Below are 60,948 nucleotides of genomic sequence, written 5' to 3' on the forward strand. Positions count from 1 at the left end.
TATTTTGTGTTTAAACTGCATTTTTACGACGACGTAGTTCATGTAGGACCACTAGTGGGTGCTGTTGTTTTATTTTTGTAATGAAGCCACACACAAGCAGAACAATAGGTCCCAGGAGAACATGGACTGGGAGCCATGACACTCTGGAGGCAAACATTGTTGTTATTGTCAATCTTCTCATGCATTTGCAGAACTATTTAAAGTTTCATGTTTTTATTCAAAACAGGGCCTTACATAATTTTTCAATTGTGGAAAGAGGAAAAAAAAAAATGAAGGAACCAGAGAGGCTGCAGCCTGGAATTGAATCACGTCTTTCATTCTGTGAGGCAGTGACACAAACCACTGTTTCACCACGCCACCCAAAGCAGGCAACGGTAAACTGCAGACCGACAGTGTTCTGTCTCGTTTGATCGGTTTGATTTTAAAATAGAAGATTAAAGACTAACTTATAAAACTTTTTTAATGAGTTCGCTTGTTAATGAGCTTCTATTTACAACACATCGATGATTACAAACTGCAAAATTAGATCTGTTTTTGTTGCAGTTCACAAAGCATGTGAGGAAATAATGTTGCTACGGACACGTGCTACACAGCTTCAAAGCTGATTGTCCCTCGTTCCCTCTTCTTTTATTAAAGGTCACATGTACAAAGTCAACTCAGTACTTTTATTTTAAATAAATCAATGAGGAGCAAATCTCAAATTAATACCAATACTGGTCAATTTCCTTCCAGAAGAATATGATGTAATGTACATTTACATTATATAAATACAGCAAAACCATAAGTGAAATTTATTTAGTTTTGGTTTTTTTCTTTCCCATCAAAGATGGCACCTTTGGTTACCCACAATGCAACCCTCCCACAAACAGTTGAGTCAGAGCGTCAGCTGTGTTGTGGTTGTAGCAGCTAATCCGGGCTTCCCTCGGGTTGTAAACTTTGAACAGAGGAGAGGAGCGGGCCGCAGGGTAAGCTTGTGACTCCGCAGCCACAGATGTTTCCACTTGTAGTCTCCAGGCTCAAACTGATGCTGCTTCAACTGAGGTAATCCACAGGACTGAGACGCCCCCTCTGCCACAGAACTACTGTTTTGAACTCCTTTTTTTAACGCTGCTCGACCTGTTAACAAACTTTGATATGTAAAATTTGTGGCGTTTCCACAAGAGATAAAATATTGCACTTGTGTATAATGTAATTTATGGTAAATTCAAAGAAATGATAGAAGATAGAGAAAAGTCATGAAGGATTCAGAACGAACAAACCAAACCTCGGATAGAATTTTGTGGTAAGTCTTCCTAGAAGAGCTGAATGGAAGCCAAATCCACATTGAAGTGCATTTTTCTGAATATAATGGCAATCCGGTCCTTGTTGGCGTCATGGTCAGATACATCCGTCCATATAATCCCCCTGGAAAGTGAACAAATTACCAACATAACACTACTTTTATCATTTATCGATAGGAAATTAGATGGATTTTTCATTTGAGAAGACTGTCAGATAAAACATTAGTCCAAACACACAATATTTAGGATGCTATTTGGAAAAATTAAGCCTAAGGCATCAGACATTGAAAACCTCACGTTCCAACTCTTGCAGTAAACAGGGAAAAATACAGAAGTTATCAATATGGTCAAAGGGATAAAAGTAAATTGTGACGTTGATGTTAAATTAGAACAAAAGGTACCGTTTGACTTAAGAATTAAGTTAACGACAAAGATTTGAATAAATAAGTTTGCACAACTTCCTACTCCCTTTCAAACATGTAAATCCAGATTAGCAGATATCGAAGATAAATTATCATACCTCTTCTATCTTTACTTATTCATTTAAATGTTTGTTTTTGTTTTGTTTTTTCCATGTCCGAAATACAGATTTATCAATCCATCAAAGCAAGTGACTATGTACCCAACACGTGTTATCAAAATCATACTATTGTGTACTATTTTGTTAAAAACTAAATAAATTTAAATTACATGATCTGAAGGGATTAAAGCCTATTCAGATAGTTGCAGGGTTTTTTCCCTAATAAAAAATAGTGAAATGTATGCATATATATGTATTTTAATCAGATCCACACTACTTTGCAAGAGATGTTTGTAAAATTGCCATGGTAACAAATTTAAAGTTTAGAAATATCCTTTTATTTTTATTTATTTTTTAATTTCCAGCGAGTGCCAAGACAAAGCTACCAACATATTTCAAATCCTCAAGGCAGCGATGAGCTCTGGCACAAGCTTCTTCTCCTGTAATAGCCACACAATAAGTACTTGAGACATTCACTTTACTAACTTCTGACCTCATTAGGCTTTAATTTGTTCTCCCTTCAACTCCTTGGGCTCCTGCATTGGTGCAGCGGAGGTTATTATAATAAATGCTCATAGCTGCGGTCTTCAGAGCTCGCTTTCTTTGTCAAGACGGAGTCGCGTTTCCAGTCGAACGGCTTCCTGGCGGTGTTAAAGCAGCATGGAGTTGTGCAGTAAAATGGCTTCTCGCTCACATTTCCCTCTCGCCCGCTGCGCATTGAGTGCTCCGACACAACCATGACAGATGCAGTCTGCTTAAGTGTTTTCTGTGTTTGACAGCTCTGCCTCCACCTGACCACCTCCATCAAGCTCTCCGTCGAGGAGAGTGGCCTCGGCGCCGGTAGGAAACCTCGACGCGAACGCACTCACAAGAGTGACAATTATAAAATACAATACGGGTGCAACGTACAAGAGGTCGGACAATTCATTAAGGCGTACGCCGAGATCTGGTTGTAGTTAGTGCATGTAAAAGAGCACCGGAACCGACACGTACTAGGTATAAACTCAGTAAGACGTCTTGTCTATCCGAGCTCACAAATGTACATTAATAATTCAGCCTCAGTTTTGTTAGGTTGTGCGCCGACGGACAGATTCCATCCCGTCTCCCACTCGCAATTCTCCAGGGCGCCTATTTCCAATGCCTGGAATCAAATTGATAGAGTCACAACGATCACAACACTGTCAACATTTACAAGGAAAGAAAGGAAAAAAATAAATAAATACAAGAGGAAATCAACCATATGCAAAGCTTTGTTTCGCCTAACTTCAGTGTTTGACTGGGAACGACTCATTTTCAACATATTGTTTAAACACATTGACAATGTGATCAGCATGAACAGCCTTTAAGAGATTTGGGATCATGATTTTATTTTCATTTTACAGAAATATATGTTGCTTTTGCTCAAGTTTTCAGTGCTTTTCCAACTGTTTTTTCCTCTTTGCATGTGACACCGTCATGTATAACGGATACTCCTTCAGCAACATTCGTTCAATAGTAATAGACGCCTATTGAAATTATCCAGTAACCCTACATGAATTGTATGATTCTGAAAATGAATTTCATGCATTTTTTGATGAATGATGTTTCAATTTAAATATCAAGTGCAGAATAATTCAAGATAAACAACTAGTGGTGCCAGTTCTGTAGTCAGATACCTTTTTAAAATGCAGCAACAAAGAAAAAAACGAATGAGCCCGCATCATAAAGTCAGCACTGCTGTTAGTGAAGAAGGCTTCGCTCGACAAAGGTTCAGATGCTCACAGTGGCGTTTTAGTATCATTAGCAGGCACTGAAGCCCAGAACAGAAGATTGTTGCAAGATGCTGCAGTGATAGTGGGCAACAGTTCTGCTTGCTAAATTGTATGAGCATGAAATCCATAACGTAGTGCCAATTTAGGAGAATCCTGAAAGCGACAGGAATCTTGCAACCTAAGGTCCAGTTTACACAACAACAACGTTTCAAATGAAAACGCGTCGGGTTTTGCATTTTCTTTTCAAAAAATTTTTTCATTTAAATGCCTATGTTTTGAAAACGGCGACTGACGAAGAAGAAATGTGAAAAGTAATAAAGTTCTCCAGAATTTTTTGCACAAATGAAGCCCATATAATTCCCTTATGGTGTCTTCAGCGGTGAAGGGAAGGTGATTTCACTTTTTGACTCATATATAAGATTTCAGCAAAGGTTGCTAAAAATTAAAAAAAAAGTAGTGTAGTTACTAACTAGAAACAAAAACAAAACGTGTGCATTCCCTTAATCCTCCTAATGTGCTTTTGTACTTTGGAAACGCTGCTGCGATGCATCGGTTGAGCTGCGTGGGTCAATCTAAAGCCTGAATTATTGATTAAATTCAGTGGAAGTTGGATGACTGCAAGTCAAATGTTTGCGCATACAAAACCAGTCATTATTATAGCCGGGTATCATCAACTGCACACATTCAGGCAAGGTAAATACACTTTTTAGTAGCCCTGCAGAAGGACACCTGTTCCTGGAAGAAATCATACAAATCAATGATGAGGACAAACAGCATTAAGATAAACAACAGATAAACATTCATTCAGGGCAGAGAATTACAGCTGTTATTCAGGATTATTTTTATGTTACTTACAGTTCTATTTATTCCAGGTTATTGTCATGAGGTCTGAGTTAGTTCAGGAGAATCAAGGCTTCTTTAGCAAACAAAAGCTTTGCCTATCTACTTAACTAGGGGACCATATTAAATTTGGCCCTGGATCAACACACTGCAGATTTACTCAGCGGCTTCACCAAGTGTTGGATTTTTCACCCGCTAAAACGGAACGTGAGCTGGGATTAGACTGTCGTGAGACAGGTTAGATTTAGCCTACTGATGATGTGTTGTTGCAAAAGTAATCCTTCATAATTTTATTATATTCAAACATTGACACCTTTTGATGGACAGAAAATTCAGATGTATAACAAAACGTGATTTCTCTATGCCTGCATGTACTAAACCTACCAAGCCATTTACATGAATATGAAGTCGGATAAATATTATGAAAGATTTTTTAAAGCTGCTTTTCCTCCTGTTTCCATGGAGACGAGTCGGTGTTTTTGAAAAATCTGATCTTGCAAGCCGCTTACAAGAATTTGCATTTTCAGAGGCTTTGACCACCATTGTTATGTAAACGGAAGCCCCAAAACGCAATGTAGGTTTTCCGTTTTTACTTGAAAAAGTCGTTGTGTAAATGAGGCCTTAGAGCGTTTGGTCTGTTCATGGTTATTCTGCTTTTAATTCTTCAACTTAGCGATCTGTTTCTCACAAAATAAACCCACAATTTAACCTTTGACTTCAGTAAACAACAGTGTACCTGTGCAAAACTGAAAAAATAATAAAGAAATAAGCATTTCTTATATATGCTCATTATTTCTTACAAGTAAATAGCCACATGTGGCCCAGGTCTGCTCAACTTGCTTTATTATGCCTAAAATAATCTGTCCTCCACAATTAATGATGCAGAAAATAACTCAAAAATGGCTGTAGTTGTTTAATGACAGTGTGTGTGTTTTTTTTAAGGTACTGGTGATGGAGTTTTACGGTATGAACTCGCCTTGTGCTGTTTTTTTACAGTATTCACCTGGCAGAAAAAAAGTGTACATACCCATGCAAAAGAACAGATGAACCAGAGACCAAAAGAGAGACAGCAGCACTGTGACAGTTAAAAAAAAATGGTGAGATCATGGAAACCGACTTCATTATAGCTGCTTACTTAAAAAAAAAAAGAATAATTCTAGTAATGCATAATACTGGGAAAGACAACTAGTCAAGTGAAAAACTTTACATTGAAGATTTGATCAAAACGTTGTTTAGATGCATTTATTCAGTCCCTGAATGTCACATTCCTGATGTTAAATAACCATTTTATGCAATTACTACCTGTTTGCTTCCTTATTCGTGTCCCTGTGTTTGGCTCCCATTTATCTTTGACTTTGCTCACCTTGTCCTGGGATTTATAAGATCCACTCTTGGATTTCCATCCCTATTAACGGTAGTGTTTTGCCTCGCCATCATCTGCGTCTTGGACCCATCTCCCGCGGAAAACCTGAGAACTAATCGGCTCCCAACCAGGTCTACAGATTCCATCTGCCGCCATGATTTTTCTCATCAGCGGAGTTGAAGCTTCAGTGGACATCCAGGCCTCCTTCGGGTCATGATTTATTCAGCGAATCGGTTTCCATTTAGTTTTATTGACGTGCCAACATGTCCCACTCAGACAAGTGGGAAAGTTCTGCAGGATCCCATCATTATTTAAGGAAATCAACAAACCGAACGCGAGCACAAATAACAAGCCCTGCAGGTCAATTAACAGGCTATCGCAACCAAAAGTGTGAAGTGAATGTGTTAATTGGTCCATTTAATTAATTCTGGTCCCTCCATCTTACATTTATCTAATTCTAATAGGAACATTTATACATTGACAGTGCTATTTTTTAGGCTTGTTGATTCAAAAAGGTGTTTTTATTGTATTTCTCTGGGTGCCTAATTGTGGCAGCCTTTGAGAAGTTTCCCCCCACCTCCTTTAATAATCCTGACACCTGTCACCTGTTGTATGATTTACCCACTCTACCAATTATTCGGAGCGCTGACTCCCCTTCTCGCTATTTTCAGCTGTTGAGATTCCTCAGGAGAGTCTGTGAACCGCTAAAGAAATTGCTTCGTTTTTTTCTTGTTTTTTTTTTTTTTTTAAACAAATAACTTTCCAGTCTTTGATCCACTGAGGATCACCTTAAGTTTTTTTTTTGGGGGGGGGGGGGTTTGAGTGGGGTGGGGGCTGCAGAGAGCCTCACAAATCCTCAGCATACGGCCTAAGTCCAGATCCGGCCGCATCCTGTCAGGCAGGAATGAATGGGCCATTAACTCGGTGCAATTTCTTCACCTCACAAATGCTGCCGCTAGAAAAGAATCTTACGACAAATCCCAAATCACCTGGAATACGTGGCCCCGCAGGCATGCCAGCAAACTCTCAGCCTTTCTCGAGTCTCTGAAGATGAAGATCACTTCAGACGGGGGCACTGTGGGTTGCAACAACAAGACACTACCCTCAAAAACACTGAAGGAAAACTAACAAGAAGAAACCTGTTTCTTCTCCACAAATCTCAATCTTCACATTCTTATTTCAATTAGGTCTCATTTAAATTAACTCAATCTGGATTACAACTGCTACCAGCTTAAACATCTCCAGAGATAAACAACAAATCGAGCTTTTTTTTCTTTCTAATATTCCGCATCAATCAACTCCAAACATAAAAAGAAACATATTCAAGGCAGATATTTGTAGCGTGCAATAAAATGGATAAACAAATCGAATCCTAAACAGACAGGTCTGTAATTTTGCTCCAAGCACAAGTATTGGTATATAGATTTATTTGATCAGTCTGCAAATCTCTTTTCGGAAAGGCGACATGTTTGTGGCAGCTGTAGTTCTGACACTTTGCTGCAGTGCCGTGTGAAACCGAGTGGAAAAAAAATAAATAAATCAGGAGAAGAAGTGAATTTCACCCTCCGTGTCTTCTCGATGGGATTTTAAATGTTGACTGCTGAGGGGGGAGAAAGCACATTTCCACACACGTTATCGGTAATAAGCGAACATCTTATGGGTCCCGTGTAATCAAACACACGACTTGTGTTTTGATAAGAGCAACACGAACATTCAACCGGAAAATTTTCCCTGATATTCACCGCCTTTATACTTGCTTGGACCAGAAAGCCATTTTCAGTAAATTAATAGTTGTACTGACTTGCTGAAGGCAGGTTGGGTTCACTCAGATCGTGTGGGCTTGGAGGCGTGGAGGAGCTTCTCGAGAGAAAACAAGCTATCAAAACCAATGAGCTGAGAAAGGCTAATGGCTGCATGGGGTTACTCAAAGACATCTTGCTTCCAAGCAGAATACATGCAGTCATTTTAATCAAACATGTAATGGGGATTATTATATATTACAGAAAGTTAGAGCGACTCTGACACAGCATTATTCTGCCATTTTGTAATAATCTCTCTGTAACACCGTTGACCATTATTTCAGTTTCAGTTTCAACCAACATTTTCAACCAGCCTTTCAGTTGATCTGTTTCCATTGTTAATGTTTTACACGTGAATGTATTTAATTAATTTAGATTCTACTGCTTTTGACTGATTTGTTGATGCTTAATTTTTCAAGATTTTTCCTTATTGGTGGTTCAGTTCTTGGGCGTGTGTGTCTAAGGCCCCGTTTTTTTAAGTTAAAAAAGGAAAGATTTTGTTGCGTTTCGAGTGTCTGTTTCCACGCAATGGTGCATGGAACCACTGAAAGTGCAACTTTTTGAAAACGCTGGTTCTCTGGCCATCTGGAAATGGAGGAAAACGCATCTCTTTTCTGAAACACAGTCGTACAGCCGTAGTAAATGGTTCTCCTGCGCATGTGAGTAGATGGACAATAATAATAATGGCAGCCTCCAGAGGGTCATGACTCGCAGTCCACATTCTCCTGGGACTTGGTTTTATGGTTAAGTCACCGTAATAGAAATACAACTTTGTCTGTCCATACAAACGTTGGTCTTCTTCCATTGTTAATCAATTGTTAATCACTTGTGTGTGTGTGTGTGGTTTCATTACAAAAACAAAGAAAAGCACCTAGTGGCCTAACATGCCGACGACATTATTTTCAGCGTTTCTGCCATTTTTGTGTGCAACGTTGTAAATGCGAATATTTTCTGAAACGGAAGTGCAAAAACCATGCATTATTACCTGTAATGTTGCAGAAACAGGGCCTAAGGGAGTTTGTTTTATTACCTAAAGCACATAGTTTTGTGTAGAGGCTCCTCATGAGACAACATTACAGGTCTCATCAATGTGGATGTTGTCTTTTCCAGCTCAAGGCCTGGCGCAATATCCTACCTTGCCTACTCTTTTACAACACCGCCGTCATCTTTCGCACCTGAGGTCTAACCCTGTTCGATAATTTTTGTCAAAATTGAGGTTGGTATTTTTGTACCGATTCAAGGATTCACCTCCAGGTGACTAATAAAACGTCATTGTTTTGTTGATCCTGACATTTGCATGCGGAACACATTACCTCATCCTCGCTTTGTGTAAAGCTGACTAACAAAAGTCCGCGTGCTAACATGATCAATGTTGGGAATGGAAAGCCTCCATCGTTTTTTTACTACGACATTCCCCCTAATAGCAACATGAAAGACGTCCGACTGGGACATTAGCTGGGATGTATTTGAACCCCTAAACAAACCTTTATAGGTGCTGTTTGTCTGATCGTTGCTGCTGCTTCTCAGCTGTTTCTGTCATAAGCAGATGTTCTATGTGACACCTGAAAAGTGCCCCCCATTCCAGTGCAGTTTAAAATAGCAGACTTTGATGATGAGTGATTATGAATGATAGTGTGTGAGCAGCTCAATATGACTTCCAGATAACTGATGTCTAACAACTTGAATCAAAGTTTCAGTTATGAGTGATCACACAGCAGTGATAGCTCATGTGCTATTACCCAAATGTGTACACTATATTTTAAAAACACGAGTTGTACGCCTGAGAAACTAGTTCGTTTTCCATCAAGGGTTTGCATTGTGCTGGAGATAATTCCAGTTATCTATGGGTGAAGGTGGAAAGGTTGCCACCAATCACAAGGCAATCGGACAATCCAATAGACCGACATTCACACAGATGGGGTCACCAATAATCCTCTCATGCATGTTTTTTCTTTTGGACTGAGAGGATACCGGAGCACCCAGAGGAAACACATCCACAAGAAGAACATGCAACATCCACACAGAGAAGCTCAAGTTCATTCCTAAGTGATCAAGTACCACCGTAACTTTCACAAAGCTGCTCGAAGGACATTTGCGTTTGGTGATTTATTTATAGTAACACTGCGTTCTGGCACAAATTGCAATGATAATGTACTTATGATGTATAAATCTGCTTTTTGTTTCAGGAATGCTAAAACCAGGCTATACCATGGTGTGATATTCTCTGGCAGGAAGCTTTGTCAGAAATAAATAATGTGTCAAACAGGTTTTCTTACTTTCTGTGCAAAGGTCAGGACGCGTCTCAAAACACCCATAGAAGACTTTCTGAAATGGCAAGGAACGAAATATTAAATGCATATTAAGATAAGTGAAACTATCACAATAGAACTTGAAGATACTAAACATTGATTGCGCAGCAAGTCTTCACATTATTGCTGCAGGCAGAAAACTACGATAAATGATTTCGGAGGTAAATCTGAAGCAGTAATTTATGCAAATACATGACAGCCGGCAGCCAAGAAAACAGTTTTAACATGCAATTTATTTCAGATGAAAATGACCTCTAAAATGTTTTCTTTCCTTCTTTATTTACAATGTGTGTTGACGTTAGTCAAATCTTATGACAACGTTTAAACTCTAAATTACACATTGAATAAAAGCTTGAATTAAGCCTATTTGATTTGCTCCCGACTTCGGCTTCCGCGTTCGTTCAGTGAGGACGACGCTAAAATTGTTGCGCCCCCAAAACCTTTGGGCGCGCGACTTAATGATCAAAAGGAACAAGGAGCCATGTTTTCCATCTGTAGTTCTAACGGCTAAACCCACAGTTTCCCCACAGCCAGTCATTTTGAAGCATGCGTCGAGCCCGTGTGCACACTCTGCTCCTCTTTGTCTGAATTGTCAGACTGATATGAAACCTTACTGGTAACAGCTTACAGCGCTGGTTCACAGCTTGTCCTCCTTCTAGGCAGGTTTGTCAGTTTACAGAGCAGATATTAAATTGTGCCCGTGGTGCTTTGTTGCTGCATATCTCTGAATCCTCTAGCTTAGGAGGCCATGCAATCACTGGAAAGGTGTAGATGATGAGCAAGAACCTACTGATAACACACGCGGAATATGCATGTTTCATGCATAAGAGACTTTTCTTTTTATCTTTATTACCATGTAACCATGAAGGATCAAGTCTGAAGTTGAAGATAGTTGCACAGAGGTAGCAAAGCACTGCTTAAATAAAGATCTCTGGTACATTAGGATCCATTTGAAATGCACATTATTATATTTGATTTGAGAATAAGTTTTTGCCTAATCATCTCCTTTAATGCTTTATCGAACTCAGGATCCGATCCAAGCTTGATATAAGTCACTAGTTATGCTCAAATGCATGTTTTTAGATCAGAAAACCCACACATGCAAAGGAAAAATGTGCAAGTTCCACATCGAAATACCATTTAAATCCCAACCTGAACTAGAACTGTAGATATTGTAGCTTTAAATTTGCAGCTCCTATTCTGTTCTTCCTTTATTTGCAAATGTCAATCCAACTAATGCATTTCATCTGAAATGTAAAAAGCCATTGTGGTAAAAGTGGAATGAATCAAGTTTATTGGATGACATCAAGGCTTTTACACTCAGATTGCTTCATCAGGAGAATAACCTCTGCTAATTACTTAAATAGCCTGCTGTGTTTTCGGATCAAATCAAGGTCATCTGCAAAGGGAACGCCGTCCAGACTCTCTGCACATGAAGCTTGTTTTTCCCCTCAACTTACTGTTATCAAAACAAGATGAATCCTGCTCCTAAATCTTACATCCTACCCACATTCCCCTGCTTATCGCTCTCAAGGGATCCATCAGTTAACCTTAAAAGCACCTGTTTTTAGACAAAGCCTGCAGCATCTCTGGTCAGACACTTGGAAAAGTGTCAGGATCGTCTACTGTGGGTTAAGACCAAAAATTAAGCTCTAAATGCTTGTTGGCGGATTAGTGTGTTATTTTCTCTCAAAAGCAGTCAAATGCACACTGCATTGCAGAGAGCTGCTCCCTGTTGAGACGCAGCCCTAATGTGAAACAGAATGTCTTTTTGCACGTATGATTTTTTTTTGGGGGGGGGGGTTGGTTGTTTGTTTGTTTATTTATTTGGCATGGGAAGGTTAAATAGGAAGGAGATTTCACGAGCACTGAACAGCCACCTGGGAAATACCTCTTCCCCCAAATTACTGGTTGCCAATGAACTGCCTGCTCTGTTTCCACTTCCCTGTTGTGGGTGCTTAGTTTGAGAGGATAGACAGAAAATTGAAATATAATGAGGAGAAAAGCAAGGCAAATGAGAAGAGCAAGGATGCCAATGAATGGGTGTCAACCTGAAAAAGACCTTTACTGCCCCCCATTGGTGGAGACGAACGGATCAGTCACAGTCAAGAAGACGGAAGAACAAGTCTTTTTTCTTCTTTTTCTAAATCCTGGATTTAAAAATTTTTTTTATAAAGTTTTTGTGATCATTATGTTCTATTGTTTAATTTGCTGTTCACACTGCTGTAAAACCCGTCTCCGTGAGCTCTTTGCCACATGGCTCAGAGGATGATACCTGCTCGTAACGTCCTCACGTGTTGGCGGGCTCACTTTGGCCGATACACGTTGTGTTTTTTTTCCTGAGCATCTCTTCTCACACTTTAGCTGCAAAAAGTAGGGCTCGAGAACACTACACCATATCTGAAAACCTTTAGGCACTACGGTGTTGTCTCCTAGCAACCAAAAAAAAAGGGGGGTTGGCGGTGTAGCGTGAGGTGACATTATCCCAAACCACCATCTAGAAATTCCATCTTTATATCTGAGTACTCGTGTGTGATCGTGTTTCATTGCAGGGAATGTGCAGGTTAATATTGTTTTATCCATTTTTGATTGAGTTTAACCAGTGCTTTTCAAAATGTGGGGCGTGTCTCCTCTTGGGGGACGCCAGGGAATTCTAGAGAGGGGATGTGCAGAAACTGGAAAAATAAACCAAAGAATAAAAAGCCTTCAGGGCTGAATGCATCAGTGTTTAACATTTACAATACTCGAGGATGTCTGCTGTTGATTCTCAAATTATATATGCACGTTCCCTCTCGTGGTATTTGCAGTGGAGTCCGAATTTGAAAATGACATATTTAAAAATAGCAAATAACGCGCAACATGCGAGCGGCACTGGACAACAGTTTGCTGAAAACGCCAAAGCAAATGTATCTACCACAATCCTGTTCATCTCACCCTAAGGATTGTACCACCACACAGAGAGTGAGTTGCATGAATAAGAAAAGGTTTCACGTCCTGAATGTCAATTACGAAATCAGGGAGAACTCTGTTCTGCATTAGTGATCTGCACCAATCAAAATGTCACACCAGCTGCCAACAACTTGAAAAGAAACAGTAGTTATCCGTTCAGCCTATATTAATAATTATTCTTGATAGCTGGAGTGTGTCAGATGTAGTCACAGCCATGTGACTTCCCCTTAAACGTCTATTATTATCTGTATTGATCTTAATCATTTATTTGGACCAGCAATCAATATAGCTTGAAGTAGATGTGAGGTTTGTTTTTGCACTTCTACAGGGCAGATTGTAAGCTATAATCTACAATATGTATCATTACTATACGATAACGTCATTGCGATGATGTGATAATGTTTATAACCCAGTCTTGTGACAGCTATGGTACGAAATTTTAAATGAAACATGAAATCCAAGATGAAAAAACATCTGTTAATAATACTGTTTTCACTAGTTGTATTTCCAGTTTAAAAAGAGGTTCTTGTCCTTGTCGTTTGCACGGTTTAGCTGTGGCTGGCAAAAATGATCGATAAATATTCCTCTTATTAGGAGTAAACATGCCTCCTATGGGGGACTGCCCATAGCTATTCGGCTGAAGCTGAAAGACCTCCTCTGATATATGTTCAGGATGGTCATGTTGGCAGTGTTTGGAGAGCTCAATTTTTCTCAGGTGTTACTGTAAGAATTTTAACAGCTACTGCTTGATTACACATTTATCACCAATAATGTCAAAGCTTCCTGCAGGCAAACACTAAATGTGAGGAAAGGAAAATTCTAATTCATGCACAAGCTGCAGGAATAATATAATTTAGAGATACAACCATTTACCAAACTATCAAAACACACCACAGAAAATTTGATGGATAAACAGATTACGCCAGTAAATTACAGCTGATGTAAAAAGAAAACAAAAAAACAAAAAACACTGTTCTCGGACGGTATTGATTGTGTTGAATTTCTTCACAGCAAACCATATCTTACCCAAAAGCAGAACAGGGAGCACAGGAACAAATGCTTTTGTCTGCAGAGGCAGCTGAATTCATATTTCATGCCGGCCGCATTGCCGGGGAGCTACAGGGAACCTTAGTAGAGATTTCACATTTCCGTTGTACTGGCACTGTACTGCCCTTACATTTCTATCCTGCCTGGTTGAAAGGACGAGTTGGCTTGGTGCTGTTATGCAGGAGGAGAGATGTAGTAACAATGTGGAGCACTGCAGCTCAGCTGGGAGCCGAGAGTCCGGCTTTATCTGGAAAGTTGGTTACGCTCGGCATGCTTCTCAAGAACCGAGAGCATATTTTATACCTCATCAGTCAGTTTCCAATCAAGGAATCAATGTTTTGTAATGGCAGGGGTTCGTACAGTTCACGATACACGAGTTAAGATTACTTCATGTGGTTTTATTAGTCCAATCAGATTTATTGGGAGCATGGTGTGTGTTTGATTCAAACAACCTCCAATGCCAATGCTCTGTAAGTGTAGTTTGTTAATGGAGTTCGACACATTCCAATCAGAACCCTTTTATAACACAAACTAGCAGATTGTGTGTATCTCAGTCCACTTCCAAATAAACCTGTGCTTTGATCGAAGTTTCAAGGCACCACAGACCGGACACATCTAAACAGACCAAACACAGGATGTAAGAGGCGTCGGTACCTCGGTCTGGTTGGTGTGTGTAACCGAGGGATTCCTCCCTCTGTTCTCTTACACTCTGAAAAAAAGAAAAAGCCTTTGCAATAATCCCACAAGAGCATTTAGCCCAGCTCCAAGCATCCTTTCTGAGGCTCTGTTGCATAAGTTGCATCATGAAAGCACCCTTTTCGCATCTGTTGACAGCTTTTTGGCTCAGTGGTGAAAATGTACAAAGAAAACCAGGGTTAAAATGAGATCTTGTCTTTTTGTTTTCTGCACTTTGCCAGCGAAGACAATGTGCACTGTGAGTTTGTACACATCTTATCCTACTGTGGCTCATTTTGTGCTTATGCCAGCATTTGCAAGATCAAACCCAAGATGTAAACAAAGAGCATTCTGGGTTAGCAGGTGTGATCTTTATTCTCCCGCCTGATTTTCCCGACGTGTGTTGAATTGCTGTGGTGATATTTTTTAGAAATCTCGGTTCTGACAATGGGAGGAATGTCTCCATTGTGCACGTCAATCACGATCTGTCTCCAAGGACACGGCACTTCTGAAGCCCTTCACAGCTTATGTGTGGTTCCTTTAAAGGTCGTCGGTCCATGTTGCATTCAACAATCAGCTTCACTTCAAATTATCTCCGGTGCCGTTTGAGGCCTGGTTTTCAAATGGAATCGGTCTGCTTGTTTGGTGGACCCAAAGGGGTTTTTGATGGCAATGAAAGGGCTCAATGGACCGCACTAATGCAGCAAACACACCAGGGTCTGTTTTAATCGCACCAGCGCTGGCAAAGTGTGAAGCCACGCTAGGAGACCCGAATTCTCAGACCAGCATCCCAGAATGAATCCTCCAAACATCTGATGGCCCTCTGATTAGAAAGAATCGATCTTCTAATTTCGAAACACACATTATAGCTGCACTAATCAATATCTTTGTTTAAACAGGCAGCTAAATGACAGGGTAATATACAGCATCTAAGAGGGAGAATCATGCTTCAACTCGGTCGAAAAAGAAAGTTTGTGGCAGCTTTTATTTTACTAATTCCTTTCCAGTTCACTAATCTCGTCAGCTGTGTTTGCAGGCAGCAAACAAAGAGCATTTACCTGATACAGAGACTAGTTTCCCCTGATAAGAAAGAAAAAAAAAAAAAAAAGCTAAAAAGATTAAACATTCACTAATGAACACAAATGTTCCCTTGTAAGGCTTTATAAGGAGATGAAACTTTAAAAAATAGAACATTTCCTATCCTGGGAACTGCTATAGCCAAACATCTGTTTAATAAATTGTTTAATCCAACTAATGGACAGGTTGCAAGTTCATCACAGAGCAAACACAGACTCACATTCATGTCTATAGGAAATCAGTTTAGCATCACCAGTTAACTTCAAAGTGTGCATTTTTGAACTATGGAAGGTAATGAAAGTACCCACTGTCAACCCATGCATGCACAGGGAAAACATGCAAACTCTGCACACAGATGCAAGTGCTCACAAAGACATCCCTCGCTTCAAATATTCCATATATATTTTTCACTATATAAATAGTCTCAACTTGCAACTGATTGTTCCCATGCGAGCTTCATTGTTAAAGAAATACAGTATTTTTCCATAGGTTCAGTTTAGACAAACACGAAGTTTGTCATGAAATCTGAAGGAAATTCTCTGCAAGTTATGTACCTTCAAAGAAGTCAGCAGTAAATAGCATGTGTACTGGTCTTTGCCATGAGAATGAAACAAACAAAAGAGCTCAAACATCATCAAGAGAATGACGGAGAACTCTTTGGGGGGAAAAGACTTCACATATCAAACACCAAAATAAATATATTCAAGGATATTTTTTTTTTAAGAACATAAAAATTTCTAGGGATCAAACTGAAGTACCTATTTACAAAAAAAAAAACAAAAAAACATGCAACCTACACAGAGAAAAACCCAATGCCAGTATTCCGATTGGAGTTTGTCCATGATTGATTGCTTAACTTTAACCTCAACACTCTGGAATGAGCGTCATCTCTGTTGAATACACATATTTCGATATTCTGTTTATTTTTCAGCTGTGAAGCACTCTCTGACTTGAGTTTGAGAATTACTAAATGAATACGATCGATATTACAAGATGTAAGTTGGTAGATTTTTCACAAGTGGAAACAAAGTTCTGCTTCTCTGTGACTTTGGTCACCTTTATTAAGCCGGATTCCATTTCTGCGCAGTCGCAACATAAATCTACTCCCAACTCAGGAGTGTATGTTACACTACACCTCCGCACCTCTGTGACTCTTGAGTACAATCCCCTGGCGATGCAGCCGTCACACACAGACACCCAGAGGAGGGACGCTCACACTTGCACCACCACTCGCCCCTCATGTGACATGCATATTTTATAGACAACCTTTCACTCCAATCCCAGTCCTGAACCCACGGGGGCACTCTGGTTAAAAGTCACATTGACTGGGCAAACAGTTCCTTCACAGCTGCCAAGAACTAAACAGGACGTGTGGTAAAATTCTACCACAGTTAATCAGACACGCTTCTACAAATAAAAAAGATCAAAAGAAAAGAAGAATCTACTTTCTCAAATGTATTTCCATTGTTAATGCAGTATTTTTTAAATTGCTTTAGGCTAAATTTAAAAGTATTTCTATTCTTGCATTTGCCCCTTTTTTTGGCCACATTCACTGTATCCGATGACATAATTCCATTTAATTTACGCTGTAATGTTTTCCCATCAAAACAAATACATGAATGTAGTAAATAGCCTGACACATCAGCAAGTTTCCTGTGTTTATCCGTGCTCCGACCAGGTTTTTTGTTGTTCCATATTGGGTCCACAGGGAAACGAAGGAGGGCCGCACATTACGTCAGCCGTGCTACTAATGAGGTTGGATGTTGTTGTAAAAGCCTCAGAGGTTGGATCGCTAGGAAATATTTTAAATAAAAAAATACAGGATGCACGGGACTGCCGTCCCTTCAGAAGACATAAGGCTATACTTTGAAATTCACAAATACTCCCCAAGGCAAAAGGTATCAACCCCTAAGAGCACAGAAAATTTTGTACACAAGCATGTTTCCTATTGTACTGGAGTATTTAACAATTCATATATAATCACATACGTTGGAGAAAATGAGTGAACTTGTCATAACTGCAAACAAAAGCAAGATTGTGAGTCTCGTACTCCGTCCATCAATCTTCTTTGCCGGTTAGTCCATCTCATACTGTGCTGTTTGAAAGGAGTTATGCAAAATAAACTGTGTGGCGTTGGAACCAGAGCTGTTATTAAATATGAAATCAGGACAAGCCGTGCACACGTTTCCATCGCAGACTTGAAAAGATTGGTGGTGTTTTTGTGATTGTTAATGTAGTTTCAGCTCAACGATCAGCTAAGATAAATTTGGTTATTTTGGAACATTTACTGTAAATCTTCAATTTGAGGATCTGATTTAATTTAAGATTCACAGTGCAATTATGGGAGCTAATTCTCTCACAAAGTCAATGCTGTGACAAGAAGAGACTCTAGGAAATATTGTGAAATCTAAGAAACCATTATAGCTTAGAATATATCTTAAATTAAAGTCTGCATAGATAATAGTTGTGGTGAGCCAGCTGAGAAAATGCTCACTACAATAAGAGCTCCTAAAGCCTGAGTTTATATGCACCTTCAAAACAGACACAATCATAAACAAATGTTTTCAGATGTTTAAATCAACATTGCATGTTAGTACATTAATCTATTAAATAAATTCAAAACAGATATTCCATATTCAACAAAGGTAAATGTATTCAATTGAGAACTGTTTTTTATACAAGCTGACCTTCAGGAATAATAAACTGGATTGGTGGTTACTTATAGTACTTATAGTCATAGAAAGATGGGTGTTTGGGAAGTTAGAAGTCAGGATATTCCCATTTCCCAGTTGTGTATGTTTACATAACAACAGGAAAAAGGTCTCTTACCGTTTACACGACAACAAATTCGAGTGTATCCGCAAAACTTTCTTCACTTTTGGAGGATCCGTTTACACGGCACCAGTTTGCGGATGCACTGTATCCGCGAAGTTTTTAATCCGGCTCCCAAGGTGGAAAGATTCTTTCACGGCGCAAATCCCTCCTGCAGAGACTGATGGCGGCTACAGAGCCTGTTACTGCGCATGCACATCTCTCCTCCTCCCTCCTGCTCATTCAGTTGTAAACAAACATGGCGGCCGCGTAGTGGTACGACCCGCAGTCTATATTCTAGTTTCATCGTCCAGATCAGTAGTTTAATAGTTGAGACTCACCCCTGATGGCATCCGATGCGTCATCAGTCCATGCGGATGTCGGGTTCTCGCCATTTTCTTCACGTTTATAGTGTTTTGTTCTCTGCACACACGTCTGTGTAGTTTCATAACAAAATTAAGCAACAGCGCCCTCCAGTGCCCCGGCATACTAACTACATCTTTGTCTCTGTGTCCGCTGCTGCAGTGTAAATGCACTCCTTTCTTTTTGCGGATTAGGTGTTGTCACGTGAAACGTTGTTGTGTAAACAGGGCCCTGTTTACACAACATTTCAACTGAAAACTCGTCGATTCAGAAAAGCTTCTCATTTCCACGATAACAGTTTGAAAACAATGTCTGTTTCCATGGATATGGCAGAAAATATGGACTGGGAGTCATGACACTCTGAAGGCCTCAATTGTTGTTATTGTCCATCTTCTAGCAGTGAGAGCCATTTTCAAAAAAAGTTTTCAGTGGCTTCAAGCACCGTTGTCTTATAAACCGACATCCAAAACACAACAAAGGTTTTGCATTTTCACTTGAAAATGTTGTGTTTTGTTGTAAAAAGGGCCTAAATCAGCGCTATTTAGAATCACAAAAAACATTTCATCATCCTTTTAAACCAACACGTGGATAAAAGGAAAGTTATCTATTGACTTCAAATTCTACTTAAAGAAAAGTCAATGTGGTCGCTGGCTATTTCCTTTAACTCTAAGATTTATGAAGGAGGGTATCATTAAACATCCTCATGTGGATCCACAAATGCCATTTAACTGACATGAGATCTTTATCTCAAAGGTCTCCTAAATGTCCTATCTTCCAAGTAGATGTCTTGAATTTTAAGGCATTCAATTTCTTTTCCTCCAGTTTCGAGGTTTGGAGTTTCCCACCTCCCTGCTCTAATGCAAGCACCACGCTCGAAGCTACCTCTTCTTTCACACGGTAAAACTTCTCATTCGTGATTAGTGTCAAACGCTTTCCTCGATTCATTTCCCTTCATTTTCCCTCCATTTCTCATGCATGTCTCTCGACAGCTAGCAGTCTATGTAACAAGTTGATATATCCTTCACTAATCCTCCCTTCTAAGATGTAATGTCATCAGGAAGCACAATAGCAGACCCAGACAGAGCTTAAATGAAATCGGAGCTTCCTGGTTTGGTTCCAGAAGCAAAGAAAATCTCTTTGAGAATCCTCCTTATCCCACCAGACATTTTAAAACCGTGATAATGACTAAAAATACAGCTCTGGCACACAGTCTGTCTCCACTGGATATTGTGTGGGTCGCTTTATGTGTTATGGCAATTTTTCTTTCCGCTTCAGTCATTTGCTATTTTGGTATCAACGGGCTTCCTTTATTGAATTGTGAAATGATGGATGAAGTACTCAATGTTACATCGCTTAGAGTTGAGCAATGGTTCACAGTTTTTGAATGAGAAAATAAATATCTATACACATTAACTGTTCCTTGACGGAGAATATGCTGGACAAAACACATATTTTAAGATATCGCTCTATTTGCTCGATCACGACAGTGCAAAAAGACGATTTCCGGCGAAAGTATTGTGTTTTGCACCTTCACCCGCTCCCCTTCTAAACTCTTAGAGGTACTGGGCATGCGAGTTTAACCTGGACAGGTCACTATGTCCATCGCAGGAAAAACACATCGAGACAGATAACCACACGTGCACTAATTCACCTCTACTTCTACATGCAATGTTGAAGTCGCCAATTTACCTGAAGTGCATATTTTTTAAACTAATACTTGGCTTTAAACACAACTTCATAGTCTACTCCTAATGTATTTGTTGCCATTTTATTGTTTGTTTTTTTATTGATCGTACCTTCTTTTTGTTTTTTTATGTCTATTTATGTACAACCCTTTGGTTCACCTGTGTTTGTTTTGAAAGTGCTCTAGAAATAAGGTTGAGTCAACCTGAGTAGGAGGAAAAACACGCATGCACAGGGAGGTTGAAGCCGGACCACAGCTTGAAACAGGGATATTTGCACCGTGGGGTGAGAGTCCGAAACCTCTAAACCACTGTGCCGCCTCCTGAAGTGTCTCCGACCAGGTTTAACTTAAAGTAACCCTCTTTAATGACAAACAGAGTTTTCTCCATCTATACTCTTGGTAAAGGTCATAGATTTGCATCATTATCTTTCCCCATTGAGACGCATCATTGTGCCAGAATGGAAGAATTCCTTGTTGGTTTAATTGCATGAATTACTGATGATTTGTTTTTGCAACTCCATATTTTGTCTTTGCCTCTTTATCGACTCAACTTTTAAAAAAATCTAAATTAAAATAAATTTCATCTGATTTTACAAATATGCTACATCCGTAAGTACATCCATGTCTGCTGAGCTTCTCTTTGAATCGCTTGTATTGTGTTGGGAGGACAAACGGGATTTGTAGCATGAACAATAGCAGATGATCTGCTGTAGGCTTCGTTCTCTATGAAACATTAATCATGTTCTAATGACGGAATGAATGAGTGGGGGAGTAAGAAGAAAAAACAAAAAACTCCCAAGTGCATAACTTCCCTGTGATTTCCATGACAGGAACTCATCAAATCAGCATCTCCCTGTGGGGTGGATGTGTGGGAAACATACACATCCTTATAGTGTGTGTGTGTGTGTGTGTGTGTGTGTGTGTGTGTGTGTGTGTGTGTGTGTGTGTGTGTGTGTGTGTGTGTGTGTGTGTGTGTGTGTGTGTGTGTGTGTGTGTGTGTGTGTGTGTGTGTGTGTGTGTGTGTGTGTGTGTGTGTGTGTGTGTGTGTGTGTGTGTGTGTGTGTGTGTGTGTGTGTGTGTGTGTGTGTGTCACGCTCTGTTTTTTTCCGGAATATTCCATTAAGCAGAGAAATAGGGGTCAGACGGACAGCTGGGCACGGCCAACCTGCTGAGAGAGAAATTAAATGTACTTTCCTCACCAATCAATAGCCCACTGTGTGGAGATGATGGAAGGTTGTTGAGGTTAGGAATACAGTGTTAATTTGAGGCGGCATTGTCCTCAGAGCTCCTGAGGGTCATGGCACACTCTGCATCTGAAAAACTTTAGCTCAGACCACGACAGGGCTGTTTAAAACCCTCCGTCATTTCGTCCGCCTCTGACTGAGCCACAATAAAGTCATTCATGAGGGAGATTTTATTCAAGTGCTAAATTTATTGATTGTCCCCCCCAGAAGGAATTATGCGTTACAAAGTGTGTGGTAATGAAACAAAAGTAGATGTTGTACACCCTGGGGTGTTCTCACCATTTGTCTTTTTATGTTTCTCATTTCATCCATTCTGAATATGGATTTTAAATGTCAGGGTATTCGGGGGCACTTCACTGCCTTCAGATTGAAACTGTGACTGTAAAACACAGTGTTCAACTCCTTCCACATGCTTTTTATTGGTGGGTATGTGTATACCCAGAGAGGGAGGAAGCAAATAAATAATTACTTAGGTTGAGTATTCATTTCCGGCAATGTTTTACAATTCATGAATTGACCAAATTGACATATTCAGAAGCGATTCTAATGTCAGTAATGGTTGAATAACAAGATCCGAACTTTAAAATGAAATGGTGACTTTTATATGAAGTCCTTTGGTTTCGAAAATAATGTTTCTTCTGACTGAAAACAAAGATACAAGTTGAATAGTGTGTGTGTGTGTGTGTGTGTGTGTGTGTGTGTGTGTGTGCGTGCGTGCGTGCGTGCGTGCGTGCGTGCGTGCGTGTGCGTGTGCGTGCGTGTGCGTGCGTGTGCGTGCGTGTGTGTGTAGTGCATCACTATATGGACCCACCACCAATTTGCCTTTAAAGGACACTCATTTAAATATTTGGGGGGAAAAATACCTTCTTTTATACATTTGTGACTTTTTAGGGGTCAGTTTAAAAAAAAATACAGTTAAATTGTATTTATATGTAATTAAAATAGCTGTTGAAATTATAAAACTGATCAAGGCTGCTTCTTATACATTATAGTTTTACCTGTTTAGATTTTTTGTATTGTTCGTGTTTTTCTTTTGTATTCTACATCTTTTGCTTCTTTTGACATTGTTTCATGTTCACAGCGCGTGGACAGTCGTATTTACATACGTGACACATGAAAATCTCATTTCATCTTAACATATAGTTATGTATTTGTCACAACTTATTGCTTGGAAAAAAATCTCTGAACGGGTGCTTTCAGAAGGCAGAAAAATTAAGAAGAAAAGTTATTTGTTATGTAAAGAATATGTATTTTAAAGAAACATCTCATTTGCCTCATAAAAGGTTAATGAAGGACAACTTGTATCAATGATCTACACAACTAGGTTTTTGTCTTTTGGCCTCGTGACAATAAGTTAAATAAAAGAAGTTGTGCATCTGCCGTCTGAATATGTGAAGAATACCAGACGACTTTGCATATACCCATCACACTCGCATATTTCAATGACGATGTACAAAATAGTGTTAACTGTAAAATCAATTTTTAACGAATGTCTGCTAAAATCTGCAGTTTAAATGCATCTTATCGAAGTCATTATGCAACATGGCCTCCGAGTGACATTGCAGAGCATCTCAACGGCCCGGCTGTGAGAAACCAAGGACGTCAACTCACTCGAGCAAAATAGTGCACAGCTGTGAAGGCCTGAGAAAGCTGCAGTACCAGGAGGGCCAAATCCGATAAGATACCCGCTCACGTTCCTTTGTTGGTCAATCACAAACACGCTGCCAAACATTACTCTCCCCTCAGTGTGATCCAAAAATAAATTTAACATGGCACAAACTCAGAGCTGAATTATTCAGATTCATATCCGCGATCATGTTGGAATTCGTTTTTTGATATGAATGCGTTTGCTTTTTTTCTGCGGAGAAGATCCCCGAAAATGCCGAGAGCAAACAGAACAAGTTTCATCTGTCGGGGCGACAGTTTGCTTTTTCATCCCCAACATGCTGCCGCCCTCTGCCATCATACATCCCTCGTGCTGTGTATGTTTGGTGGCGTATGCATCAAGAAGACGTCATTTCACATTTCAGACCCTGCAGAAACATTGATTTTCACATGAGATGTTTAAATATAATGTAACCGGAGCCAAACTATCGGGGAAATATAATTGCAGCTTGTAATTCTATCAAAAAATACACTTGAATAGAATTAGTCCTTCAAAAAAACTTCAATTATAATGTCTAGTAAAATGCAAAATACACCAACAAGGCATCCCAATGCCTGTTTATTGGTTAGCAGGAGCAACAATATAGTTCAGTGCCTTTAGGTTAAAATGTTGTTTTGTTTAGTTTTTTGCCAAAACATTCAGTTTCGCAACAAATTATTTTCTCTTTGTAAAAAAAAGAAAAAAGTTGTGGAAATGGTTCCCAGCTGAAATTAGTTACTTGTGCCCTCTTAAAAAACGCTGTCCGTGTGCTTGCAGTGAGAAATGTTGGTTGTATTACTGGTTGGCTAAAAAGAAAAAGAAGAATATGCTTTTCGAGACACAAACACAGCACTTGCCTGCTGTTGTTTATGTGTGTGGGTGGAGCTGCATATGTGCATACTACATGTGTGCTGAGTGGGAGCAGGAGCACAGCTGGGGTCTTGGCTTTCGCTGTCAGCTCCATCTTCAAGCCTTTTTACATCTCATTGTGAAAACCTCTGCTCACCAAACTCTTCAGCTCCCAGTCGGGCTCAAGCACCCTTTGTTTTCTCCCAGGGTCGCCTCTTACTATTGTCTACTGTATGTTGTTGAGCTCATGGATTGTATTGGCTCTGCTGAATCTGGCTATGGAGCCAACTGCAGAGCTGCAAATCAAACACCAGCTGAGCCCCACACACCCTCATCTGTGCAGGTAAAAAAATAAATAAAAAAGAAGTGTATAATCTCCCTCTTTCAGACCACCTGCAGCGAATGCACAGATTTGCCAGAAAAAGGTTGTTTAGGGTGGGGTGTTTGACAGCTGCATTATGAAACTAATGCCGCTGCCAAGTGGCATTTCAAGCTGTATATCAGTTTAACTTTGGCGAACGAACATCAGCCTTCACATCATGGCTGTCGGCATCCTCTCAGGAGAAGATACCGAATGAGAAGAGACAAACTGTGATTGACCTATGTGATTTAATTCAGGCTGAAACTGTACTACCTTTGGCTCATTTGAATACTACCAATCTGGCTAAGGGGGTACCAAAGGTTCTAAGTGGGTCTCTGCTGCCCCCTGTAGCTCTCTTACTCCACACTGAAACTTAATTTGATTTTATGCCATAATGAATTTATAAGTATTTACAGATATCACGTGAAAATAGAAAAAGTAATGATTAACGTCAGGAAAATATATATTTTTTTGTTATATCTATATGCAATTTGCCTATAGACATCCTTATATCGTCTCTCTATATGCTCTGCCAGTTCAATTTGCTTGAGCTGATGTGTTGTGGGTAAACGTAGGCATGCACAGGGAAAACATGCATACTCCACACAGAATGGCCCCGAAGTCCAACCTGGATTTGAACCGGGATCATTTGTGCAACGATAAACAAATGTGAACCACAACAGCACCTCTCCACAGTAGATGGATGTAAGTGAAATTATCTGTCAAATTTTAGGATATAATTCCATTTTTAAAAGATGAATAAATAAATAAATTGTGGGAAACCAAATTATTGACATTTTTATATGCAATTCATATGATCTACATCTTTTTATCTTTATGACGTTCAAGTCTGAAAATATGATCATACATCTGTTTTTGCACAAATCTACACTGCCATCTGGTGGAAATTATCCGCATTTATGCTTCTGAATTTGATAGATTTTAGACTTTGGGATGTTTTTTGTTTTTGTTTTGTTTTTTATGACCCAGTGTATTTCCAAAATGCGTTTCCATCATGGTGTTTGGCATGATTACCTGTCCTAAAACACTCTGAGTTGCCTTTTGGATTAAGTGGGCTGCAGTGTTGGTGAAAAACTCCCCTCAATGCCTTCCAAGCTTCACTGGGGCGCCTTGTTTGTGCCTTGAGGTATTTGATTCAGTTGGCCATGGGCTGTCCCCAGGCAAACCTGATGTTGTTGTAAGTGTCTGTCAAGACAACAAACTGGTTTACCAGCCAGTTGTCTGCGCAGATCGTCCCACACAAAGTACATTCGCACTCATTGCTCATGGCAAGCCTTTTCCAGATTGATTGTTTTAGAATAGAATAAATGATTATTGCTATTTCCACAGGGACAAAATATTACAGGTACACTTCATTAATAGAGTCAGCTTTACGGGTAAATGAAATAAGAAATTTGTCCAAATGAATCAATGTTTAAAAAAATAGACAGGTGGGAAATAAGAAAAAGACACGTAAAAGTATATGCTCATATAAAGAAAAAAAGTGGTGAAAATGAAATAGGTTACGTGAAATAAGGGAAGTTTTGTAAATATATATTAATCTACTTCTACCTCTGTTTTTCTATCTCTATGCAATTCGTATTACTTGTTGAACTAATGTAAAAGCAACATACCATCAAAGAATATTCATTGGAATTAAAATGATTACTCTTGTATTGACCAATTTCCAGACGGAATCTACAGAGCTGCACCTATTCATGCTGAAATTAGTCTAAAGGCAAGACATCCCTTTTAATAATTCCTTTTTATGTATGTACGCATGCTTTACATTTTTCTTTCGCTCACTTTTGAGAACATGTTCTGCAGCATTGACTCTGTTTCCACTTCTCCCAATTCTACCTAATTATGAACTCCAAGTGATCCATTCCTGCATTTATGAGCACCCTCAGGCTCGCCTGCTAATGAGCACAGACCACATGTTGGTAGAAATTAACTGTGGTTTTAGGTTTGCCTGGACTCGCCAGACCTGATTCAAACATTGCATCAAACGGCCGTTTGTTGAGCCAACATTGGTTCTAGTTAGTGAAAACTGGATATAGACGGGAATAGGCTGGGCATCGCCTTTCCAGCACTGATTCGTTGGGAACCTAAATGCTTGGTTCAAAGATTATCTGCTCCAGAGAATCTGGATATATGACCAATCTGTTACTGGACATGTTGAGAATATCAAGTAGTCGCTGTCTGCCTTTTTGTTCATATCAGAGTCTGAGCATCTTCAGCTGCAGCCCGAAAACATTGGAACGGTCTCTCCAGTCATATCAGATTATCTTATTTTGAGTTGAAAACATATTTATTAACCTTGGTGTTTTTAGTCTCGCCCACAGTAATATTAGTATTGATTATCTTTTCTTTTTTTTTTTTAAATCCCACTCATCCATCCATCCATTCATCCGCTATGGTGCTTTAACCATCTTAGACTTGCATAACAGACAATCACGCTCATTCACATCAATCCCTACGTGCAATTTAGCATCACCAAGTAACCTCAGATGTATTATGTGTTTGAAAAGTACAAACCACAACAACCCTCTATTCCATGTGTGCACCGCTTTTTAGGTTTTTATTTGGTTTCATTCAGCACTTTGGTCAATGCCTGCTTTTTACAAATGTACAATAGAAATCATTTACTTGACAATCCTATACTTTACAATGATGTGAAATATATATATGTATAATTGATGTATACTTCAGTGTCTATAAAAATAAATCGAAAATGACAAGTTACAGAAATGACAGCTTATAGATGTTTCATCAGAAAGATTTTTTTCAAATGTTAGACGGGATGTTGAATACATGGGTTTTTGGGGGGGAATGCTGCACTCTAACTCTGGTTAAATTTAACGTAATCATCCTTTTCCCCTCTGGAGTAAATAGCGCTGCTGTCCATGGTGCTGAACCTTGTTTTATTTTGTTTTTTCACTCTTGCCATTTTGGTGCCTGTGCTCACAGCATACAGCAGATTTAGGGGGAAATGAAACAGCGGAAGAGGAGAGTAAGCAGTTTTATATTTCCATTATGCCTTTTTTTTTTTATATATATATATTGATAATCAAATGAGTCTGAACTACAAGCACAGTCTAGTCTCAGGACCGTGTCGGAATCAATTATTCCCCAGTACCAGAAACTAACCCGTCATTTACTCATTTGCATGCAAATGAAAACACCAAATGGAGACACAAAGTGCAAGTCAAGTTCAGGAAAAACAAACACAACGGTTCAGGTGCTAGTGCACTTTTCAACGCAATGACAACAGAGTCAATTACCAATAGGCGCAAATCATGCAACTTCATTTCTGACGTAAATGATGCGAAGGAAATGCACCTCAGTCCAGACTGAATATTTTCTCATCAAAATTGTGCCATTCCTGTATGTTAACCTTCTATATCAGTAGAACTATGCCTGAGGATATTGACTTTAATCCAAAAACAACAGGTGCGAATACTTATTCCTTATTATTTTTTTATGCAATTACCCTTAATAGGATATGTGCAGCATATTTAATAGACAGCACTACATTTATAACGTATGTGCTCCTTGAACTCTGACTGACTTTTAATGTAGATTTTAAATTACACCCTACCTACATTCTATGTGTGCAAAGAAAGCCATTAGCTCTCCAATGAACCTTTCATTGGACTTTATTTTATTATTATTAAAAAGGAGCTTCATCCCTGTCGTGGCTAATTGTGTGGGAGGATGAAAGTAAAGCTCAAAACCTAACTTTATTGTAAATTGATGCCAGTTCTAACCTAAATGTCCTTCCATGACTATGGCCCGAGAAAATTTACACAAACCCTGAACAGGTTGCCACGCCATGCGGGGAAAACACAAGCACTTCATCATAACAAAGCACAATTGTAAAAACCCTAATTACAAAGTCCAGACGCAATCACTCAATAAGAGTATACAAACTCTGCATAAAGATCCTCTAGACGAGAACTTTTAACGTTGTGATTAGTGCTGATCACAAAACTTCTGTGCAGCTCTGATTTAAATGTGTATGGCCCTAAAGGTATTAACAGTGATTTGTGTGCCCTTGTCAAAGACATTAAGAAAATTCAAAGTGATTCCTAAATAACCACAGATGATTGCATGGATAGTACAAGAGAAATTATAACAAATATTTACACAAGATACTTCATTTGACCAAAACAAAGCGAGAAGTGACATGCGTATAATATTGCACTTATAATAAAAGCACATTTAACATTTTTGCCCCAGCAAATTGGTGTAGTTGTGAGGTGGAGAATTTCTTTTCATATACCCATGAAAATCGGTGAAGAATGTGTTTGCAATGAAATTAAGACGTTCCAACTGAATCTATTGTATGATAACAATGGAACTGTTAACTACAAAATCGTTCCCATACTCTATCCATCTATCCATCTATCCATCTATCCATCTATCCATCTATCCATCCATCCATCCATCCATCCATCCATCCATCCATCCTGCAGTTTCCCAATTCGCTGCAGCAAACTTGATTGATAGATTGATTTCACTGTGACATAACCATTTTATTATTCACATGGGTCAGCTTATGATACCAATAATGATCAAATTTGTTAATAATTCAGATTTACAGTAAATTTTCCACAATAGGAGGAAGAGGAGGAATCTCTTGAGAAAATGCAGAATTCTAAATGTGAAAAGGTTAAAAGGTGAATTCCATCTGGGAGAAGCATAGCTCACGGTCAGAAGTGAATTTAGACACTCTGATTTAATCTCTCATTGTGTGGAATATTATCCAATACATAAATCACCTAAAAGTGCCAGCAGACTACTGATCTCCAGGTGGATGTTTCGTTGTATTTAAATGTTGTGCATTACATTATCTGTGTTATCACCTTTTGAAAATATGGTACAAACTTCTTCCAACTGCAACACATCAACTCAGCGCATTGATTATCGTATAACATAAAAACTGCTTTTGAGAACTAATAGGAGATGAGGAGGCCAAATTCTAATTTAAAATGATAAGGCATAACAATAATTGATTTGTGTTAACAATATACACAAATCTCGTGACTGAAATACAGACAAATAGTCTGAAAAGACCTGTTGGTGGACAAAATGATAGATTTATAGAGATTTCATTGTCTGTTCAGTGCAAGTAACGAGAGGAGTCGCTGGTTCAAATCCCAATGTGAACCATCAAGCAAGGGGTTTAACAAATAATAGCTTCAACTGCATCACAGAGTTAAAGTCGTACTCAATCAAATGCGTGGGATCCTCTGATCTACTGTGGTGTAGTAACAGGAAAACAGCCCTGTCACTTAACATATTCTATCTTAAGGCCTGTAGCGCTGTATTATGTAATAATGGTGCAGCATGTAATAATGGAATACATTTTCAACTCATTATGTAATAACATCGCATTTTGTAATAATCTGCCACATTCTGTAATAAAATTCTTGAACACATTTTGTAAAATTCTTTGCCGCATTTCGTAATAACTTCTTACAAATTGCAACAGTTATTACAAAATTCGGGTTAAATGCACTCAGTGGCACTAACAATCTAGTTTCATTTCTTCAAGAAAAAAGGAATGGCTGGTGGAAATACTGACTGACTTGTAACTTTAAAAATCTAGCAGCCACAATGGCAGGTGATCTAAAAAGTTAAACCGGATTTAGAGCCCCGATTCTACCATTGATATGTTTGCAGGACATGTGGTTCTAGTCCAACTGAATCTTAATATTTTCTCATTAGTAAACATAGACCCATGTATAAGGATAAAAGGCCGAATTTTTTAAAATAATGCAGCAAATTATTACATTTTCTTAAAAAAAAAAAAAGGTGGAACACCCACATTTTGTGAGAACTGTTGCACTATGTAACAAGGTGTTACAAAACGTGGCAAGGTTTATTACAAAATGCGTTAAAGAATTATAATACAAAAAGCGGCAGATTATTACAAAATGTGGCGTGATTATATAATAGGTCAAAAATGTAATACATATTACACCAATATTACAGAATGCGGTGGAACAAGGCCTACGAAGTTCACAGTATGTATTCTCAGCGCCGATGATAACAATCCATCCTGTAACATGCCAAGTCTTTGCACTTTGTGCAACAACTTTTCTTAAAAGCGTATATAGAGAAACAAAAGAATTAAAGAATGAATAGACATTTAAATTGTTCTCTTGAATGCTCAGAAATTCAGCTGATGGTCTTAAACTGTACTTTACTGATGCAGTAGGTGGATCCTCCCATGTCTTTGTCTCTTACTGGGGAAGAAAAATCTTCCATCTTTATTCTATAATCTGGGATTTTTGTGAAGGATAAGCGTTATCTGTGTCTAGCGGTCCCAGTGAAACAATCCTAAATTTAAAAGAATTTTGATTATTTTTAAAAGCGATAACTCCTCAAATATTATATAATAACAAGTCTCTATCAGTCAAATAACATGTCCCAGCAGGTACTGTTAAATTGTTTACCGTCAGGTGACTCAGCAATGAAACACATTCAGTCAGTATTTAAAGACATTTGCATCACATATCACTTATTTCACTGCAAACAGGTAGTCGATCCCAAAAAAGAAATGCTTGGTGAATACACTGATTATGCCTCCTCAATATCATTGTTTCAAATGTAGTTTTGTACCCGTGCTCATTTCAAACTGTGTCATTTTGAATGGTTCTGTTAAGAGTCGAAGTCCAATAAATGATTTTATTGCAATTAACTGTCAGTTCTAAGAGTAACTTTCATTAAAATATACATTTATTGTTTTAACAAGGAATTTCCAAACTATACTTTAAGTAGAAATGCCAATTCAGCTACATGATGGTTATTTTGATAATTGAGTAAAAAGGTTGTCTGGTTTTTTTTGTGTGTGTGTTTTTTTGTAATCTTTTGGGGGGGGTTACAATCAAGAATCACATTAGAATGTGCTAAAATAAGTGAAATAAGCCATGTATCATATAGTTGCTGCATGTATTTGACTAAAAAGCATAATCAAGTGTTAATCATTGTATACAAAATATACAAGGATGAGCATTTTTCTAGATATTTTCACAATTCCTAGTGAAAAGTATTAATCACTCATCCATGAAATTGATCTGGATTATGGATAATGCAAATAATAATCAGTTGCATGCCTGCAGTGATGTCTTGGGGTTGTCTCTGTGTAACACTAAAACAAAGTTAAAATCAATAAATCAGCTACCTCAAGAAAAAAAAGTTATTATCCAATTAATAATTAACTATAATCCCTGCAAATCCTTGTATACATGATTTCCAGGTGAGGCGGTGTATAGCCTGTTGCAATGCAGTACAATACATTTGTCAGTTGGTGCATTTTAGAGGCCTTTTAAGGCCTTTAAACAGTAGATATATGGTAGGTCTCTCTATGTAGCCTGCAAAAATGCCTTTTATTTAAAGAATTACAAGACAGAATTCAACTTATGAGTTCCCTTCCACTGCAGTCCTGATTTTTATATGGCACATTGGAATAATTGACTGCCTGTCCATGCCTGAGGTCAAACCTGGGTATTGTATGGCACAGGGACCACGTTGGTTGTCCCAGACCAATGAGAAATTCATGCACCAGACACATGCAGTATAACTGCCTTGCACTTGTTTTTAAAGATGTAAGCTTTACTATTTCAAAGTTTTTGCCTCGCATCTTTTCTCACAGAATTTTGTACCGTGTTTGTTTTGTAGAACGTATATTGCCATGTTCAGGGATTAACAGTTGAATCTATATTTACGTGACATTGTACAGTAGTCTCTAATGGTTAATGTGGCTCCTCCACAAAATCAAATCATCACTCATGGCTTAAATCAAGCCTGTCAAACATGTGGCCTGCAGGTTAGAAGTAGTCTGCCAGGGGATCTTATTCCAGTGACATGGATCAAACTGCAAAGGACACTTAAATCTTCAATAAATTTGAGGTTTTAAAAAAGAAAAAAGCAGGGGGGGGGGGGGGGCGGGGGGCACAAATGTGAACATTTCAAGAATGTCCTAATACTTTGCTGTTACAGCTAAAACAGTGACATGATAACCTTTAAAATTTGTATATGCGATTAGATTGTCTATACATTCACAACACCAAACAATTAATGTGGGAAATTACTACAATCTCAACAAAAAGCCAATTTTATTGATACCTTCTGGTGCAAAATACAGTGAAATGCTTAAAATAAACAACAACAAAAAACAACTTCTATAGATGTTGCATTATGGATGTTTTGATAAACTCACCCTGACAGCATGGCTTTGTGGTTAATGAGATAGATAGTTTTCATTGATATCTCAGCTCGGGTCTTAGTTTTGTGCTGCCTCCACTACGCCTAAGAAATTAGTTAAAAAAAAAATAAAAAATTTCTATGAAATATTTATGATTTGGTTGGTGGATTGGCTGGACCAGATTGGAGCCTCTGGCGTGCCAGTTTTGGCCCACGGGCCTTATGTTTGACACCCTGGTCCAGAAAAAACTGAGATTGACACCCCAGTATTAGACAATAATAAAAAAATTTAAGCATTATACGTGGCTCCATACAGTTACAACATTAATACTTTACTTGAAACCAGACTTGAATATGATCTTAAGAGATACGACTTTCAAATAAAATGCGTTTTCAGTCGTTTTAACCTGCCCCTGATGCACTGTCATACAGGAAATAATCGATTTTAAGGCTTAATAATGGAACGAACAACAACTTCCTTGTAAAGTTGCGACATTTTAATGAACTGAAGGAAGAAACTGTGATAAGAAATCAGGTTAAAATGGGGGGGAAAGAAAAAAGAAAAAAAAAATAAGTGAGCTGCATTTTCCGGTTAAACCCGCTGGAGCCATGTTTGACCGGCCCCACGCTTCGCCCCGGACGCTGGCTTGGAGGAGACTCGCCCGCCCGCCCGCCCGGCAGAGCAGACGCAGCGGCGGAGGGGGGAACTCACTCGATGGCGAGACTTCCAGGCGGAGCTCGCTAACTGCCGACCTGAAATATCTCCGAGCCGCCGAAAAACCAACCCCTCTACGTGCAAGTCTTTCTTCCATTATTCGTCGCGACATCCAGGTGGGTAAAAAAACCAACCCAAAATCCCCAACAAACCGTGTTTTGTGGCTGTATTTGTAGCCGGAGCGAGGAGAGCTTCGCTTCCATACAAAGGCTTTCTGTGCCGGGCTGCAGCAGCCGGGAGGCCCGCCTGTGTCTTTTCAACTCGCCGCCTAGCCTCCAACCTTTTCGCCCCTTCTCAGCACCCATCTCCTCGTTTTTCTGCCTTTCTCTCGTGTGTAACACGCGTCGGCTCTCTCGCGTTCATTTGCCGATTACCCGGAGTTGTAATTTTAATTTTTTTATGTTGGGTCTTGTGATAACCGTGGCCGGTACCAAGAAACATGGTTGCTCTGCGGAGTCTCCTAGCGATGCACGCCGGGCAGCGGTGCAGTCCGCGCCGCTAGAGGGTTACGGGGACAGCCGGGGTTTGAGCTGTCGCAACCGGGAACGCGTCCGGGAGGGCGGGCATTAAAAAAAACAAAAAACAACACGCACGCAACGACACGGTTCACTTATATAATGTATTTCTAAAAAAGCTGCACGTTATTGTTTGTTTGCGTGTGTGAGAAAAGTTTCTTTGCACACATTCATATATCTAAGAAAGTTGGTTTAAGACTGCGTTCAGCTACGATGGTTTTTATATTTTTTCTCCGCTTTTTTTTCCGCCAGGGCGTCTTCGGCGATCCGTTGCAGATATTTGTAGTTTTTCAACGGGTTATAATTAATCTAAATGGTGAGGAGTTGTGTCTACGATTGCCCCCTTTGCAGGGTGAGCTTTAAGGGGTAAGAGGGAGAGGAGAGGGGAGGGGGGTGGGGTGGGGGGTGGGGGTTGCAGTCCTGGCGAACACAGGCTGTTGCATAGCGACTCCCGTGCCGGGTGAATGTCCTGGAGGATGCCCGCTCGTGGAGCCACAATGCCCGGGCTCAGCTCCGGACATCACACCGGTGTGAATGCCAACCTTGCCAGCCGTTAGGAAGTAACGGTTTGGTGTTAGTGAGCCATCCTCTCTAACAAATATTGGCACCATTTAACAGGCTATAATTTTTTCATCAATGCTAATTTAAAAAAAAAAAAAAGTCTTAAACTGACCTAAAAACACGTAAATCCATTGTATGTGAGACAAAAGTTTGGCAAGATGTTAAAAAAATAAAATAAAAATCAACATCCATTAGATAAGTTAAAAAGTGGTCATGATTATTTCATGAATATGATTTTAAACCACCAAAACCCAGATGTTTTCCTCCAATGTAGTCATAGTGGGTTTACAACAGAAGTGTCAAAGTGCATCTTAATTCAGGAGCCACATATTTTCCAATTTCCTCTCGATTGGGCCGAACCAGTAAACAATTGCCATAATAACCTTTAATTTTAAATTTTAATGTTCTTTGATGCGGCACAGCGTATACGTGATTGAAATATCTTTATTTAAAAACAAAACAATTCCGACAGAAAATGACTGAAATCTCAACATAAAGCTAATTTTGATGATACAAAATTCAGTGAAATGTCTAATAAACTTCTACAGTTGTCTGATTATGGACGTTTTTACAAACTCCTGACAGCGTGACTTTGAGGCTAATGCTAGTTTACCAGCTTTCATGGCAGCGGCATCGGTATCTCAGTATTGTGTCCCCTACTTGTTCAAAAATTCAGTGTTTTCGCTGAGATTTTTACAATTTGCTTGGTGGTTTGGCAAGACCAGATTGGAGCCTCTTGCCGGCCAGTTTTGACCCACAAGCTTGGGGTTTGACACCCCCAGTTAACGAGATCAATCTTGAGGATTCTTAGATGGTCTCAGTAAAATATACCGTTTGTTTTGTTTTTATTTGGAGATGTTCTTTCTCCATTCTGTTCACATTTTGCCTCATTTTGGGGCTTTAATACGAGCCATATGTAAAAGAGATGTGTTCTCAGCCGGCATGAATGTAATTGTTTACATTTGCCCTACTTGAAGATTTATGAGAGGAATTCATCATAAACATGTAATAAACACTAAACTGCTTTATTGATGATCTATAGTGCGTAAACTACATGGTAGGGCTTATCGTAGTTTGAATTAGCGCACGAAAGCAGTTGAAACCCATAATGTGTTTCAGGTCTCAAATGGATGCAAATCAAAGTTCTAAGTCTAGATTATAAGGAGCAGGTGACTCAATATTGCTCTGCAGCTGAAAGTGAAATAAGTTGTTGAATGAACAAACCACCAGTTGGATGAACCGAGTAAAGTGCCTGTTGATTTGGGAAGGTGTGTTCAAGTTTTGAAAGTAAGAAAACCTTCTGGCTGTTCCTGATAAGCCGAGGCTCCGGTATCTCTACTTTCAGCTATAGGGTATATAGTCCAAAAGAAATAAAAGAATTTCAGTTTTTGTATTCCCTTTCACTGCAAAATAAAAAGCTATTACATAAGCTTTTAATCAATTTGAAAGGACCAGAGAGTACAATGCCATACTTCAGTTTTCTCTATGGGTCCACTTGCAGGTTAATGCAGTCATGGGGAGCTCTGTGTTTTATTTCAGGGTTGTTGTTTTTTTTGGCAAGCTTCAGTGATTTGGCTTCGACTCAATGTCCTGAGGTTATTTGCCATACTTCATCAAAGCTGTGATAAAATCCAATCTTCCTCTCAGCATGTGAGATTGTTGATGCACCTGAATGTACTTTTCAGCTTTCTTCCACTTCGCAGCAGTTTGTTTGGTCATGTTAAGTTGTTATTGGAACAGAAAAATAACTTGAACTAGAGGTTTGCATTTCCATATGAAAATGCAAGTATGAATGCTGAAGGCTGAATAAAGTGCTGAGATCAAAGCAGATGAGCTTTCTTTTACAATTTGCTTAGTGTTTTGGCGGCCAAGATTGGAACCTTTTGCGGGCCAATTTTGGCCCACGGCCCTGATGTTTGACAACCATAGTTAAACTATATTAATTTCAGCCAAATCTAAGCCGTGTAGATCATTAATTCAACGTCTTAATTTTGCTTTATTTGCATTGATATTAATCATAAATGACCCTTAAATCTCTCTTAAATTTTTAATGAAATGAAAGGTGAATTCAGAGACTGTTGACTGAATACTAGACTCTGGAAACCACGGTAAAGACCTGATGCTCTTAGGCCTCGTTTACACGGCAATGAAAACGAGTGTCACCACAAAACATTATTCACTTTTGGGGAGGGCCTGTTAACGCGACACTGGTGCTTGGATCCACTACAACCGTGACATTTTTTTGTACCAGCTCCCGAGGTGGAACACTTCTTTCACGGTTGTGATTCCCCCACCAGGCAGAGACAGCCGGAGGCTAGAGAGTGCTGTTACTGCGCATGCACATCTCCTCTATGATAAATAGTTCCTTCTGCTCATGTGTGAGTAACAAACATGGCGGCCTCCATAGTGGCGTGCCTTCCAGTCCGTATTCTAGTTTTATTGTCCATATTGGTTGTTTCATATTTGAGACTCACCCCTAATGGCATCCATCAGTCCATTCGAATATTGGGTACTCTTGATTTTGTTAGCATTTATAGCGAATTGTTCTCTGCACACTTATGTGTGGTTTCATTACAAAAGCAAATAACAGCGCCCACTCGTAGCCTGGCACACAAACTACATCATTGTCACTGCTGCTGCAATGTCAACGCAACACTTTTTTTTTTTTTTCAAACGGTCAAGGTGTTGTCACTTGAAACGTTGTTGTGTAAATGGGGCTTTAATTTACACAGCTCATATGCACTCTAAAATATTTTACATTTCTTGTTCAGAACAGACTATTCATGTTACAGTCTGACAGACACAATCTCAAATTGGTATAGTTGGAACTGCATATGATGGCCTCTCTTTCTGTTTTCTCTTCAGATTGAACGATGTGATTGTGATCGGAGACAGCAGCTCTCCAATGGTCGGCGACCTCACCACACTTCACTAGAATGTACTTGATGAACGTACCTCCTGTCGCAGCGACGCAAACAGAATGGAGAGCATGTGGCCCGCCTGGAGGCTATAGCCTTCCAGTTTGCTTCAATGACTCTGACACAGAGTTGTCCACCAGAGGCACACCTATATCAAACAAGGTCCAGATGATCATAGAGAGCCTCAGGACCAGCCAGTCCTCACTCGAGATGGGCGACGAGATCGAGGGAAATGGGCTGTCGGGACAGGAAGGTCATCCCCAAGTCTGCAAGGTTGCAGTGGGTTCCTACGTGGCAGCCAAATCCAAAACTAAAAGTCCCACTGAAAACCCACAGGACGACGTTTCCTCCCAAAACATTCACGAGACCAGTGACTCTGATAGTGATGATTCTGTGGACAGAGGAATCGAGGAGGCGATACTAGAGTACCTGAAGGAAAAAGATGACCACAAACGCAAAGGGGAACCATGTTCCGAGTTTCTCCAGTCATCCAAAATTCCCAGAAAAAGTCCACTTGATCCCGAGGTCCCCACCCAGAATTCTGATGGCAATACGTTCTCGTTTGCTGCTGGCCAGTTTGCAAAATGTGTGCAAGTAGAGACTCACACTACACCAGCCGCCATACCTATTAAAAAGTATATCAAAAACAAGGCATCCCTTAATGACAACACCTTTGAGAGCTTCGATCTGAGTAAAAGTGCAACCAAAAGTTTGGTCTGTTTTTCAGAGCAGACAAAGGGCTCCTTGACAACAACTGCCAACCAAACAGTTCATTGCCCAGTAGAAATTAAGATAGAGGAAGAATCCAACGATTCCAGCAGTGATGACGGCATCGAGGAAGCCATTCAGAGATACCAGTTGGAAAAAAAGGAGCAGCTTGTAAAAAGGGAACCATTCACTCCCCTCGCGTTTGACGACGAGTCCGACTCCACCAGTGACGATGGGATTGAAGAAGCTATTCGCTGCTACCAGCTCGAGCAGCTCAAGGAGAGGAGTGCCCTGAACTCATTCCTACACAAGGAAAAATCCTTCAGTAAGTCATTTATACACTCTGTTGGAAGCACGAGCACAGAGAACACAAAGAAACACAAACTGAAGAAAAAAAAGGCCAGAACGGATAGAGAAAGATCTTCCCAAACTCCCATATCTGGATTATTATCAAAGACACTTTCAGACAGTTCAAAAGATAAAGGGAATGGACTGCATTCAATTAAAATTGAAGGTTTTCGGGAGCAGCTCACACCTGCTGCCCCAAAGGTTAATACAAGCGCTGAGCTCATGTGCGCTGAAGCAATACTCGACATTTCGAAAACTGTGATACCCGGACCCTTCCAGCAAACTGCTGGCCTCAGTAGTTGCGCTACCACTGAATCTTCTTTGCAGTCTTCTCTCCCCGATAATTGCCCGCATGAAAGCAACGACAGCTCCATTGACAGTGAAGACGGCATTGAGCAGGAGATCAGGAAATTTCTGGAGCAGAAGGCTCAGATGCAGAAGCAGCCATCCGACGGCTCCTCTGTGAGTAAGGAGCCTCGTAGTATCAGTGAGCAAGAGCAAGTGAAAGCAAAAGAATCTGTGTGTCAGAAGAAACCACAAAAACTGTCTTTAACGCAGAAGCGAAAACTCAAAGAGAAAAGCCAGTGTGTTTCTGGCATGTCGGACAAAGCTTACGCCGATCAAGAAAAAGCCACAAAGTCTGTACCAGAGCCGATAAAAGAATCAAACACCCTGATGTTATTCCAGTCAAGTCAAACACGCCCAGTTTCTGGGTTATCCAAGGCAGAGCAAAGTGGAGACAAAAGCAGTTCCCTTGACAGCGATGAAGATCTAGACACTGCAATAAAAGACCTGCTCAAGACGAAAAAGAGGTCAAAGAAAAAGGTGCGGGACCTGAAGCGGAAATCAAGGAAGTGCCTCAAGGATGAAGAATCACTATCGGGAAGTGCTCTGCAGGCCAGAAATTCGAAGCCTGATCTTGTTAACAAGTGTAGTCAGTTCCAAAAAGCACAGAAGAGTAAGGAGGACATGAAAGATAAGTTTGGACTGAGTGAGATGAGTGTTTCACAGCATAAGCAAAATATTCAAAGTAAAGAGCTTGGCACGCTTGAAGATAAAGGGGCGATAATAACAGGACCCAGGGTTCAACACACCCAAACGTTGCCCAGGGTTGAAGCTTCCCCACAGATAAAAGAGGAGAGCAGCTCGGTGGACAGTGACGACAGCATCGAGCTGGAGATCAGAAGGTTTCTGGCTGAAAAGGCCAAAGTTTCCACTGCAGGAAAAAGTCAGGATGAAGACGTGTCAACGAGCAGCACCGGGGCAGTTTGCAACCCACGTCGGAGTGAAGATATTAAACAGGAAAATCAGCTGGCTGAGATTCCAAGACAATGCGTCAGTCCCCTCTCTGGGCTTTCTCCTCAAAGTAGTCCAGCTCAAAACAGACCGCCACTCCCAGCATCACAGTCCTCACCCCAAGACATATCCATCGTCGGCGGACAATCTCGCCCGTCCTCAGTCCAGCCGTGCAGCCCCAGTCTTCTGGAGCCTGCAGATGGGGCCGGAGCAACCAGAACTGGGCAAAAGAGGCCTCACACTGGGAGGGATGATCTTCACAACATCAACGCACGGATGGAGAGAGTTCGACCAGTTTTCAGTCCAAATATCGCAGATTCTCGCTCTGAGTCAATCAAGTGGCGCCAGAGCCTGGGACTTCCCATCCCCGCCGTGAGGGCTCCTAGTCGGACTCCATTCCAGATCACCTCGTCGGACGTCAGCGAGCCTGCTACGGCGTTGCCTTATCAAAGCGGAGGCGTCGGTCACAAATCACAGACTCCTGGTGCTGTTTGGTCTTTTGCGAGAACCGGCAAAGCACCGTTTCCCAGCTCTCCAGAGGTGGCTGTAAATACCGCGTACAGATCTACTGTGTTGAACCTTTTTTCCACTGCCAAGCAGCTTCCGAGGGTGTCCTTCTCACAGAGCCTTGTGCCTGGCCACAGGTCCCAATGCTCTGCCGAGGGGGAGAGAGAAAGGACAGTGCACATATCCAAGGACAAAAGTGTGTATGTGGAACTGGAGTCAAATAGGACCAACCACGTCCAGGTTCAAAGCAGGGACAGGGTTGAGGGCAAGCAGAGGATGGACTCTCTGAGTGAGAGACAAAGAGAAGGCGAGAACGTGAAGATAGATCATAAAGAATTGCATCTTGAAAGAAAAGAGGAAGAATTTAAGGATGAGGCAGATTGTGACTCAGTCGACAGGAGAAATCCAGAAAAGACGCAGGGCTTTTCCACATTGTAAGTATTTTCTTTGATCACTATATGCCCCAATAGCATCTTAAGTTTATTACCTAATTCCTCAATTTTGCACTGCTAATGGGGAAAAAAGAAAAAAACAATGCAGGCTATAGTCAAACTCATTCAGTTAAAAGGCTCTGAGGGAATGTTTAATATGTTATAACAAAACAGGCTTTTTTTTCCCCCCAAGTGTATTTGTACATTTATACTGTGACGTAACACATTGGTGCCATCAATAAAACTTTATTTATACATAGAGGTGAATTCATATCATCAAGCAATATAGCAACAGTTACTATAAGACCTATCACCAGTACCATAAACCTTCTTTTGTCACCACATATGTTATAAATCTAAATATCTTTTCAAAATGAAAGTGTGTTTATAAAAGCTAGGGGGAAAAAGGCTATTTTAAGGAGAATTGGAGAGGACGATCATGTTCGAAGAGAAAAAATACAAGCAGGTACTACATGTAATTTAATCAAAATTTTTATTTCCAACATTTTCATCTGAGTTTTTCAGTAAAAGTAAAAAAAAAACCAACCTATATGTGCTATTGAAATTCTTCAGTTTAGTTTCACAGTAAATCAAAATATTCATATTTAATCGCCTATATTTCAAGCAAAAATGCCAAACTTTTACTCATATTAGCTCATCAGATAAGACATATACAGGTCCTCTTTTCATGACTGGACAGGAAATATGTAAAGAACGAATCAAATTAAATACAGTCAATCAGGTAAACCACTGTAGTGTAGAATAAATGAAAACTAAAGCCCTAAGCAATAATGTGGGACCATAGGGTTATTTCTAGTATAATTAATGTTTTTTGAGGGGGGGTTTTAACCTTATAATTTGGCTATAAATGTTGTTCGTTGATTAGGTGTAATGTTAAATTCTCATTATACTCTCCCTATCTAACTTTCAGCTGCACCGGTTTATTTCTTACCGCTTGTGTCATCAGACCATCACCTCAGTGAAAAAGGGCCATTCTTTTCTGTCAGCACCTTTGCATTAATTTTAGCCTCATCCTCTGCCTTTTCACACACTCACCCGACACCTCACAATAACCAGTCCCGATAATGATGATGATAATTTTAGAAAATGTCCCTCTCACCTTGCTTTCAGATTCAGTGAAACCTTTCTATCTTTTGCATTTGGTGCAAAAATAGTCGAGTTTTGTACCGCAGTCGGGATCACTTTCGATTAGTCTTTGAACACGTGGGCAAAGGGAACAAACCAGCAATAAATTACCCCCCCCGCCGTAATGTTAGATGGAAATATAGAGCTCAGTCGATGGATAAAAAGCCACTATAGTGATCTCGGACTGGTGTTGTTCCAGATTCCATAGGAAACTGCATAATTACTCTCATCTGTCTCGCATAACCTGATATTTAGTGTGGGTTTTTTGTTGTTGTTTTGTCATGGGAAAGTTTTCTTGACTTTCCTATGTGAAGAAAAAAGGCTATTTATTTTGGTTTAAAAAAAAAATAAACAGGTTGTTACTGAACATGCTGTGCATTGCCAGTTTTTTTGTAAATATTTTGTAAAAGGTGTTTTTCTTTTACTCTTTCAGATAAAAAAAAAACTTGCTGTGTCTTTTAAGTGCATCAGTGTAATAAAGATTTGAGTCAGAAAATAAAGTCCTCTCTTTCTGATTTTTTTTTTAAATGTATTGTTTCACACTCATTTTTTATCAATTTGAAAATATTTATCAAAATGTCACCTCACCACAGAGTTCTGGTTTGATGATTTCCTGCTCTGCCTTGCTCAGGTGTTTGTCCAGTGCCATTGACCCTGGCATCACCATCAGACCTTGCATAGCTCTCACCACACAGGAGAGAGGCAGCATGTTCACCAGGAGGTATCAGCAAGAAACGTACAAGGAGGTACAATAACACAGGGAAAGGGAAGTTTTAAGACAAGTGTTTATTGCTCATTAATAGCAAGAGAACCTTTAAATGTTTTTCATCTGTGCTCTGTGAAAAAAAAAAAAAAAAAATCCAGATTGTGATTTGTGTGAAATAATACTTGTAGGATACAGGTCTTCTCAGGAGTGTCCCTGTGCCCCAGAAGCAAGTTCAGCCTGTCAAAAGAAAGCTGCAGTTCATTCCGACAGGTATGCGAGTGCACCCGAAAAACAGTAAGACATTCTGATTAAATTTGACACATGTTCAATTTTTTGTTTCAAACAGGAGAAAGGAGAAACCCGGTCAGCACCGTGTAGCTGAGTCAAACTTCATTTCAGTGCTCATGATTCATGTAGAGGATGTTTGATGTTGAATAATGTTCTGGCACCATGCAAAGTTCATTTAGAAGTTGAGACTTCATACTGTTGAAGGAACAAACAAACTTCCGTAAAGGCAACATTTACAAGTCAAATCCTGCAACTTTAAATTAATTTAATTCATTTGCTTAGACAGAAATTCAAATTTGTCTGATATGTGTTTGTACTTATTTTCCTCATTTAATGCATTAAAGGTATTGGAATAGAAAAACACCATACAGAATATATGTTTATGGATTTAAATGTTCTGTTCAGTTTGAAATGAACTCCAAATTTCGTATTAGGTTCCTTTTTACCAAAAGGCTGTTATAAAAAAAATAAAAAAAAGTTTCAAGCTCAAATGTTTTAAATTGAGTTTAATTCTTAGGTCTTTTAAGCCAAGATAAGACGACATTGTGCTGCCAATTGTTTTGGTGTTAATAAAGTTCTATGTTTCAAACGAAAAACAGCGTTGCATCATGGGTATTGTAGTGTTCTTGGACGTCATCGCGACAGACTGTTGAGTTTTACGGCATCTCTTGGACGACAAACGCGCTGACCTTCCAGCTAGCATGGCAGCTCGAGCGCTAACGAGAGGTAACCGCTCTAAAGTCTGTGTATATCTCTAAAACCAGCGTTATTTGAATAATATATAGCTTACACGTTGTTAAAAAAAATAGTGTAGGCTTTATAATGAGTTTTTTTTTCTCAATGTGTTTAAATTCCACGTCACATCGTGCATGCAGACTTAGCGGCTAGGCTAATTGCTAGCGGAAGGTAGTTTACTATGTTGATTTATTTATACTTTGCGTGTTGTCTTCAGGGCTGTTGGGGTTCCGGCCCCGGGCTGTTACGGTTGGATACTCCTGCGGTGGTCCTCGTTATTCCACCGCACCGTCCATAGAAGTTCCTCAGCCTCAAAGTGACGATGTGACAGGTGAGCTGGCGTCTTGTGTCAGTGATGGAGGTTTGATCTGTGGTTGTCTGCTGCTCTTCACATTTTTCACTTCTCCCACTTGCAGACGTGATCTTGAACAAACCGCTGGAGAAGAAGGACTTTTTCCGTGTGTCTGAGCTCTTCACGTTGAAGGATTTGTTTGAGGCCCGGGTGCATCTTGGACACAAGAAAGGTTGCAGGCACAGGTTGGTGTGCTTCCCCACAGCTTTTACTCTCCACTGTTGAGTTCACTGATTGCCATGCAAGTTGTTTTTTTTTTTTTTTGGCATCAGTAGATTTGCAGGATCAGGAACTTGAATTCAGTCTGGCTTGTTTTCTACTGTAGTAGACCTGCACAGCCATTTCTTTTTCTTGTTTTGTGTTTTTTTCCCCCATTGAGCCTTTTACTTGCACAAAATAAGAATCCGTGCATCAATTTTCCACACTGTTTAATCCTGTGTAGGGTCACTGCAGTATGAGATCAAGTGAAGAGCAGCTAAATTTAAAAAAATTCTGGTTGTTCCTTTCCCATCAGTATTTTGTGATAATTTAATGTGCACAGTCATACATTTTTTGCTTTTATGAAAGGAGGAAAAATAAATGAATGAATTCTATGAAGATTATTTCATTCATATTGTAATTTAAAAAGACTTCTAAGGCTTCACGTGTATGTCATGTTGTACTGGAATGCTGAACTCTAAGTGAAATTGGGGGAAAAGAAAACGCGTTTACGTTCAGAAGTCAATAAGGCTTATTAATATTCTATATATCTCAGTCTTATCTCTCGGATTCTTTTTTGCCCAAATCTTTTTTTTTTAAATTGGTGAATTGTTTTGCAGTGAAAAGTTTTTACAAGTTTGCCTGCTGATTTTATTCTCGTGGTTTAATATGTAGTTTCAGTTAAAACCATAAAAAAATTTAATAAAATTACATTTCTTGCATTTCAAGCAGAAGAAATTGAAAATACTCATGAATATTTTGTGCAAAATCTTTAGACTTGTAAACATTTATTCAAATAGAGGAATTGATTTAAGTTTTTTTCAAGCCCTTCTCTTAGTATTTTCATTCTTTTTTGATTGACTATAAAATGGTAATTTAATTTACTCATATTTTTTTTTCCTTTTTAAGTTCCATTTCTTATTAAACATCAGAAATTCTCTTCATATTTATTTTATATACATCTGTAATAACTTATTCAAGTTTGCAATAATAAGGACAAATGCTAAAGTGCATCCATGTCTGGGAGAAAGATAATTACAGTATTTGTGAAATTGCCACCAAACCAAAAAAGTAGAGCAGCAACGACTTTCAGTAAAGATATTTTTGTGACTTGATTTAACCGTAATCTCTCAACAGGCTCATGGCGCCGTATCTCTATGGCTGCCGTTTGGATCAAGACATAATTGACCTCGACCAGACCGTAGAGCACCTTCAGTTGGCCCTCAACTTCACAGCCCACATCGCGTATCGCGGCGGCATCATCCTGTTCATCAGCCGCCGCCGCCAGTTCTGCCACCTGGTGGAGAGCACGGCGAAGGACTGCGGGGAGTATGCGCACACGCGTTACTGGCAGGGCGGTCTCCTCACCAACGCCAACATCCAGTATGGCCCCGGCGTCCGCTTGCCGGACCTCATCATCTTCCTCTCCACTCTCAACAACGTGTTTCAGCAGCACGTAGCGATCAGGGACGCCGCCAAGATGAGCATACCCACAGTGGGCGTGGTGGACTCTAACTGCAACCCCAGCTTAGTGACGTACCCCATTCCCGGGAACGACGACACCCCGGCCTCGGTGGAGCTCTACTGTCGCTTATTGAAGATGACAATCAACCGAGCCAAAGACAAACGGAGACAGATGGAGCTCCTTCATGGCCTCTCGGCACCAAACGCACAGCGCTCGTGACCAAGTGTGTTAGGAAGAGACAGTGGAAGTGCGTTTTAATGTCAAGACTGTGTAACCCCCACCAATCTACACCTGGAAACAAAAACCTGGTCTGAAGAAGTTCAGTTATGAATAAATGTGTTCTGTGACATTAGGTTTTGTGGGGTTTTTTTTTATTTTGCATGTAGTAGGAGTCGAATGAATTTTATGGACCTCAGATAGAACAGCGGCTTTCTATACTCACTCCAGACATTTCAATCTCCATGGACGTTTTTGTTAAGTGACTCAGCTCGTTCACATAATGTGACGCCTTCTAGGTCACTCTACAGGAATCGCCAAATGCCAAAATCTTTACCGGACACTGGTCCAGTAAGCGTGCAGTTTTTACTGGACCAAAGTAAAGTTTGATGGAAATATTTAACTACGCCCCGAGTTAGTTTATTGAATAATAAGACAGGTTTATGGTAAAATAAAGTTTATTAACAAACTGTCAAAACAGATGTGAAACAACAAACGATTCACAACAATAAAAACAAAATACTTCAGCAGTAAACAACTTATCTGACTAATTCAGTTCCAGGAACCTTCATGTGACGTCACCATTCAAAATAGCAGCGCCCATCGATATGAAAGACTGGGAGGTGATTCTTGGCTTTTTCAGAGTGATGAAGGAAAAATTTGGACATGGCACCAGTTTTAAGAGGATTTTAACTGGACCAAGTGGATTTTTATCGGTAATGACCGACTATCCGACGTATTTCACGATCGCTGCTCTACTTTAAATTCAGTTTTCCTGTCATGCGGTCAATTTTGTGGTGTTTGCAAATTGCGCAACATTGCTTGAAGAGACAATAAATGGATTATAACTGGCTACCATATTTGAGTTCAAACATTTGAGCCAGAGAATGGTGGTTCTTCTTTTCTCTTGAAATACCTTTGCTCGATACATGGAGCGGTTATAAACGTCCATTATTTAAATTCATTTATTTCCATATGCAAAAAGTGAAAGAACCTGAACCAAAGGTCAGGCCAGCTGACCTGGACGACTAACAAGCTGTATCGTGATCACTAAGCCCCATGTTTAAAGCTACCTTGACGGATACGCAAAGTGACTGGCGTGCGCGCCGTGGACACTTGAGCGGTTTTGAAGAAGATGACGTCTGACTTCTTAAATTGTAAAAACACTTTTATTTACACACAGTTGAACCCAAACCAAGTGTCCTCAGGGAATCCCAGTGTGTCCCCAGCAGGTACGAAGTAAAGTCGGACCTGCCGACCAGTCCGGTCCCATTCCGTCAAACCATCCCGCTCCAGCGGAGCGACGTGTAGATGATGCCTCCGTCCGCACCCGGCGAGCAGAGCAGCACCGTCTTCTTCACGTTGGAGCCCAGACGAGCCACAGACAGGACGTCCAGGAGAGACAGGCAGGTGTCCAGTTCTACACACACCGCGATGAAGTGGGCGTGGAACCGCAGGGGGTCACCTGGATAAACCAAGAAGTCTCCTCCGAATTTTCCCGCCGAGGTCAGGTAGAAGCCCCGCCCCCGCAGGTCTGAGAACACCTGGTACCTGGCTTCCCGTCCAGGCTGCTGCCACGCTCCGATTGGCTCGTCGGCCCGCAGGAACGCTCGGGCCTCTGGGCAGTGGCTAAGCCCCGCCCTCGCCGTGCTGAGCTGGACTGCCAGTGCAGACTGAGGGAAGGTAAAGCTCTGGTCCAGGGCCTTCAGGCGGTCCTGCTGGGCCTCCAGGTGGTCCTTGCCGGCCTGTTTGAGGGTTCCTGCTCCAGGCTCTGTACCTGTGGTCGTCATGGCGACACTTCCACCTGAGGTCGTCATGGCTCGGAGCAGAGCTGCTTTCCGGTCCTCCAGCGCTAGAACACTCTGCTTGGAGAAGCTTCGCCTCTGCTGCTCTTGGTAGCGTTGCTGGAGTTCCTCTCCTGGAACTCGCTCCGGCGATGCAGACTGCGTGGCGGCGGAGCGGCGCTCCCTCAGCAGGCGTTCCTCCTCCTCAAGGAGCAGCAGCGGTCGTCCGAGGCGTCCGTTCTGTCGGGGCATTCGAGGGAGTGAACCCAGCAGCGACCCCACAATGCCATTGCGCCTTGCTGTATGCAGGTCTTGCACGCGCCAAAGCAGGGGGGCGGAGCCACAGGAGCTCACGCCCACCACCAGGGCGGGCTCTTCCTTCACCTGCTTGTGGACCACCTCCTCCTCCTCCTCCTCCCCCTCATTGCTGACCTCCTTCACCTCCTCCATCCCGTTGGATGTGTGCAGAGATGGCGTTTTCCACTGTCCTCCTCCTTGGAAAATAACACCTTCGCGTCACTCTGGAAGCGCACGTGCTCTCGCCGGTCCTCCACAATCAGTTGGTTAAAGTGACCGACGCGCGCGCCGTGAACCCGGAACTGACGGTTGATGACGGTCGGACTTCGTGAATTGTAGATTCAATCTTCTACTTACTCACACAGTTGAGTCCAATCCGAGTGTCCATTCGAACGAACAACCGGCGAAAATGAACTTCACGCAGTTGGTCTCAGAGTTGCAGTCAGAAACCATATGTGCTCACCTCCGTCGAGCAACCAGCCTGATCTCACAAAGGTTCCTACCTCTTTCATTTCCCTCACGGTGTAGTTACCCTCCCCTCTTGTGGATTAGTTAGTGTACTACAGCCACACTTGTACAAAAAATGGCCATTGCATGCATTTATTAAGATGTAAGTAAAAGCGTTTTCAAAATGAGACGTGTTGTTGTTTGTTTTTATATAAATATATATATATATATATATTTTTTTTAAATATCTGTCACCAGTTTATCACAGGAAAGAGACAGACAGCTACACACACCCACATTCACACTTATGGACAATTTAGGGAAACCAATCAATCTCACATCCATGGGTAGAAAATATTTAATTCAAAATAAAGTCAAAGTTTCTCCTTTCAATGTCAGGTTTGGTATATAATTCTCCCTGGATAAGATCAAACTATTACACATCCATCCCAAACTGTAAGAAATTCAAAATAAACATTAATGGAGTGATTTTGTTTTTAAGGACTGTTTGCTCTGTCTCTGTCTTATCCTTTTCTCTCCTTCTGTCTCCTAACAACTACTGTAACACCACAAAGTCTTCACCTCTGACTCTGGCTTTGCATGTTTCTTCCTGTTAAAATGAAGTATTTCCTGTTTTCTCTGTAAAAGTGCCATGAAATTACTGTTTTATCTTTGGCACTATATAAACAAAATCGAATTTAATTGAACAGAATTACATCCAATTCTGCAGCCTATTTTTCATAGTGTTAAGGGTATGGAAATATCTAAAATGCATTTTCTTATTTGTAATTGCTTGATTTCATGAATGTGGCAACCAACTACAGATCTGGCATGAATAAACCAACATTATATACGGTTTAAGATGTGGCTTTGGGTGTTAAATTTGGTTTCTCGACTCTTTTATGCAAGTCTTTAACGGTATTTTGTTAACGCGTTTCGCTGAGTGCTTTGGTCGCTCTCGGCTTCCGTAATTCTTCTTATATGTAATTCCCCTCTCTGGTCACTAGGGGCAAACACTTATGGACAACCAGACTGTCACGTCCAGACGGTGAGTCGGAGACTATTGATCATTAAAAAGTTAAATACTTCATATTTTAAGGTTTAATTTAACGTATTACAACTTTAAAACCAGTTTATTTAACGTGTATTAAACGTGTCTATTTCGCGCTTTGACATATCTAAACAATGTCCACTTTTCTGTTTAACAGTACGTATTTTAATCCTTTTGGACGCGTTTCTTCAGGTAAATGTTGGTGAAAAGTTTATATTTTCGTCTTTTGTTTTTAGTTTTCCTCCTGAACAGTTTGTTCTCTCAGGGCTGAGCAACAGGCTATTTTAAGCGCGTCTTCTGAAAATGGGAAGGCCATGAGGAGCTTAACTGCAGTGACATATTGCAGATTTTTAAGGATTAAGTCTGGAACTGCTCGATTTTAGCAGGTTATTTTAGTGTGTGTGTTGGTTGTGGTGTCTGTGGGTGAGGTCGCTTTGGGGCATTTTCGGCCCTAGTGTTTAAAACCTGTTGCTAAACCATTAAATATGAACGATTTATTGGTGTGACATAATTCAAATTAACTGTCACGTGTGCTTGTGTTGTGCAAAGACTCTTAGCTATGAAAACAAGCCTGCAAGTAATAGTGTTCATTAGAGGTTTGATAGGGTTCACAAATAATAATGCAGAGCAAAAGAACCTCTGAGAGTTGCTATTTGGTGCAATATATTCTTATATTTGAGTAGTGGAATCCATACAACTATCATATAACCTTTCATTTGGATGATTTATCCCTTCACATTGTGTTAACAAGATTTAAAAAAGCAGTACAATAATGGCAAAACTAGTTTCTTTGATGAAATGATGCTGTAAAACGATGTAGATCAAAAAGGGCAAAAAAAATATATGTAAACAAAGAGATTGACACCTAAAACATAAAGAAAGATTGAAATTACACAGAAATGCACGTACTGCTTTTTTAAATCTGACAAAGTACGACATTAAAAGATGTTACAAGTACAATGACACATTTTAAAAACTGCCTCAAAAGTTACATTCTGACCTCAGATGGTGCTGCTAATGGTGCTCCGAAGAAAGATTTAAAACAATAGTCCATCAGCTGACTTGTTCTAGGTCATTTCTTCTATTTTAGACATGAGATTCAGCTCTAGTATAGCAAGTATGTGAAAAGTACTTCTTTACTTCTTGTTTTGTTTCACCAGATTCACTTTTTTTTTTTCTTTATGATTTGCTGTGATCCATTTACGGAAGAGTGGCGAGTAGATGATGGGCATCACTTCCATGCCTGTGAGGACTGCTCAGGTCACACAAAGCTGGTAAGTTTGACCATCAGTAGCCATAAAATGAGTATTTGACACTCGAGGGTTGTCGTTGCCCCTTGAGACGCAGCTCTGACTTCAGTGTCACCGCTGTGCAAAAACGAGGGCAGAGAGCAACTGGCCCACGATAGCTCGATTTCCACTGCGCAAGTGGACTTTGGGTATGGAACCGGGCCAGATATTTACTTGCATTGCCAAGTTGTGTGCGAATTTAAACCGTTTACTTACTTTATCACTCGACAAACTTCGGCGAAAACACTTTGATTTTCGTAACTGCAAAACAGGAATCGCACTTCTGACGATCATTTCTCTTTCCAGAGTCGTTTTCCAACATGTGGAAACGTCCACCTGCCTCAGCGTCGGGGAAACGTTTAAGATGTCTGCAGATACGAAGGCCTTTGGCGACGTGGCGGAAATTGAGCGATTCACATGCAAAAATCTGCCTTTTTGATAGTTTCACAAGAATTCAATTCAATTCAATTCAATTTTATTTGTAAAGCGCTAAATCACATCAACAAACATCTCAAAGCGCTCTTACAATGATAGAGTACAACAGGACCCAACTAAACCCTTCCAAAGCAAGCAGGTGTAACAAGCAACAGTGGCCAGGAAAAACTCCCTCGCATGGAGAGAAGTTAAAGAACTCCCTCTTCAGGAAGAAACCGTGGGGCGGACCCTAGACTCTGGAAGGACGGCCATCCGCCTTGACCGGTTGGGGGGAGAAGTACATGGGATAGGACAGGGAGAGAGAGGAAAAGAAGAGGGAGAGAGAGAGTGGCAGACAGGCCAGATAAGTACAAATACTAAGAAAAGTATTTGGAAAGAAGGAAAAAGTAAGATCAAGTAGTGTGTGTGTGTTATTCAGAAACACAATTAAAATTGCCTAAAGGTTAATACTTAAAGTAACTACTTTTTCCTTGTTTAATTAAGGTTGGTATTTGTTTATGTAAAAAGATGTTAGTTATTCAGCTTTTTAATGTCCTTGCTAAGTCAAACAAGCATTGAGATACGATATTATATAGGATTTGATTATTTAGAGGCTATTAGTCCTTTTCTGTAGTTCTTTAACCAGGTAAGTCCATATATAGATATAGATTGTTTTTAATCAATAAAGTTTTTAAAGACAGTTTTCTGCGTTGTCACATGTTCTTTTTTCACTTAATCTTGTTTTCTCCTACAGATGTAATAAAATCCTTTAACTGAATGAAGCTGCAATATATTATATATTTGATCTCCACGTTCGTGTTTTATGGCAACATTCATGGGAAAAAAAGAATGTTAATTTACAGATTATAGTTAAAATGTCAACAATGAAGTCAAACCCAACTTTTTTGTATGTAGTTAAAAAAAAAAAGTGAATAATAAAGTTGAAATACCAATTTGGGTCAAGAGTGATAAAATCAAGAAGAATTTGGAAATGTTTACATCGAAGTCAAATATATCTATATATTATTATTATTATTTTTTTTTAAAGAAGTCAAAAGAAAGAAGGATATGCGTGGTGGATAATTTCTTAGATATATAAAAAAGTCGCATGCAAAAAGAATCTTCAGTAAGTGGAATATCTGTATTTTTTGCGAGGAATGTACATTTGTGTGATGAGCAGCAGTATGTTGGTCTCACCCGTTAAAAAATGGCCAGATTTATAAGATGTTTTTTTTTTTTTTTTTTTTTTTTTGTTATTTATTGATTAATTATGAACATGTATCTTTATTTTTCTCCCATTTCTTGGCAGCCCCCCCCCCCCCCCCCCCCCCCCCATCTTGCTGAAAGCATTGATTGATAGTGCTCTGGCACATATGAAGCAAAACAACGACAAACTATTGGTTGTCTGCTGCTTCTCCTGTTGTACAGGTAGATTACAGGGACATGTGGCTCAGTACTGCCACATTGTGGTAGCTACAAGAACTGATATTTGAATTATCGCTATAAATATATATAGAAATTGAATTTATTTATATTTGGGGGGGGTATGGTGAAAAACATTATTAATCAACTAATTAATGACTAAATTAGTGAGCAACTATTTTAATAATGTAGTTTTAGTGACAAGGTCTCTGTGTTGTGTTTGAAACAAAAATGGTTGTTGTTGAATTGTTTTAGAAATTTGCTTGATGGTTTGGTGGACCCAGATTGGAGCCTATTGTGAGCCGGTTCTGGCCCGCGGGCCTTATGTTTTGACACCCCTAGCATAATGACATTTGCACAAATCATTGCTTACCTGTTTTCACACCACCCTCTCTCATTGCGCAGCCCACCTCCGGATGCGTATTATTAACACTATTTACGCACGCTTTCCTCTGTGCACCCCGAGGTGGTTTCTCCACAAAAACGATGCTGCACAAGAGAAGACACACGTGGTCTGTGATATTAAAGGACAGGAAGTGCCCCCCCCCCCCCCTGAGGGGGGGGGGGGAGAGAGGAAAAAAGACGCCCTCTCCCTTTAAAGAAGCGCAGCGGCGAGTCGCTGGGATACGGAGGCTGTGCGCTCATCGCTCGACATCACCGGCTTATTCCTGAGCCACAATCACCGCAAAACTTCCATCTGATGGGTTAATGAACATGTCACCTTCATTAATCGGAGGGGACTCGCGATCACAGCCGCACAGTGGGGGGTGAGGACTTTAATCGGAGGGTTTTTTTTTTCCCCGGCCCCAGATGGAACCCAATATCGCTCCATTTCAAGGACGCGCGCTTTGATCATTTCTCACCCGGCGAGTGACGCGTGATCGCGAACAAAAGCCACCCGTTTTTATTCGCTTTCATTATACATGGCCAGCTTGTAGATGCGATGCCCCTCGCTGCGCGTAATAATTTCGCCGGATTGCGACGCGCGGCGGTGAGGATGTGATCAGACCGGAGAGCTGCGCTTCTTTTCTCGCTCCGCTGCGTCCAAACAAGAGTCGCTCATGATGCCCAGGGCATTGCGGAGACTGGTCCATCTGATGCTGTTCTGTCCTCTGTCCAAAGGCCTGCAGGTATGTGACCGCGCTGCCAAAAATCACCATTGTGCATGTCAAAATGTAAATACTGTGGTTAGAGAGCCCAGTTCACGTGCGTCACAAAATGTCGCGAGTTCTAAATTTCGGAGGGGAAAAAAAAAGAAATTCCTCCTTTTATAGTTAAATTTTCCAAAGGTCAAAGAGCAGCAGCTTTCCACTTCAATGTTGATGGTGGAGAAAGCAGTCCAATGTGTTATAATATTCAGAGTTACGCGTTTTATTTGTCACCATGGACACCCCCCCCCCCCCCCCCCCCCCTTTTTGGAGTCAAGTTCATCTTACTTGACGGGCCACAATTTGATCTTGACCGCAAAGTAACGTCTCAATGTTTCTCTATCATTAAAAATACTCAACATTCAATTAAATGTCTTCACAATATCCAAGAGTTTGAACAAGTGAAATTCCAACTGTATGCCATGTTGCCTGATGCCTTTTGGTGAATAATTTCAGCAAAATATCCATTTGCAACCCCTAATTTGTCTTTGAAATTTCTGTGATCCCTATAATTAACATATATGAATTGACTTTTTGCTTCTTTTGGGAAGATTTAATGGAAGATGTGATATTTGATGAAGACGCTGATGCTTTTTCTGTTGTATCAATGTCTTGGCTTGGCACCCTGAGATGTGTCACTTCTTCTGTTCCTAAAGCTGTGTGATTTTCAGTGAATATATTATAAACAACAAGTCATATTGTGGGGAAAAAAAACAACCTAAAATGAATTTTATCTTTGTTAATTTTACTCTTTGCGAGCCCAGTTAAAGTCTGCGGGCAGTATGTTTAACACCCTACCACAGTAGCAAACTTGCCAATTCACTCTACACTTCCTTATTAACCTGCCATTCCCTCTTTTTCACACTTTAGTGACAGTGAGTGATTTGGGCGGGACGGATAGTTTCAGATTAACACGTCCTGCCAGTCAGTGTTGCTCATTGATTATTTATCTGATGGAGGTTTTACGATAGAGAATCTTTGACCCCAATAATGGCCGGGCAGCTTTGCTGCATTGATAAAAAAACCCTTGTTGCTCCCGTTGACCCACTTTGCCTGCAACATAAAACATGTGCATTGGATTAAGCATAGAACAGAATAGAACTTCATTTATATAACACGGTTCACAGACATGAGTCACAAGGTGCTTTACAGCGCTAAAAACAGAAAAATCTAAACGGAGATAAGATCATTAAAAAATGTAGAAGCAAGAAAAACATACATAGTTATACAATAAAAAAAAGTAAAATTGAGCAGCTACAGATCAAAGGTCTGCCTGAATAAGAATGTTTTTAACTGCTTCATTAAAGTGCCAGAATGAACAAAGCATGGCGTCGATACTAAAAACATTAACCTTAGTGTTAAGTTATTGAAGCCACTTTATAGCTGAGGTGGTGTTTTTGCATGATAGTTTCATCTTATTAGTTGGGGGAGCCCCCTCATTTCTGGTGAATATATACATATATATATATATATATATATATACGGTCTCTCTCATTTCCTCTCTTTTTGATGGATGGATGGAAGTGAAAGTGTGTCTGCACATTTTTTTTTCAGTATTATGTTGCATAATTGTACTTCGGTAAACCACATTAGATGAGCATAATCAAACTTACATGAAGTAAAGTCAACCTTTCAATCAAACTAAATAAGAAAATAAGTGGAGGTCAGATACAGTTAACACAGAGTTACTCGCATACTTTACCTTAGAGAAAAAAAGTAGAAAGTCAGTTCATCTTTAATTTGCTTAAAATATCCCCACAGTTCATTGATCACTGCGGATCAGCTTTCATGGTTTCAAGCCGTCCATCTATTTAATCGGGTGTCATGTTGCCTTGTTCGATGTTTCTCCTCTCTTTCTTCATCCCAATCCGTCCTCCTCTTCTTTTTTTTTTCTTGTGTCCCACCTCTGACAGAGTCGTCTGCCAGCCATTAAAGTGAAATACCTCCTGCTGGCATGGCTTGGCATCCTGGTCGTCGGCTGGATCGTGTACATGCAGTACGCCTCGTACTCGGAGCTCTGCCGCGGACACGTCTGCCATATGGTCATTGTGAGTATAGAATTGCATAAAATCGATAGGAGCGCCGTGAGGGGCAAATCAAATGGAGCCACGGGAAGATATAAGCGTGGCCTTATAAGATGTTTGTGAAAAGGTTGTTTTTTTGTGGTGTTTTTCTGTCTCTTTTGATTAAAAGTACAATCTCCACCGCAGACTGACACTCTGGGGTTGGCCTCTTCTTCTTTTTTTTTTTCTTTGCACGGTCAGTGTGTTCTGCTGACTCTCATAGCTCGACGGCTCTCCTGCTGTTTCCAGCTGTTTTCAAAGCCGTCGACTTTTGAGAACAAAACAGGCGGTGACATTTGAGAGCCCGGAAGAGCAGGACAGTGATTAACACAATAACAAATCAGAGTAATTACCACAGAGTAATGGAGGTTCAGTGCTGTGACCTCGTTGTTACAAAGAATTACATCTGTGTGGGTATGCACACAGAAATCTCTCTCTCTATCTCCGTAGACATCTGTTACAGCTTTGAAGGAAAGTTATGCGGGTGGTGAACAGTCAGATCTTTTTTTGTGTCTGCAGGTGACAAAGACGTGTGTGTGTGTGTGTGTGTGTGTGTGTGTGTGTGTGTGTATTTGATGTTAGTCGATACAGGACAAAATCTGCTTCCAAGTTTACATCGTGCAAAACACCCACATATGAGAGCAGCGGTCTCTCTCTCTGGAGTGTGTCGGTGAAATGTATTCTGCATCTAAGAAAGACAGGAAACAGTTGAACATTTTGTTAAAATAAGCTTATTCTCTTCTGGATTAATTTGCTTGTTGGCTAAAAGAAAGCACGAAAGTATGAGGCGCCAGTGTCTCCTCCTTTTTCTTGCGAGCAAGCGTTTCTGTACGAAGGGTTGGGCGAAGGTTACTACCTCCGGGCCCCGGAGGAATAAACACACACAGAAATCTTAAAATACCTGACGTTTGAACGCTGGATTATGCATTGCAGGAAGATGAGCCACTTGGAAGGTCTTTCCTGTTTCCTGCCGCTCACGCCGCGACTTCTCTTGGCTTTGTTTTTCCCAGTGTGACCACTACAGACGAGGCATCATATCAGGCTCGTCCTGCAAGGCACTGTGCGACCAGAGAACGCTGACGTTTCACCGCTGCATGTCCACCTCCTCCACACATCAGGTACAAATAAACACACACATTGTTGCACATTGAATGAATAATACACACCGACATGGTGGACCTATGACTGAGGAAAGTACTTCTACATGTATGCCAGAGATTTGGTTTCTCATTGTAAAAATGAAATGAGTAGAACTTGTCATGTTATGTGTGCCTGCATGTTAACCCTGGCATAATCTCAAAATATGTATGTCAAAAATGTTTTAAGAGGAAACATGATTGGAGCTAATTCTTCTTCTTTTGTAAAATTACCTCCATGAAATGTTGCCTTATTTATGACTAATTCATTTATTTTACTTTGTACTATTCATCCATTCATTCAAAAGTGTAATGTTAAGAGTAATCACTTCATCCTGTGTTACAAATTTTAGTTCAAAGTTATTTAATGCAGAGGTGAAACTAAATGAAATATAATTTTTTTTTAGGTTTATGATTTTATACCTAGAGTTAAAATGATAGGGCATCATCCGTTAATAAGTTACCTCATGTAGGTCAAAGGGTATTCACATATTTCACGAGAAATATTTATTTTCTATCGCAATTATTGACATGTTCTTTGGATAGGATTTGCAGCTTTTGCTTTGACTCACTAAGTATCACCATAACATACGTTTTCAATCATTTTTGGTCAATAGGCTAAAAAAAAAAATATATATATTTTTTTTGAATAGTCAGAAGGCCTAAATTCTGAATTTGTTGACATATTTTCAAAATAAACTTTCAAAAACAAGTCTTTTAAGTTTTAAGTGTAAATATTTGTACTGTGACATTTTTGTATGCACTGTATTAGCCGCACTATCTTACACACTTCTGGTTGTCAATATTACTGCACTATCACACTTTATATTCCTATTGGTTTTTTTATTTTATTTTATTTTCACTTATCGCTATGTACACTGCTTGTTCTGAGTAACACATTTTGTTTACATGTGAAAGCATGAAAATGTCAAACGAATACGTTGAACCTTGACAGATAAACCAAAAAAAAAAAAAAAGATGTCCCCCTTTGAATTGTTTTGCTGCAGAAAATACTACAAATGGTTTTGTGTTTTAATTTGCGAATCTGATGCTGCTTTATTCCACCCTGACATTACTGATCTTGGCTTTCCCTTTGAGTCTCAGTGTTGTATTGTTTCTCTGACGAAACAGTTGAGCAATTTAGGACTGGCAGTTACTTTTATTCAAAATGTTTACTTAAGATCTTGGGATGTTTATACTTTGTAGGGGTCATATTTTAGGCAGGATTGGACACCTCCGCTCGGCCATTTTTGGCCCATGTTTCGTATGTCTGGCACGTTTGTTAAAGATAAGACCCATGGGCCAAAAAATGACCTGCAAGAGGCTCCAATGCAGCCCAACAAACCCCCAAGCAAATTGTAAAAAATATATATTTTATTTGCTTTATTGAAGAGTACAAGTTTTACACCTGATCACTGTTTACGCATTTTCATCTACTTGGCATCGTAATATTCAAGATCCTCCACCACGGCAGAAGAACTATAAACTATAAATACTCCCAACGTTCATTTTTTTGCTTATTGCTTTTCCTGCCCATCCCACCCCCACCTATTACTGTGAACCATGGGGAAGCCACATTACCACAAACATTTTATAAATAAATAAATAGAAAACAAAAAACATTGGAGGGATAATTAAAAGAAAAAACTAGAGTGCCAGTTTTTGTTTGTTCATTATTTTAGTAAAGTATGTAAAGACTTAAAATATGTCAGGAGCACAGGTGAACATTTCAAATAATTTCCTAAGAGCAGTGGACACAGCACAACGCGCACACCTGAAAGTTAACTACCTCGTTGTTACTAAACTAACATCAGCCTCAAAGCCATGTCGGTTATTTGGGATGTTTCACTGCGTTTTGGACCAAAAGTCTCGTTAGAATTTGCTTCATGATGAGATTGTAGTCGTTTTCTCAAACAATTGTTTGTTTTGCTTTAAATATAGACCTTTTTAGCACATGTAATCAGCAACATAACAAAGAAAAACTTTAAAGTTTTGAAATTCAAAGGTCGTTATGGGACTGTTTAATGTTTCTGGCCCACTGGAGATGAAACTGGGCAATATGTGGCCTCTGAACTAAAAAGAGTTTAACACTGATGGTTTTCATGCTTTTATCAGTGTGTATCAGAGTGGTTTTTTTTTTGTTTGTTTTCCCATTTGCAGGTGTACATTGGGCTATGGAAGGAGAGGCCTGTTGTGATTAAATGCGGCATTGAAGATCCGGTGAAAATGGATGGAGCGCCGGACTCTATACTGCGACAAGAGATGACCTTATTCGACAAACCCACTCGTGGAACCTCCATGGATGAATTTAAAGAGATGCTGCACAGTTTCCTCAAGGTAACTACACTGTGTAGCTTTTAACAGAGCAGCCATAAACATAGAAGCCATAATCCTTTCATCTGAAAGGCAACCCACTTATACACAATATAGGAAATGTTTGAAATGGCTCGGATTTAAAGATTTAAGGTGAACGTCCGTGGCCTTTAGCAGAAGTTATGCAGCCTTCAAACTTTAATATTCACTTTTAACAGTATTTGATTCATCCATATCATTTTGACTGCATAACGACCAATAAATCTAACCCTCTCCCTGCAGGCGAACCTCGGCGAACAGCCCTCTTTGAACTCGTTGGTGGACCGGGTCATTACTCTGGCTGATGTCAACTCGGATGGAAAAGTTTCCCTCGCCGAGGCCAAATCTATCTGGGCCCTGCTCCAGATAAACGAGTTCCTGCTCATGGTGGCACTGCAGGAGAAAGAGCACACTCCCAAGCTGCTGGGCTTCTGTGGCGACTTGTACGTGACGGAGCGGGTGAGCCACAGCTCTCTCTACAGGGTCGAGGTGCCTCACTACCTGAAGGCCGTGATCCCGGAAGCCTTGAGCACCGGCTTGAATCACTGGCTGGCCCCGGCCTGGCCCCGCAGGGCTCGCATCACCATCGGCCTGCTGGAGTTTGTGGAGGAGGTCTTCCACGGCTCGTACGGCAGCTTCCTCATATGCGACGCCAACCCCCACCACGTGGGCTACAACGCAAAGTACGACTGCAAGATGGCCAACCTGCGCAGCGTGGCATCCGAGGCGGTGGTGCGAGGGTTCCTGAAGGGGCGGCGGTGCGAGACGAACGCGGACTGCACGTACGGCCGGGACTGCACGGCCACCTGCGATCGCCTGGTCAAGCAGTGCAACACGGAGGTCGTGCAGCCCAACCTGGCCAAAGTCTGCGTGCTCCTGCAGGATTTTCTGCTGTTCGGAGCGCCCTCGGACCTCCGCGGGGATCTGGAGAAGCAGCTGCGCACCTGTGTGACGCTGAGTGGTTTGGCAAGCCAGATGGAGGTTCACCACTCGCTGGTCCTTAACAACCTGAAGACATTGCTGTGGAAGAAAATCTCAAACACCCAGTACTCCTGAAAACTGGCCGAGGTGATCGTGTCAGCGCTTTTTACATTAGGAAAGAAGTATTTTATGGCTTTTTTTTTTTTTTTTGCTTTATGCGACTTTGCCAAATCTTTCAGAGGGATTGTGATTATTCATATATTTTAACTCTTCGTTGACTGTGAATAGCGAGAAACTGTGAACTGTTACATACACAACGTGAACCGGGAAGTGGAAAACCGAACATAAGACCCCATCATGATTTTATTTCAGTGACATTAATATGTTTGCACATAATATTCTCAGGACACTGCCTATAACTTTCTTTGTAAAATTCTGTACAGAAATAATTCAAAATAAAGTGAGACGGACACATTCTTTTGGGTTTCATAGATTTTGTTTGACGGGTTTGCACATTTAAAAAAAGATTATTTTTAAAGTGTTCATGGATCCAAATCGATTAGCTTGGGGAGCAAGGAGAGGATGCACTCAATAATGAAAATATGCAGTGACTTTGGACTGCCCTTGTGGACTTTATATTGATAATGTATTTAAACCAGACTGAACAAACCTGTACTTCACCAGATAATAAATAGTTTTTGACTACTTATTATGAATAAATTTAATTTGGTTTGGTAT

The 60,948-nt window shown here is 40.2% G+C and overlaps 4 protein-coding genes across 4 annotated transcripts; 3 read left to right on the top strand and 1 right to left on the bottom strand.

Annotated features, from left to right (window-relative positions):
* Positions 1-33,406: 33,406 nt before the first annotated feature.
* On the top strand, positions 33,407-43,511 carry ppp1r26 (protein phosphatase 1, regulatory subunit 26). Its single transcript, XM_080476370.1, has 4 exons — positions 33,407-33,612; positions 37,438-40,783; positions 42,558-42,902; positions 42,979-43,511. The coding sequence occupies exons 2-3, from the start codon at positions 37,509-37,511 to the stop codon at positions 42,679-42,681; spliced, it is 3,399 nt and encodes a 1,132-aa protein (XP_080332496.1). The 5' UTR covers positions 33,407-33,612; positions 37,438-37,508; the 3' UTR covers positions 42,682-42,902; positions 42,979-43,511.
* A 16-nt stretch (positions 43,512-43,527) lies between these two features.
* On the top strand, positions 43,528-46,420 carry mrps2 (mitochondrial ribosomal protein S2). Its single transcript, XM_080476372.1, has 4 exons — positions 43,528-43,646; positions 43,873-43,986; positions 44,072-44,192; positions 45,343-46,420. The coding sequence occupies exons 1-4, from the start codon at positions 43,622-43,624 to the stop codon at positions 45,887-45,889; spliced, it is 807 nt and encodes a 268-aa protein (XP_080332498.1). The 5' UTR covers positions 43,528-43,621; the 3' UTR covers positions 45,890-46,420.
* A 137-nt stretch (positions 46,421-46,557) lies between these two features.
* On the bottom strand, positions 46,558-48,431 carry tsen34 (TSEN34 tRNA splicing endonuclease subunit). Its single transcript, XM_080476371.1, has one exon. The coding sequence runs from the start codon at positions 48,118-48,120 to the stop codon at positions 47,164-47,166; it is 957 nt and encodes a 318-aa protein (XP_080332497.1). The 5' UTR covers positions 48,121-48,431; the 3' UTR covers positions 46,558-47,163.
* A 4,750-nt stretch (positions 48,432-53,181) lies between these two features.
* Positions 53,182-60,687, top strand: dipk1b (divergent protein kinase domain 1B). The gene is made up of 5 exons (XM_080477433.1): positions 53,182-53,720; positions 55,652-55,786; positions 56,812-56,919; positions 59,098-59,274; positions 59,533-60,687. The coding sequence occupies exons 1-5, from the start codon at positions 53,652-53,654 to the stop codon at positions 60,343-60,345; spliced, it is 1,302 nt and encodes a 433-aa protein (XP_080333559.1). The 5' UTR covers positions 53,182-53,651; the 3' UTR covers positions 60,346-60,687.
* Positions 60,688-60,948: the final 261 nt, after the last annotated feature.

Source organism: Lipophrys pholis (assembly GCF_963383615.2).
Source record: "Lipophrys pholis genome assembly, chromosome: 12".
NCBI classification, from domain to species: Eukaryota; Metazoa; Chordata; class Actinopteri; order Blenniiformes; family Blenniidae; genus Lipophrys; species Lipophrys pholis.

Bases quoted from the DNA above. Each gene is read 5' to 3' on its own strand.
- dipk1b (XM_080477433.1), top strand. From the start codon at position 53,652: ATGATGCCCAGGGCATTGCGGAGACTGGTCCATCTGATGCTGTTCTGT. The intron at 55,787-56,811 runs GTGAGTATAGAA...TGTTTTTCCCAG, and splicing joins ACGTCTGCCATATGGTCATT to TGTGACCACTACAGACGAGG. The intron at 59,275-59,532 runs GTAACTACACTG...CTCTCCCTGCAG, and splicing joins TGCTGCACAGTTTCCTCAAG to GCGAACCTCGGCGAACAGCC.
- ppp1r26 (XM_080476370.1), top strand. From the start codon at position 37,509: ATGTACTTGATGAACGTACCTCCTGTCGCAGCGACGCAAACAGAATGG. The intron at 40,784-42,557 runs GTAAGTATTTTC...TGCCTTGCTCAG, and splicing joins ACGCAGGGCTTTTCCACATT to GTGTTTGTCCAGTGCCATTG.
- mrps2 (XM_080476372.1), top strand. From the start codon at position 43,622: ATGGCAGCTCGAGCGCTAACGAGAG. The intron at 43,647-43,872 runs GTAACCGCTCTA...TGTTGTCTTCAG, and splicing joins AGCTCGAGCGCTAACGAGAG to GGCTGTTGGGGTTCCGGCCC. The intron at 44,193-45,342 runs GTTGGTGTGCTT...ATCTCTCAACAG, and splicing joins AAGAAAGGTTGCAGGCACAG to GCTCATGGCGCCGTATCTCT.
- tsen34 (XM_080476371.1), bottom strand. From the start codon at position 48,120: ATGGAGGAGGTGAAGGAGGTCAGCAATGAGGGGGAGGAGGAGGAGGAG.